This window comes from Salmo salar, unplaced genomic scaffold (assembly GCF_905237065.1).
Source record: "Salmo salar unplaced genomic scaffold, Ssal_v3.1, whole genome shotgun sequence".
Taxonomy (NCBI): Eukaryota; Metazoa; Chordata; class Actinopteri; order Salmoniformes; family Salmonidae; genus Salmo; species Salmo salar.
This window is the reverse complement of record NW_025547856.1, coordinates 114,201-186,289: the sequence shown is the minus strand read 5'-3', so window position 1 is coordinate 186,289 and position 72,089 is coordinate 114,201. Positions and strand designations below refer to the sequence as shown.

The 72,089-nt window shown below is 46.1% G+C and overlaps 1 protein-coding gene, 1 long non-coding RNA gene and 1 pseudogene across 3 annotated transcripts; all 3 read left to right on the top strand.

The window, feature by feature from the left end:
• The first annotated feature begins 16,666 nt into the window (after window positions 1-16,666).
• LOC106591319 (ADP-ribosylation factor-like protein 13B) lies at window positions 16,667-32,688 on the top strand (annotated as a pseudogene).
• A 5,953-nt stretch (window positions 32,689-38,641) lies between these two features.
• LOC123732469 (tRNA (cytosine(34)-C(5))-methyltransferase, mitochondrial) lies at window positions 38,642-61,097 on the top strand. 2 transcript variants are annotated; one of them, XM_045711654.1, is made up of 6 exons: window positions 38,642-38,898; window positions 39,058-39,161; window positions 42,756-43,165; window positions 46,516-46,670; window positions 57,213-57,343; window positions 59,693-61,097. In XM_045711654.1, exons 1-6 carry the CDS (start codon window positions 38,743-38,745, stop codon window positions 59,964-59,966), a joined length of 1,230 nt encoding a protein of 409 aa, XP_045567610.1. In that variant the 5' UTR covers window positions 38,642-38,742; the 3' UTR covers window positions 59,967-61,097. The 2 variants fall into 2 exon arrangements, with proteins under 2 accessions (XP_045567610.1, XP_045567609.1); XM_045711653.1 differs by having other exon boundaries at window positions 38,657-38,952.
• LOC123732471 (uncharacterized) lies at window positions 43,515-45,101 on the top strand. The gene is made up of 3 exons (XR_006763170.1): window positions 43,515-43,755; window positions 44,896-44,960; window positions 45,040-45,101. It is a non-coding gene; the product is annotated as an uncharacterized lncRNA (long non-coding RNA).
• Window positions 61,098-72,089: the final 10,992 nt, after the last annotated feature.

Here is a 72,089-nt window from a genome sequence, read left to right as displayed (position 1 = left end):
CATCAGCTTGTGTTTCTAAAGCTCACGGTGCCAGATCTGTTCAGTCGCCAGGCTTAGCTCAATGGCTGCCCGATCAGTCGTTGTAACTTGCTCAAATAGCAGTAGCATCATCCAATGTCAGGAAATTGAAGTCACAGTAACAACTAATCAAATGCTTCAGGTTCAGCTCAATCAGTCGTTGTAGCCCAGTCGCAGTATGAATTCAATGCTTGTGTTTTCTAGTTCAACAGTAACAGTCTATTCAATGTTGTGTTTTAGTTCAACAGTAATATTCACCAATGCTTGGGTAGCTTGAGCTCAACAGCGCAGTACCACCTCTGCTCAACAGTGCAGTACAGCCCACCAAATGCTTGTAGCCCAGTTTCAACAGCGGCAGTAATACCCGATCAGTCGCTTCAGCTTTCAAGTTCAACAGTAATATCTGTTTCAGTCGCCGTGTTTCAGTTCAACGTAATATTCAATCAATGCTTGTGTTTTTTCAGCTCAACAGCGGTAATAACTGGTTCAAATGCTGTTCCAGTTTCAACAGCAGTAACACTGACCAAATGCTTCAGGCCAGGCTCAACAGCGCAGTAATATCACCAATGCATGTGTTTCAGCTCAAACAGTAATATTAAATGCTTAGCCCAACAGAAATATCTAACGCTTAGCTCCAACAGCGCAGTAACAGGCCTAACTCAAATGCTTTCAGGTGCCCAGCTCAACATGCTGTAGCATTCCAATCAGCTAGGTCGGCTCAAACAGTGCTGTAGTATTCATTCAATGTTGTACCAGCTCAACAGTGCAGTAACACCGACCAATGTTTGTAACCAGCTCCTTTCAACAGTAGCCTTAGCCTAACAGTGCAGTAATATTTCATTCAATAAGCCGTCTTCCTAGTCCAAACGTAATATTTGCCTTGCTTCCAATAAATATCAATGCTTCATCTCTCAGCTCAACAGCAGTAATATTTCCCAATCAGTTTCAACAGTGCAATATCTTTAACTAATGCTTGTGCCTGTGCAGTAATATCTCGATTAAATGCCGTTTTAGCTCATTCACCAATGCCTGTTTTCTAGTTCGCAGCCCATTCAATGCTTGTGTTTCTAGCCTGGTCAGTGTAATCAATGAAGAAGTTTGCAATATACAAATGTTGTAGCTTAGCTCAACAGTAAGCTATCTGAATGCTTTGTGTGTTTTCGAATAACAGTAATATTTCAAAATGCTTGTGTTTAAGTTCAACAGCATCTGACTGTCGCTTGTAGCCTTTAGCTCAACAGTATCTAATCAAATGCTTCGTGTTCTCATAGCTTCAATGCCGTAGTATCTAACTGTCGCCAGGCCTCAGCTCAACAGTGCCGAAGAGCCTGGTCCAGAAATTGCAGTATTGACTAGAAGCCCCAACAAAAAAAAAATAGTCTAATCACATCAAGCTTTCAGGCGCTTTAGCTCAACAGAATAAAGCTTCAGCCTGCCCAACAATATTCAATGCTTCAGCCTTAAGCCTCAACAGTAATATTCACAATACTTGTTTCAAAGCCTTATCAGCAGTAATATCTAATCAATGCTTCAGGCTTAAGTTCAACAGTAAATATCTAACCAAATGTTTGTGTTTTTTGCTCAAATATGCAGTCACCATCTTCAGTCGTTCAGCCCTTTGCTCAACAGCGGTACACCGACTAAATGCTTGTGTCTTTAGCTCAAACAGTAACATCTGACCAAATGCCAGGCTTAGCTCAAACAGTAAATATTTCTAATTAATGCTTGTAGCTTTGCTTCAACAGTGAAGTAATATTTCAAAAGCTTAGCTCATTTAGCTCAATAACAGTGAAAAAATATCGATCAAATGCCATGTTTTTTTCAGCCCAACAGTAATATTCAATTAATGCTTGTGTTTAGTTCAACAGTAATATCAATGCTTGTAGCCACCTAACAAAGTGAAAAATGCTTGTAGCTTAGTTTCAATAGTGCAAAATATCTGATTCAATGCGAGATGTAAATAGTTTCAACAGTAATATCTGGTTCAATGTCAGGCTTAGCCCAAACAGTAATATTGCTTGTGTTTTCAGTTTCAACATGCAAATATTTCATCCAATGCTTGTAGCTTTAGCTTCAACAGTGCAGTAATATCTAACTCACAGTTCAGCTCAAACAGTGCAGTAACACCAATTCAATGCTTGTAGTTTTCATTCAACAGTAATATAAGCCACCAATGTTGTGTTCCTAACTCAAACAGTGCCGTAGCATTTCAAATTAAATGCTTGTGTCTCAGCTCAACTCAGTCGTTGAAATTCAACAGTGCTTTGTAGTATCTAACTCAATGCTAGGCCTTCAAGCTTCAACAGTGCTGTAGTACCAATGTTTGTAATTAGCTTCCAACAGTGCAGTAAACATCCAAATGCTTGTCCTCTCAGTTCAACAGTAATAGCTCAACTGTGTTCTAGTTCAACAGCAGGTAACATTCAACCAAATGTGCTTCGTTCCTGCTCAACAGCACAATGTTTCTTGTTCTGCCCAGTAATACTAATAATGCTTGTTCAACATTTCAAATTCAATGCTTGTAGCTTTAGTTCAACAGTAATATCGACCAATGCCGGGAACAATAGTGCAGTAGTGAGTTCAATCAGCTGCTTGTGTTCAGCTCGTGCAGTATTATCTGGTTCAATGCTTGTGTGCTTTCAAGTTCAACAGTGCAGTAATATCTGACCAAATGCTTGTGTTCCTCAGCTCAAACAGCGCAGTAATATCCGACCAAATGCTTGTCAGCCTCAGCAACAGCGCAGTAATATTCAACTGAATGCTTGTGTTTTCAGTCAAACAGTAATATAAATCAAATGCTTGTGTTTAAAGTTCAACAGTAATATCTGTCCAATGCTTGTAGCTTGTCTTCCAATAGTAAGTAAATCTTGATTGTCGCTTGTGCTTAAGTTCAACAGTAATAGTTCAATGCTTGTAGCTTTAGCTCAACAAAAATAGTTTTCACTAACAGCGCACATTAACTCGTCGCGCCAGGCCCCAGCGCAGTAATATTCAATCAAATGCTTCAGTGTTTTCTAGCTCAACAGCTGTAATATCTAACCAAATGTAAGCTTGTGTACCTCAGCTTCCACACCAATTGTCGCTTGTAGCTGTTGCTCAAACAGTGCAGTATCACCCAATTCAAATGCTTGTGTTTGAAGCTCAATATGCAGTAATATTCAATCAATGCATTGTATTAAGTTCAACAGTAATCTACCAAATGCTTCGTTTCTAGCTCAACACCTTTACCAAATGCTTTCAGGCCTTGCTGCATCTAATCAAATGTTGTGTTTTCAGCTCAACAGCAAATATTCAACTCAAATGGTTGTGTTCCTTAGCTCAACAGTAAATATTCACTAATGTTGTGTAAGCCTCAGTCAACAGCGCAGAGCCCAACCAATGCCAGGTACCAGCTCAAACAGCACAAATGCTGTGTTTTTTGCTCAACAGTGCAGTAATATCTAACTCAAATGTTAGGAACAGTTCAATAGCACAACAATGTTTAGGCTAACAAAGGGCCTAATAAATGCTTGTGTTTTCTAAGCCCGCCAGTATGGATCAGCTTAGTTTCAAATATGCAGTAATACTCCGGTCCAACGCTTGTACTTAGCTCTCCAACAGTAGTATGATCTATTCAATGTTGTAAACAGTTTTCAACAGTGCAGTAATAACGATCAAATGCTTTAGCTTGCTCAACAGTATTGTCTAATCTAAATGCTTGCGTTTCAGTTCGCCCACAATGCTTAGCTCAACAGTAATATCTAATCAATGCCAGCCTTCAAGCTTCAACAGTGCAGTAATACCACTGTATCGCTTGTGTAAAACAGTTTTCCAACAGTGCAGTAATAGGCCTAATTCAAATGCATGTGCTTAAGCTCAACAAAATACTCCACCAATGCTTTCAGTTTCAACAGTATTGCCTGTCGTTTCAGGCTTAGTCGCGTAAAAATAGCCTGGTCTCAATGCCAGCCTCAGCTTCAACAGTGCCGTAGCATCTGACCAAATGCCAGCCTCAGCTCAACAAAGTGCCGTAGCCCATTCAATGTTGTAGCTCAGCTCAATAGTGTAGTACAGTTTGGTCAATGTTAATGCTTCAATAGTAATATTTCATTCGTCGTTAGGTTTTGTTTCAATAGTGCAGTAATATCTATTAATGTGCTGCGTTCCTCAGCTCCATTGGTAGCCATTTAGTTAGATATTACTGCCGTTTTGGGTTGGGAATAGAAGCATTTAGTTAGATATTACTTTGCACCGATGGAGCTAGTGAACACAAGCATTTAGTTAGATATTACTGCTGGAGCTGGAAACACAAGCTACTTAGTTAGATATTACGCACCGTTGGAGCTGGGAAACATGCTAGCATTTAGTTAGATACTACTGTACTGTTGGAGCTGGGAACACAAGCATTTAGTTAGATACTACAGCACTGTTGGAGCTGGGAACACAAGCATTTAGTTAGATATTACGCACTGTTGGAGCTAGAAACACAAGCATTTAGTTAGATATTACTGTTGGAGCTAGAAACACAAGCATTTAGTTAGATATTACTGTTGGAGCTAGAAACACATGCATTTAGTTAGATATTACTGCACTGTTGGAGCTAGAAACACAAGCATTTAGTTAGATATTACTGCAATTGTTGGAGCTGGGAACACAAGCATTTAGTTAGATATTACTGCACTGTTGGAGCTGGGAAACACAAGCTATTTAGTTAGATATTACTGATTTGGAGCTTAGAAACACAAGCATTTAGTTAGATATTACTGTTGGAGCTAGAAACACAAGCATTTAGTCAGATATTACTGCACTGTTGGAGCTGGGAACACAAGCATTTAGTTAGATATTACTGCTGTTGGAGCTAGGAACACAAGCATTTAGTTAGATATTACTGCACTGTTGGAGCTAGAAACACAAGCATTTAGTTAGATATTACTGTTGGAGCTAGAAACACAAGCATTTAGTTAGATATTACTGTTGGAGCTAGAAACACAAGCATTTAGTCAGATATTACTGCACTGTTGGAGCTGGGAACACAAGCATTTAGTTAGATATTACTGCACTGTTGGAGCTAGAAAACACAAGCATTTAGTTAGATATCTTACTGCACTGTTGGAGCTGGGAACACAAGCATTTAGTTAGATACTACTGCTGTTGGAGCTTAGGAACACAAGCATTTAGTTAGATATTACTGTTGAGCTAAACACAAGCATTTAGTTAGAACCTAGAAACACAAGCATTTAGTTAGATACTACAGCACTGTTGGAGCTAGAAACACAAGCATTTAGTTGATATTACTGTTGGAGCTAGAAACACAAGCATTTAGTTAGATATTACTGTTGGAGCTAGAAACACATGCATTTAGTTAGATATTACTGCACTGTTGGAGCTAGAAACACAAGCATTTAGTTAGATATTACTGCACTGTTGGAGCTAGAAACAAAGCATTTAGTTAGATATTACTGCACTGTTGGAGCTGGGAACACAAACATTTAGTTAGATATTACAACACTGTTGGAGCTAGAAACACAAGCATTTAGTTAGATATTACTGCACTGTTGGAGCTGGGAAACACAAGCATTTAGTTGGATATTACGGCACTGTTGGAGCTAGAAACACAAGCATTTAGTTAGATATTACTGTTGGAGCTAGAAACACAAGCATTTAGTTAGATATTACTGTTGGAGCTAGGAAAACACAAGCATTTAGTCAGATATTACTGCACTGTTGGAGCTGGGAACACAAGCATTTAGTTAGATATTACTGCACTGTTGGAGCTAGAAACACAAGCATTTAGTTAGATATTACTGTTGGAGCTAGAAACACAAGCATTTAGTTAGAATTACTGTTGGAGCTAGAAACACAAGCATTTAGTTAGATATTACTGCACTGTTGGAGCTGGGAAACACAAGCATTTAGTCAGATATTACTGCACTGTTGGAGCTGGGAACACAAGCATTTAGTTAGATATTACTGCACTGTTGGAGAGCTAGAAACACAAGCATTTAGTTAGATATTACTGCACTGTTGGAGCTGGGAACACAAGCATTTAGTTAGATACTACTGCACTGTTGGAGCTAGGAACACAAGCATTTAGTTAGATATTACTGTTGGACTAGAAACACAAGCATTTGAAGTTAGATATTACTGCACTGTTGGAGCTGGGAACAGAAGCATTTAGTTAGATATTACTGTTGGAGCTAGGAACAGAAGCATTTAGTTAGATATTACTGTTGGAGCTAGGAACAGAAGCATTTAGTTAGATATTACTGCACTGTTGGAGCTAGGAACACAAGCATTTAGTTAGATATTACTGTTGGAGCTGGGAACACAAGCATTTAGTTAGATATTACTGCACTGTTGGAGCTGGGAACACAAGCATTTAGTTTAGATACTACAGCACTGTTGGAGCTGGGAACACAAGCATTTAGTTAGATACTACAGCACTGTTGGAGCTGGGAACACAAGCATTTAGTTAGATACTACAGCACTGTTGGAGCTGGGAAACACAAGCATTTAGTTAGATACTACAGCACTGTTGGAGCTAGGAACACAAGCATTTAGTTAGATATTACTGTTGGAGCTAGAAACACAAGCATTTAGTTAGATATTACTGCACTGTTGGAGCTGGGAACCCAAGCATTTAGTTAGATATTACTGCACTGTTGGAGCTAGAAACACAAGCATTTAGTTAGATATTACTGCACTGTTGGAGCTAGAAACACAAGCATTTAGTTAGATATTACTGTTGGAGCTAGAAACACAAGCATTTAGTTAGATATTACTGTTGGAGCTAGAAACACATGCATTTAGTTGGATATTACTGCACTGTTGGAGCTAGAAACACAAGCATTTAGTTAGATATTACTGCACTGTTGGAGCTGGGAACACAAGCATTTAGTTAGATATTACTGCACTGTTGGAGCTAGAAACACAAGCATTTAGTTAGATATTACTGTTGGAGCCAGGAAACACAAGCATTTAGTTAGATATTACTGTTGGAGCTAGAAACACAAGCATTTAGTCAGATATTACTGCACTGTTGAGCTGGGAACACAAGCATTTAGTTAGATATTACTTCACTGTTGGAGCTAGAAACACAAGCATTTAGTTAGATATTACTGTTGGAGCTAGAAACACAAGCATTTAGTTAGATATTACTGTTGGAGCTAGAAACACAAGCATTTAGTCAGATATTACTGCACTGTTGGAGCTGGGAACACAAGCATTTAGTTAGATATTACTGCACTGTTGGAGCTAGAAACACAAGCATTTAGTTAGATATTACTGTTGGAGCTAGAAACACAAGCATTTAGTTAGATATTACTGCACTGTTGGAGCTGGGAACAGAAGCATTTAGTTAGATATTACTGTTGGAGCTAGGAACAGAAGCATTTAGTTAGATATTACTGTTGGAGCTAGGAACAGAAGCATTTAGTTAGATATTACTGCACTGTTGGAGCTAGGAACACAAGCATTTAGTTAGATATTACTGTTGGAGCTGGGAACACAAGCATTTAGTTAGATATTACTGCCTGTTGGAGCTGGAAACACAAGCATTTAGTTAGATACTACAGCACTGTTGGAGCTGGGAACACAAGCATTTAGTTAGATACTACAGCACTGTTGGAGCTATGAACACAAGCATTTAAGTTAGATATTACTGTTGGAGCTAGGAACACAAGCATTTAGTTAGATATTACTGTTGGAGCTAGAAACACAAGCATTTAGTTAGATATTACTGTTGGAGCTAGAAACACAAGCATTTAGTTAGATATTACTGTTGGAGCTTAGAAACACAAGCATTTAGATATTACTGCACTGTTGGAGCTGGGAACACAAGCATTTAGTTAGATATTACTGCACTGTTGGAGCTAGAAACACAAGCATTTAGTTAGATATTACTGTTGAGCTAGAAACACAAGCATTTAGTCAGATATTACTGCCTTGGAGCTGGAAACACAAGCATTTAGTCAGATATTACTGCACTGTTGGAGCTGGGAACACAAGCATTTAGTTAGATATTACTGCACTGTTGGAGCTGGAAACACAAGCATTTAGTTAGATACTACTGCACTGTTGGAGCTGGGAACACAAGCATTTAGTTAGATATTACTGTTGGAGCTAGAAACACAAGTATTTAGTTAGATATTACTGCACTGTTGGAGCTGGGAACAGAAGCATTTAGTTAGATATTACTGTTGGAGCTAGGAACAGAAGCATTTAGTTAGATATTACTGTTGGAGCTAGGAACAGAAGCATTTAGTTAGATATTACTGCACTGTTGGAGCTAGGAACACAAGCATTTAGTTAGATATTACTGTTGGAGCTGGGAACACAAGCATTTAGTTAGATATTACTGCACTGTTGGAGCTGGGAACACAAGCATTTAGTTAGATACTACAGCACTGTTGGAGCTGGGAACACAAGCATTTAGTTAGATACTACAGCACTGTTGGAGCTGGGAACACAAGCATTTAGTTAGATATTACTGCACTGTTGGAGCTAGGAAACACAAGCATTTAGTTAGATATTACTGTTGGAGCTAGAAACACAAGCATTTAGTTAGATATTACTGTTGGAGCTAGAAACACATGCATTTAGTTAGATATTACTGCACTGTTGGAGCTAGAAACACAAGCATTTAGTTAGATATTACTGCACTGTTGGAGCTGGGAACACAAGCATTTAGTTAGATATTACTGCACTGTTGGAGCTAGAAACACAAGCATTTAGTTAGATATTACTGTTGGAGCCAGAAACACAAGCATTTAGTTAGATATTACTGTTGGAGCTAGGGAAACACAAGCATTTAGTCAGATATTACTGCACTGTTGGAGCTGGGAACACAAGCATTTAGTTAGATATTACTGCACTGTTGGAGCTAGGAACACAAGCATTTAGTTAGATATTACTGCACTGTTGGAGCTAGAAACACAAGCATTTAGTTAGATATTACTGTTGGAGCTAGAAACACAAGCATTTAGTTAGATATTACTGTTGGAGCTAGAAACACAAGCATTTAGTCAGATATTACTGCACTGTTGGAGCTGGGAACACAAGCATTTAGTTAGATATTACTGCACTGTTGGAGCTAGAAACACAAGCATTTAGTTAGATATTACTGCTGTTGGAGCTGGGAACACAAGCATTTAGTTAGATACTACTGCACTGTTGGAGCTAGGAACACAAGCATTTAGTTAGATATTACTGTTGGAGCTAGAAACACAAGCATTTTAGTTAGATACTACAGCACTGTTGGAGCTAGAACACAAGCATTTAGTTAGATATTACTGTTGGAGCTAGGAACACAAGCATTTAGTTAGATATTACTGTTGGAGCTAGAAACACAAGCATTTAGTTAGATATTACTGTTGGAGCTAGAAACACAAGCATTTAGTTAGATATTACTGTTGAGCTAGAAACACAAGCATTTAGTTAGATATTACTGTTGGAGCTAGAAACACAAGCATTTAGATATTACTGCACTGTTGGAGCTGGGAACACAAGCATTTAGTTAGATACTACAGCACTGTTGGAGCTGGGAACACAAGCATTTAGTTAGATATTACTGCACTGTTGGAGCTAGAAACACAAGCATTTAGTTAGATATTACTGTTGGAGCTAGAAACACAAGCATTTAGTCAGATATTACTGCACTGTTGGAGCTGGGAACACAAGCATTTAGTTAGATATTACTGCACTGTTGGAGCTAGAAACACAAGCATTTAGTTAGATATTACTGCACTGTTGGAGCTGGGAACACAAGCATTTAGTTAGATACTACTGCACTGTTGGAGCTAGGAACACAAGCATTTAGTTAGATATTACTGTTGGAGCTAGAAACACAAGCATTTAGTTAGATACTACAGCACTGTTGGAGCTAGGAACACAAGCATTTAGTTAGATATTACTGTTTGGAGCTAGGAACACAAGCATTTAGTTAGATATTACTGTTGGAGCTAGAAACACAAGCATTTAGTTAGATATTACTGTTGGAGCTAGAAACACAAGCATTTAGTTAGATATTACTGTTGGAGCTAGAAACACAAGCATTTAGATATTACTGCACTGTTGGAGCTGGGAACACAAGCATTTAGTTAGATACTACAGCACTGTTGGAGCTGGGAACACAAGCATTTAGTTAGATATTACTGCACTGTTGGAGCTAGAAACACAAGCATTTAGTTAGATATTACTTGTTGGAGCTAGAAACACAAGCATTTAGTTAGATATTACTGTTGGAGCTAGAAACACATGCATTTAGTTAGATATTACTGCACTGTTGGAGCTAGAAACACAAGCATTTAGTTAGATATTACTGCACTGTTGGAGCTAGGAACACAAGCATTTAGTTAGATATTACTGCACTGTTGGAGCTAGAAACACAAGCATTTAGTTAGATATTACTGTTGGAGCTAGAAACACAAGCATTTAGTTAGATATTACTGTTGGAGCTAGAAACACAAGCATTTAGTCAGATATTACTGCACTGTTGGAGCTGGGAACACAAGCATTTAGTTAGATATTACTGCACTGTTGGAGCTAGGAACACAAGCATTTAGTTAGATATTACTGCACTGTTGGAGCTAGAAACACAAGCATTTAGTTAGATATTACTGTTGGAGCTAGAAACACAAGCATTTAGTTAGATATTACTGTTGGAGCTAGAAACACAAGCATTTAGTCAGATATTACTGCACTGTTGGAGCTGGGAACACAAGCATTTAGTTAGATACTACTGCACTGTTGGAGCTAGGAACACAAGCATTTAGTTAGATATTACTGTTGGAGCTAGAAACACAAGCATTTAGTTAGATACTACAGCACTGTTGGAGCTAGGAACACAAGCATTTAGTTAGATATTACTGTTGGAGCTAGGAACACAAGCATTTAGTTAGATATTACTGTTGGAGCTAGAAACACAAGCATTTAGTTAGATATTACTGTTGGAGCTAGAAACACAAGCATTTAGTTAGATATTACTGTTGGAGCTAGAAACACAAGCATTTAGATATTACTGCACTGTTGGAGCTGGGAACACAAGCATTTAGTTAGATACTACAGCACTGTTGGAGCTGGGAACACAAGCATTTAGTTAGATATTACTGCACTGTTGGAGCTAGAAACACAAGCATTTAGTTAGATATTACTGTTGGAGCTAGAAACACAAGCATTTAGTTAGATATTACTGTTGGAGCTAGAAACACATGCATTTAGTTAGATATTACTGCACTGTTGGAGCTAGAAACACAAGCATTTAGTTAGATATTACTGCACTGTTGGAGCTGGGAACACAAGCATTTAGTTAGATATTACTGCACTGTTGGAGCTAGAAACACAAGCATTTAGTTAGATATTACTGTTGGAGCTAGAAACACAAGCATTTAGTTAGATATTACTGTTGGAGCTAGAAACACAAGCATTTAGTCAGATATTACTGCACTGTTGGAGCTGGGAACACAAGCATTTAGTTAGATATTACTGCACTGTTGGAGCTAGGAACACAAGCATTTAGTTAGATATTACTGCACTGTTGGAGCTAGAAACACAAGCATTTAGTTAGATATTACTGTTGGAGCTAGAAACACAAGCATTTAGTTAGATATTACTGTTGGAGCTAGAAACACAAGCATTTAGTCAGATATTACTGCACTGTTGGAGCTGGGAACACAAGCATTTAGTTAGATATTACTGCACTGTTGGAGCTAGAAACACAAGCATTTAGTTAGATATTACTGCACTGTTGGAGCTGGGAACACAAGCATTTAGTTAGATACTACTGCACTGTTGGAGCTAGGGAACACAAGCATTTAGTTAGATATTACTGTTGGAGCTAGAAACACAAGTATTTAGTTAGATATTACTGCACTTGTTGGAGCTGGGAACAGAAGCATTTAGTTAGATATTACTGTTGGAGCTAGGAACAGAAGCATTTAGTTAGATATTACTGTTGGAGCTAGGAACAGAAGCATTTAGTTAGATATTACTGCACTGTTGGAGCTAGGAACACAAGCATTTAGTTAGATATTACTGTTGGAGCTGGGAACACAAGCATTTAGTTAGATATTACTGCACTTGTTGGAGCTGGGAACACAAGCATTTAGTTAGATACTACAGCACTGTTGGAGCTGGGAACACAAGCATTTAGTTAGATACTACAGCACTGTTGGAGCTGGGAACACAAGCATTTAGTTAGATATTACTGCACTGTTGGAGCTAGAAACACAAGCATTTAGTTAGATATTACTGTTGGAGCTAGAAACACAAGCATTTAGTTAGATATTACTGTTGGAGCTAGAAACACATGCATTTAGTTAGATATTACTGCACTGTTGGAGCTAGAAACATGCAAGCATTTAGTTAGATATTACTGCACTGTTGGAGCTAGGAACACAAGCATTTAGTTAGATATTACTGTTGGAGCTGGGAACACAAGCATTTAGTTAGATATTACTGCACTGTTGGAGCTGGGAACACAAGCATTTAGTTAGATACTACTGCACTGTTGGAGCTAGGAACACAAGCATTTAGTTAGATATTACTGTTGGAGCTAGAAACACAAGCATTTAGTTAGATACTACAGCACTGTTGGAGCTAGGAACACAAGCATTTAGTTAGATATTACTGTTGGAGCTAGGAACACAAGCATTTAGTTAGATATTACTGTTGGAGCTAGAAACACAAGCATTTAGTTAGATATTACTGTTGGAGCTAGAAACACAAGCATTTAGTTAGATATTACTGTTGGAGCTAGAAACACAAGCATTTAGATATTACTGCACTGTTGGAGCTGGGAACACAAGCATTTAGTTAGATATTACTGTTGGAGCTGGGAACACAAGCATTTAGTTAGATATTACTGTTGGAGCTGGGAACACAAGCATTTAGTTAGATATTACTCCACTGTTGGAGCTAGGAACACAAGCATTTAGTTAGATATTACTGTTGGAGCTAGAAACACAAGCATTTAGTTAGATATTACTGTTGGAGCTAGAAACACAAGCATTTAGTCAGATATTACTGCACTGTTGGAGCTGGGAACACAAGCATTTAGTTAGATATTACTGCACTGTTGGAGCTAGAAACACAAGCATTTAGTTAGATATTACTGCCTGTTGGAGCTAGAAACACAAGCATTTCGCTACACTCGCATTAACATTTCTAAATATGTGTAACATCTGTTAAATATGGACCAATAACATCTGTTAAATATGGACCAATAACATCTGTTAAATATGGACCAATAACATCTGTTAAATATGGACCAATAACATCTGTTAAATTTGGACCAATAACATCTGTTAAATATGGACCAATAACATCTGTTTAATATGTGACCAATAACATCTGTTTAATATGTGACCAATAACATCTGTTTAATATGGACCAATAACATCTGTTAAATATGTGTGTGGACCAATAACATCTGTTAAATATGTGTGTGGACCAATAACATCTGTTAAATATGGACCAATAACATCTGTTAAATATGTGTGTGGACCAACAACATCTGTTAAATATGGACCAATAACATTTGATTTGAGTATGTGACTGAGTGACTCACACCTGTGTGGTAGGCTCCACGGGCACGTGCAGCCATGTTGTTTCCTCCTGGATGCATGTCCGGACTCTTCAGCCCCTCCACAAAATGCATTGGGGAATAAATATCCAATATCCTGGTCCTCTCCACTCTGACCTTTTCTTTCTTTCAACGAGTTTTGAGAAGGAGGTGAGGAGAGAGGAGGTGAGGAATCAAGGAAATATTAATTGTAAAAAAAAATTACAAAAAAACAGTTTTAAGAAAGAGCGTGAAGGAGGTGAGACAGCGACCCCTCTGACGCTAAACAGGCAGAGTATCTTAAGAACACGTGTCCTACTGTAGAGAGACTTAAGGAAATCCCTAGCTAATCCTGCTGCTCTCTGGGCCTGGCCTGTACAGTGTGTGTGACACGTTATCCGTCATGGTGGCATACTGTACATTTGAGGGGACATGGTGTGGGTTACTAGTTATTGTCCCTGAACGTCCGTCGGGTCAGTTGGTCTCTGGGTCTGGACTGGTTGAAGCTTCCACATGAAGTCGTCCTGGCTCCAGAGGACTGTCCGCTGGATAGTCTGCTTGATGTCCGTACGGCGGAAGAGCCGCAGGCAAGGATTTCTACCGTTGATGTGGGATGTGTGTGTGTGTTGTCAGAATGTGACTGCGTGTTTTTTGGTTCTGTAAGCTTGTTGTTATTGGTCGTTTCCATGTGGAGGGTAAGACGTATGTTTATTTGGTCAGCGTGTGTGTGTGTGTGTGTGTGTGTGTGTGTGTGTGTGTGTTCCATAGAAGAGGCACTTTTGATGGAGGCTAGGTGTGTGTGTGTGTGTGTGTGTGTGTGTGTGTGTCTGTGTGTGTGTTTTTTCTAACAAGAATGATGACTGGGTGACGTTTTATGCAATTTGGCTACTTTGATTAGGTGACACAGAGAAGCTTTTTCCTGAGTAGAAAGGGTAGATTTAGGATCTAGGCCTATTCATTGGAAGGAAGGAAGGAAGGAAGGAAGGAAGGAAGGAAGGAAGGAAGGAAGGAAGGAAGGAAGGAAGGAAGGAAGGAAGGACACACTATTCAACAGCCAGTGAAATAGCATGGCGCGAAATACAAAACATCAAAATCTCATTTCATTTGCTCAACAATCAACTATTTTACACTATTTTAAAAGATAAGACTCTCGATAATCGAACCACATTGTCCGATTTCAAAAAGGCGTTACAGCGAAAGCAAAACATTAGATTATGTCAGGAGAGTACATAGACACAAATAATCACACAGCCATTTTCCAAGCAAGGATATATGTCACATAAACCCAAAACACAGCTAAATGAAGCACTAACCTTTGACGATCTTCATCAGATGACACTCCTAGGACTTCATGTTACACAATACATGTATGTTTTGTTCGATAAAGTTCATATTTATATCCAAAAACAGCATTTTACATTGGCGTGATGTTCAGAAAATGTATTCCCACCAAAAACTTCCGGTGAATTTATAGAAATACTCATCATAAACGTTGACAAAATACATAACAATTATTTAAAGAATTATAGATATACTACTCCTGGATGCAACCGCTGTGTCAGATTTTAAAATAGCTTTACGGAGAAAGCACATTTTTCAATATTCTGAGTACATAGCTCGCCATCACAGCGAGCTATACAGACACCCGCTAAGTTCGGGGTCACCTAACCTCAGAATTAGTATTAGAAATATTCTCTTACCTTTGCTGATCTTCGCCAGAATGCACTCCCAGGACTGCAACTCCACAAGAAATGTTGTTTTTGTTCGAAATAATCCATATTTATGTCCAAATACCTCCGTTTTGTTCGTGCGTACAGAGCACTATCCAAAGGCATAACGCGCAGCGTGGTACCAGAGACGAAAAGTCAAAAAGTTCCATTACCGTTCTTAGAAACATGTCAAACGCTGTTTAAAATCAATCTTTATGGTATTTTTAATGTAAAAATGTGATAATATTCCAACCGGACAATAGCGTATTCATTCAAGGAGAAAAAAGAAGGAACAGCGCGTCAGCGGACCGCGCATATCCAATCCCTTTGTCCCCAGGCAGTCCACTCAGTGACTGAGCTCCTATACTTTGCCCGGATACAGGAGACAGATGAAACAACTTTCTGAAGGCTTTTGACAGCCAATGGAAGCCTTAGGAAGTGCAACGTGACCCCACATACACTGTAGTTTCGAAAGGGACTAGAAAGAAGAACTACAATTCTCAGATCATCCACTTCCTGGTTGAATTTTTCTCAGGTTTTGGCCTGCCATATGAGTTCTGTTCTACTCACAGACACCATTCAAACAGTTTTAGAAACTTCAGTGTTTTCTATTCAAATCTCCTAATAATATGCATATTCTAGTTTCTGGGCAGGAGTAGTAACCAGATTAATGTGGGTACGGTTTTCATCCGGCCGTGAAAATACTGCCCCCTATACCTTAAGAAGTTAAGGAATGACTCAAGGTGTTGGATAAGTCTGTTTACTCTGCCTCACTGTCTGTGTACGTCCATAGACTGTTCAACGTGATTATGGACAGAGTGCTGACTCACCCTCTCTGTGGTAATATCCCTGTGGTGTTAGCCCTGGGCAGCCCTAAGGTAGAGGGGGAAGGAGCTGTATTAGTGGCCTGGGCTGCTGGCTAAGCCCCTCTTACACCTTAACCAGTAACATCTGAAGGACAGGTGGGGGTGAGGGCAGTACCTGTCTGCCTGCCTGACCGATGCATTAGGCTAATATCAGATAATTCATCCTTTCTGTTTGGAGACTGGCGTTGAATATTCAATGCTTTCTTTTGGAAGTGGCTCAAGCTATAAAATCAATATATATTTATTTCACTAGGCAAGTCAGTTAACAATAAATTCTTATTTTCAATGACGGCCTAGGAACAGGGGCAGAACGACAGATTTGTACCTTGTCAGCTCGGGATTCGATCCAGCAACCTTTCGGTTACTAGTCCAACGCTCTAACCACTAGGCTACCCTGCCGCCCCAAATATGTCTTGCTTACTAATGTTGTTCTGTATCCTTTATAGAAGGGACACGTCATGAGTCACATGACATATTGTAGAGTTACCCCCCTCCCTTGTGAATATTGTCCTATCATTTTCCTGCATGTCTTTCTCCTACCACACCTCCATTTGAGTCCCTGAGTCATCTCTGTCGTAATCCATCTTCTCTGTGGTGTTTTTAGGAAAATAACACTGGTGATGGTTGGACTTGACAACGCTGGGAAGACTGCTACAGTACGCGGCATCCAGGGAGGTCAGTGTGTCATCTTGCATTTGAGTCATTTAGCAGACGCTCTAATCCAGATTTTTGTTTTTTTGTTTTGTACTGGTCCCCCGTGGGAATCGAACCCACAACCCTGGCGTTGCACACACCATGCTCTACCAACTGAGTCACAGGGAAGACATCTTGACTCTGAATCACTCACTTCCTATTCTACTCTATTAGAAATGTAAGATGTGTTTTTTTTTTAGGGGGCTCATTCTCTTCGTCGCTGAACGTGTGTGTGTGTGTGTGTGTGTGTGTGTGTGTGTTGTGTTCCATCACAGAGAGCCCAGAGGATGTTGCCCCTACAGTAGGGTTCTCCAAGGTGGATCTGAAGCAGGGGAAGTTTGAGGTTACCATCTTTGACCTGGGCGGAGGAAAGAGGATCAGGTCTTTACACCCGTTGTCTTTCTCACACTCAACACCTGCACTTTCCGGCCCTGATTCTGCTGATAAACAAAGGTGTCTACTTGCAGTGTCTGGATAAGAGTCTGCTAAACGACTCCAATGTAAATGTGCTCAGGGGCATCTGGAAGAACTACTACAGCGAGTCGTACGGGGTGGTGTTCGTGGTGGACTCCAGTGATGTCCAGAGGATCCAGGAGACCAGGGACACCATGGCTGAGGTCCCGACACCGCATCGCTGGGAAACCTGTCCTAGTGTGAGTCACTCTGTCTGTCTGAGCTCTAAACCTGTCCTAGCGTGAGTTACTGTCTGAGCTCTAAACCTGGCCTAGTGTGAGTTACTCTCTGTCTGAGAGCTCTAAACCTGGCCTAGTGTGAGTTACTGTCTGAACTCTAAACCTGGCCTAATGTGAGTTACTGTCTGTCTGAGAGCTCTAAACCTGGCCTAGGGCGAGTTACTGTCTGAGCTCTAAACCTGGCCTAGGGCGAGTTACTGTCTGTCTGAGCTCTAAACCTGGCCTAGGGCGAGTTACTGTCTGTCTGAGCTCTAAACCTGGCCTAGGGCGAGTTACTGTCTGTCTGAGCTCTAAACCTGGCCTAGGGCGAGTTACTGTCTGTCTGAGCTCTAAACCTGGCCTAGTGTGACTCACTGTCTGTCTGAGCTCTAAACCTGGCCTAGTGCGAGTCACTGACTGACTGACTGACTGACTGACTGACTGACTGACTGACTGACTGACTGACTGACTGACTGACTGACTGACTGACTGTCTGTCTGTCTGTCTGTCTGTCTGTTTCTTTTTAAAGTAGGGTATTATATTCTATACAACATATTGGGAAAGCGGATTCATGTTAGCAGGAATCCAACTACTTCCATTTCCCTGACTGGCAGCGTTTGATCATGAAGTGTCGTCCTTCCACACCATATGTTTCTGTCACACACACACACACACACACACACACACACACACCCTCCTGGGCACCTAAAATTAATTTCTATTCAAAATAATCTATTTTCCCCAACCTTAACCCGTAACCTCCTACCCTAATTCTAATCCTTATTGTAACCCTAAACCTTCTAAGCTTCAAATTGGGACGAGGGAGAATTTTTTCCTTGTTTTACTATCCTTGTCAGAGCTTTCTGAGATTGTAGGTCCCCACAAGGATAGAAGAACCAACACACACACACACACACACACACACACACACACACACACACACACACACACACACACCCACCTGCATTCTGACACCCGTTTCTGACATATCCCTGTCGGCTCCACAGATTGGCTAACAAGCAGGATCGGGACGGGGCATTGGCTGAGGCAGACATCATCGAGAACCTGTCGTTGGAGAAGCTCGTGAACGAAACAAGTGTCTCTGTCAGATCGTGAGTGATGCTGTGGTTTGTCTCTCGATACTTCACCTGTAGTAACTGCAGTACTGTGGCTATGAGGCTGTACCTTGTAATACTTCACCTGTAGTAACTGCAGTACTGTGGCTATGAAGCTGTACCTTGTAATACTTCACCTGCAGTACTGTGGCTATGAGGCTGTACCTTGTAATACTTCACCTGTAGTAACTGCATTACTGTGGCTATGAGGCTGTACCTTGTAATACTTCACCTGCAGTACTGTGGCTATGAGGCTGTACCTTGTAATACTTCACCTGTAGTAACTGCAGTACTGTGGCTATGAAGCTGTACCTTGTAATACTTCACCTGCAGTACTATGGCTATGAGGCTGTACCTTGTAATACTTCACCTGTAGTAACTGCAGTACTGTGGCTATGAGGCAGTACCTTGTAATACTTCACCTGTAGTAACTGCAGTACTGTGGCTATGAGGCTGTACCTTGTAATGCTTCACCTGCAGTACTGTGGCTATGAGGCTGTACCTTGTAATACTTCACCCGTAGTAACTGCAGTACTGTGGCTATGAAGCTGTACCTTGTAATACTTCACCTGCAGTACTATGGCTATGAGGCTGTACCTTGTAATACTTCACCTGCAGTACTGTGGCTATGAGGCTGTACCTTGTAATACTTCACCTGCAGTACTGTGGCTATGAGGCTGTACCTTGTAATACTTCACCTGCAGTACTATGGCTATGAGGCAGTACCTTGTAATACTTCACCTGTAGTAACTGCAGTACTGTGGCTATGAGGCTGTACCTTGTAATACTTCACCTGTAGTAACTGCAGTACTGTGGCTATGAGGCTGTACCTTGTAATACTTCACCTGTAGTAACTGCAGTACTGTGGCTATGAGGCTGTACCTTGTAATACTTCACCTGCAGTACTGTGGCTATGAGGCTGTACCTTGTAATACTTCACCTGCAGTACTGTGGCTATGAGGCTGTACCTTGTAATACTTCACCTGTAGTAACTGCAGTACTGTGGCTATGAGGCTGTACCTTGTAATACTTCACCTGCAGTACTGTGGCTATGAGGCTGTACCTTGTAATACTTCACCTGCAGTACTGTGGCTATGAGGCTGTACCTTGTAATACTTCACCTGTAGTACTGTGGCTATGAGGCTGTACCTTGTAATACTTCACCTGCAGTACTGTGGCTATGAGGCTGTACCTTGTAATACTTCACCTGCAGTACTGTGGCTATGAGGCTGTACCTTGTAATACTTCACCTGCAGTACTGTGGCTATGAGGCTGTACCTTGTAATACTTCACCTGCAGTACTGTGGCTATGAGGCTGTACCTTGTAATACTTCACCTGCAGTACTGTGGCTATGAGGCTGTACCTTGTAATACTTCACCTGCAGTACTATGGCTATGAGGCTGTACCTTGTAATACTTCACCTGTAGTAACTGCAGTACTGTGGCTATGAGGCTGTACCTTGTAATACTTCACCTGTAGTAACTGCAGTACTGTGGCTATGAGGCTGTACCTTGTAATACTTCACCTGTAGTAACTGCAGTACTGTGGCTATGAGGCTGTACCTTGTAATACTTCACCTGCAGTACTGTGGCTATGAGGCTGTACCTTGTAATACTTCACCTGCAGTACTGTGGCTATGAGGCTGTACCTTGTAATACTTCACCTGTAGTACTGTGGCTATGAGGCTGTACCTTGTAATACTTCACCTGCAGTACTATGGCTATGAGGCTGTACCTTGTAATACTTCACCTGCAGTACTGTGGCTATGAGGCTGTACCTTGTAATACTTCACCTGTAGTAACTGTAGTACTGTGGCTATGAGGCTGTACCTTGTAATACTTCACCTGCAGTACTGTGGCTATGAGCCTGTACCTTGTAATACTTCACCTGTAGTAACTGCAGTACTGTGGCTATGAGGCTGTACCTTGTAATACTTCACCTGTAGTAACTGCAGTACTGTGGCTATGAGGCTGTACCTTGTAATACTTCACCTGTAGTAACTGCAGTACTGTGGCTATGAGGCCGTACCTTGTAATACTTCACCTGCAGTACTGTGGCTATGAGGCCGTACCTTGTAATACTTCACCTGCAGTACTGTGGCTATGAGGCTGTACCTTGTAATACTTCACCTGTAGTAACTGCAGTACTGTGGCTATGAGGCTGTACCTTGTAATACTTCACCTGCAGTACTGTGGCTATGAGGCTGTACCTTGTAATACTTCACCTGCAGTACTGTGGCTATGAGGCAGTACCTTGTAATACTTCACCTGCAGTACTGTGGCTATGAGGCAGTACCTTGTAATACTTCACCTGCAGTACTGTGGCTATGAGGCCGTACCTTGTAATACTTCACCTGCAGTACTGTGGCTATGAGGCTGTACCTTGTAATACTTCACCTGCAGTACTGTGGCTATGAGGCTGTACCTTGTAATACTTCACCTGTAGTAACTGCAGTACTGTGGCTATGAGGCTGTACCTTGTAATACTTCACCTGCAGTACTGTGGCTATGAGGCAGTACCTTGTAATACTTCACCTGCAGTACTGTGGCTATGAGGCCGTACCTTGTAATACTTCACCTGCAGTACTGTGGCTATGAGGCTGTACCTTGTAATACTTCACCTGCAGTACTGTGGCTATGAGGCTGTACCTTGTAATACTTCACCTGTAGTAACTGCAGTACTGTGGCTATGAGGCTGTACCTTGTAATACTTCACCTGTAGTACTGTGGCTATGAGGCTGTACCTTGTAATACTTCACCTGCAGTACTGTGGCTATGAGGCAGTACCTTGTAATACTTCACCTGTAGTAACTGCAGTACTGTGGCTATGAGGCTGTACCTTGTAATACTTCACCTGCAGTACTGTGGCTATGAGGCAGTACCTTGTAATACTTCACCTGTAGTAACTGTAGTACTGTGGCTATGAGGCTGTACCTTGTAATACTTCACCTGCAGTACTGTGGCTATGAGGCAGTACCTTGTAATACTTCACCTGCAGTACTGTGGCTATGAGGCTGTACCTTGTAATACTTCACCTGTAGTAACTGTAGTACTGTGGCTATGAGGCCGTACCTTGTAATACTTCACCTGTAGTAACTGCAGTACTGTGGCTATGAGGCTGTACCTTGTAATACTTCACCTGCAGTACTGTGGCTATGAAGCTGTACCTTGTAATACTTCACCTGCACTACTGTGGCTATGAGGCTGTACCTTGTAATACTTCACCTGTAGTAACTGCAGTACTGTGGCTATGAGGCTGTACCTTGTAATACTTCACCTGCAGTACTGTGGCTATGAGGCTGTACCTTGTAATACTTCACCTGCAGTACTGTGGCTATGAGGCTGTACCTTGTAATACTTCACCTGCAGTACTGTGGCTATGAGGCAGTACCTTGTAATACTTCACCTGCAGTACTGTGGCTATGAGGCAGTACCTTGTAATACTTCACCTGCAGTACTGTGGCTATGAGGCCGTACCTTGTAATACTTCACCTGCAGTACTGTGGCTATGAGGCTGTACCTTGTAATACTTCACCTGCAGTACTGTGGCTATGAGGCTGTACCTTGTAATACTTCACCTGTAGTAACTGCAGTACTGTGGCTATGAGGCTGTACCTTGTAATACTTCACCTGCAGTACTGTGGCTATGAGGCAGTACCTTGTAATACTTCACCTGCAGTACTGTGGCTATGAGGCCGTACCTTGTAATACTTCACCTGCAGTACTGTGGCTATGAGGCTGTACCTTGTAATACTTCACCTGCAGTACTGTGGCTATGAGGCTGTACCTTGTAATACTTCACCTGTAGTAACTGCAGTACTGTGGCTATGAGGCTGTACCTTGTAATACTTCACCTGTAGTACTGTGGCTATGAGGCTGTACCTTGTAATACTTCACCTGCAGTACTGTGGCTATGAGGCCGTACGTTGTTGCAGCTGGTCAGGATTGTGTGTTCTTCATACATTTATATTAGCAAAGAGTTCCTCCAGGTTTCAACAATAACACCCGTGTTGTTCTCCATCTTGTGAGAATAGCTGTCTAATAAAATACGAGTTAATAAATCAAATGTTGTGTGACATGAAATCCTCTCCGTCTCTCTAGCCGTCTGACTTCCTGTGTGTTTTTCAGGAGCCGTGTTCTGCCGTTCTGGCCTATGGTAAGAAGGGAGACAAGTCCATCAAGAACGGACTCAACTGGCTTCTCAACAACATAGCTAATGACTACGAAGCCATCTCTGAACGCGTCCACCAGGACACGGCCGAACAGAGAGCTCAGGAGGAACAGGAGAAGAGAGAGAGACAGGAGAGAGTGCGAAGGATACGGGAGGAGAGGTGAGGAGGAGGAGAGGTGAGGAGGAGGAGAGAGGAGGAGGAGAGGTGAGGAGGAGGAGAGGTGAGGAGGAGGAGAGGTGAGGAGGAGGAGGAGAGAGGAGGAGGAGAGAGGAGGAGGAGGAGAGAGGAGGAGGAGGAGGAGGAGGAGGAGGAGGAGGAGGAGAGAGGAACTTTACTGACTTTACAATGCCCCTGGGGACTTTGTGTTGCAGTATCATGTACATGTTTAAAATGGCGGTTAAGAAAGAGAGCAGGGACAATACAGTAGACAATAGGAGAGATATCACACCTTAGAGACAGGATCATTAACCAGCTGATTAGGAGAGATATCCACCTTAGTGACAGGATCATTAACCAGCTGATTAGGAGAGATATCCACCTTAGTGACAGGATCATTAACCAGCTGATTAGGAGAGATATCCACCTTAGTGACAGGATCATTAACCAGCTGATTAGGGATCATTAACCAGCTGATTAGGGATCATTAACCAGCTGATTAGGGATCATTAACCAGCTGATTAGGGATCATTAACCAGCTGATTAGGAGAGATATCACACCTTAGAGACAGGATCATTAACCAGCTGATTAGGGATCATTAACCAGCTGATTAGGGATCATTAACCAGCTGATTAGGAGAGATATCCACCTTAGTGACAGGATCATTAACCAGCTGATTAGGGATCATTAACCAGCTGATTAGGCATCATTAACCAGCTGATTAGGGATCATTAACCAGCTGATTAGGGATCATTAACCAGCTGATTAGGAGAGATATCCACCTTAGTGACAGGAACATTAACCAGCTGATTAGGGATCATTAACCAGCTGATTAGGGATCATTAACCAGCTGATTAGGAGAGATATCCACCTTAGTGACAGGATCATTAACCAGCTGATTAGGGATCATTAACCAGCTGATTAGGAGAGATATCCACCTTAGTGACAGGATCATTAACCAGCTGATTAGGGATCATTAACCAGCTGATTAGGGATCATTAACCAGCTGATTAGGGATCATTAACCAGCTGATTAGGGATCATTAACCAGCTGATTAGGAGAGATATCACACCTTAGAGACAGGATCATTAACCAGCTGATTAGGGATCATTAACCAGCTGATTAGGGATCATTAACCAGCTGATTAGGGATCATTAACCAGCTGATTAGGAGAGATATCCACCTTAGTGACAGGATCATTAACCAGCTGATTAGGGATCATTAACCAGCTGATTAGGCATCATTAACCAGCTGATTAGGGATCATTAACCAGCTGATTAGGGATCATTAACCAGCTGATTAGGAGAGATATCCACCTTAGTGACAGGAACATTAACCAGCTGATTAGGGATCATTAACCAGCTGATTAGGGATCATTAACCAGCTGATTAGGAGAGATATCCACCTTAGTGACAGGATCATTAACCAGCTGATTAGGAGAGATATCCACCTTAGTGACAGGAACATTAACCAGCTGATTAGGGATCATTAACCAGCTGATTAGGGATCATTAACCAGCTGATTAGGAGAGATATCCACCTTAGTGACAGGAACATTAACCAGCTAATTAGGGATCATTAACCAGCTGATTAGGAGAGATATCCACCTTAGTGACAGGATCATTAACCAGCTGATTAGGGATCATTAACCAGCTGATTAGGGATCATTAACCAGCTGATTAGGGATCATTAACCAGCTGATTAGGGATCATTAACCAGCTGATTAGGAGAGATATCCACCTTAGTGACAGGATCATTAACCAGCTGATTAGGGATCATTAACCAGCTGATTAGGGATCATTAACCAGCTGATTAGGAGAGATATCCACCTCAGTGACAGGATCATTAACCAGCTGATTAGGGATCATTAACCAGCTGATTAGGAGAGATATCCACCTTAGTGACAGGATCATTAACCAGCTGATTAGGGATCATTAACCAGCTGATTAGGGATCATTAACCAGCTGATTAGGGATCATTAACCAGCTAATTAGGGATCATTAACCAGCTAATTAGGGATCATTAACCAGCTGATTAGGAGAGATATCCACCTTAGTGACAGGATCATTAACCAGCTGATTAGGGATCATTAACCAGCTGATTAGGGATCATTAACCAGCTGATTAGGGATCATTAACCAGCTGATTAGGGATCATTAACCAGCTAATTAGGGATCATTAACCAGCTAATTAGGGATCATTAACCAGCTGATTAGGGATCATTAACCAGCTAATTAGGGATCATTAACCAGCTAATTAGGGATCATTAACCAGCTGATTAGGAGAGATATCCACCTTAGTGACAGGAACATTAACCAGCTGATTAGGGATCATTAACCAGCTGATTAGGGATCATTAACCAGCTGATTAGGGATCATTAACCAGCTGATTAGGGATCATTAACCAGCTGATTAGGGATCATTAACCAGCTGATTAGGGATCATTAACCAGCTAATTAGGGATCATTAACCAGCTGATTAGGAGAGATATCCACCTTAGTGACAGGAACATTAACCAGCTAATTAGGGATCATTAACCAGCTGATTAGGAGAGATATCCACCTTAGTGACAGGATCATTAACCAGCTGATTAGGGATCATTAACCAGCTGATTAGGGATCATTAACCAGCTGATTAGGGATCATTAACCAGCTGATTAGGAGAGATATCTCACCTTAGTGACGGGATCATTAACCAGCTGAATTTTAGGCTGTCATTGAAAATATAATTATTTCTTAACTGACTTGTCTAGTTACATTTTAGGTAAAAAATAACAAAAAAAAAAAATCCTTTTGTTTCCCTGTTCCCAGAGACCGTCAGGAGAAAGAGGAGGCGGAGAGGGAAGGTCGGACACTGCAGGAGGAGGAGGAGACTGACGACGCCACCATACCCAGCCCTTTCCAGCCAATAGGCAACGTCATCAATGAGGTGTGGAATACACTGGGCCAATCAGCATCACTTCTGTTCATTTGTTTTGAAATGGCACCCTATGTAGTGCACTAGTTTTTACCAGAACCCCTCGTTGTAGTGCCCCCCTTTAGGGAATAGGGTGCCATTTGAGCCGCACTGTCAATGGGTTGGGTGGTTCCATCTGTATTAGTGCCCTGGGGTGTTTCCATCTGTATTAGTGCCATGGGGTGTTTCCATCTGTATTAGTGCCCTGGGGTGTTTCCATCTGTATTAACGCCATGGGGTGTTTCCATCTGTATTAATGCCATGGGGTGTTTCCATCTGTATTAGTGCCCTGGGGTGTTTCCATCTGTATTAGTGCCCTGGGGTGTTTCCATCTGTATTAGTGCCATGGGGTGTTTCCATCTGTATTAACACCATGGGGTGTTTCCATCTGTATTAACACCATGGGGTGTTTCCATCTGTATTAACACCATGGGGTGTTTCCATCTGTATTAACGACATGGGGTGTTTCCATCTGTATTAGTGCCCTGGGGTGTTTCCATCTGTATTAGTGCCCTGGGGTGTTTCCATCTGTATTAACGCCATGGGGTGTTTCCATCTGTATTAACACCATGGGGTGTTTCCATCTGTATTAACGCCCTGGGGTGTTTCCATCTGTATTAATGCCATGGGGTGTTTCCGTCTGTATTAGTGCCATGGGGTGTTTCCATCTGTATTAACACCATGGGGTGTTTCCATCTGTATTAACACCATGGGGTGTTTCCATCTGTATTAGTGCCATGGGGTGTTTCCATCTGTATTAACACCATGGGGTGTTTCCATCTGTATTAACACCATGGGGTGTTTCCATCTGTATTAACACCATGGGGTGTTTCCATCTGTATTAACGCCATGGGGTGTTTCCATCTGTATTAGTGCCATGGGGTGTTTCCATCTGTATTAACGCCATGGGGTGTTTCCATCTGTATTAACACCATGGGGTGTTTCCATCTGTATTAATGCCATGGGGTGTTTCCATCTGTATTAGTGCCCTGGGGTGTTTCCATCTGTATTAGTGCCCTGGGGTGTTTCCATCTGTATTAGTGCCCTGGGGTGTTTCCATCTGTATTAACGCCATGGGGTGTTTCCATCTGTATTAACGCCATGGGGTGTTTCCATCTGTATTAACGCCATGGGGTGTTTCCATCTGTATTAACGCCATGGGGTGTTTCCATCTGTATTAGTGCCCTGGGGTGTTTCCATCTGTATTAACGCCATGGGGTGTTTCCATCTGTATTAACGACATGGGGTGTTTCCATCTGTATTAGTGCCATGGGGTGTTTCCATCTGTATTAGTGCCCTGGGGTGTTTCCATCTGTATTAACGCCATGGGGTGTTTCCATCTGTATTAACGCCATGGGGTGTTTCCATCTGTATTAACGCCCTGGGGTGTTTCCATCTGTATTAGTGCCCTGGGGTGTTTCCATCTGTATTAACGCCCTGGGGTGTTTCCATCTGTATTAACGCCATGGGGTGTTTCCATCTGTATTAACGCCATGGGGTGTTTCCATCTGTATTAACGCCATGGGGTGTTTCCATCTGTATTAACGCCATGGGGTGTTTCCATCTGTATTAGTGCCCTGGGGTGTTTCCATCTGTATTAACGCCATGGGGTGTTTCCATCTGTATTAACGCCCTGGGGTGTTTCCATCTGTATTAATGGGTGTGTGCCATGTGTGTTCCATCCATGCAGAATGAAGACAAGCTGAAGAAGAGACAGACAGGAGGGCAGGGGGGAGGTGCCAACGATGCGAGCGAAGGAAGGCAGGAGGAAGAGGAAGAGGAAGAGGACAGCGAGAGACAGACTCCAGAGAGCGGTGCAGTATCAGTGGAGCAGACTAAGAAGAAGACTAGTACACTGAGACTGAAGAGGAAGCACAGAGTGGATCCTCTGAGGACGGAGGAGACAGCGGCCCCTGAGAGCCCCACACCTCCACCACTTCCTGGTGAGAGAGACACACTTTTAATCCTGACGTAGGTGTGGCAGACCAATGACTGGGCTGGAACACAGTTTAATCTATTTAGACCAATGACTGACTTGCTTTGTTATAGTGGGATGGACTACTACTAATAATCTATTTAGTTGATGTTATGATGGACTACTGCTAATAATCTATTTAGTTGATGTTATGATGGACTACTACTAATAATCTATTTAGTTGATGTTATGATGGACTACTACTAATAATCTATTTAGTTGATGTTATAGTGGGATGGACTACTATTAACCATGTGTTTTGTTGTTATAGTGGGATGGGCTATGTGTTTTGTTGTTATAGTAACTAACCCCTACTACTAACCATGTGTTTTGTTGTTATAGTGGGATGGGCTACTCCCATAATGTCTCGGCTTCCCAAGCTGGAGCCTCTTGGCGACCGGAGTTGTTCTGGTAATGATGTTTACAGTGAAACTCCACCACCACTCCACTGCTGTATGTTAACCACTAACTAACTACTAACTAACCACTAACTAACCCCTAACTAACTACTAACTAACCCCTAACTAACTAACTACTAACTAACTACTAACTAACTACTAACTAACTACTAACTAACTACTAACTAACTACTAACTAACTACTAACTAACCACTAACTAACTACTAACTAACCCCTAACTAACTACTAACTAACTAACTAACTTACTAACTAACTACTAACTAACCCCTAACTAACTACTAACTAACTACTAACTAACCCCTAACTAACTACTAACTAACTACTAACTAACCACTAACTACTAACTAACCACTAACTAACCACTAACTAACCACTAACTAACCCCTAACTAACTACTAACTAACTACTAACTAACCACTAACTAACTACTAACTAACCCCTAACTAACTACTAACTAACTACTAACTAACTAACTACTAACTAACTACTAACTAACCCCTAACTAACTACTAACTAACTACTAACTAACCCCTAACTAACCCCTAACTAACTACTAACTAACCCCTAACTAACCCCTAACTAACCCCTAACTAACCACTAACTAACCCCTAACTAACCACTAACTAACCACTAACTAACCACTAACCACTAACTACTAACTAACTACTAACTAACCACTAACTAACCACTAACTAACTACTAACTAACTACTAACTAACCCCTAACTAACTACTAACTAACTACTAACTAACCCTAACTAACCACTAACTAACTACTAACTAACCTCTAACTAACTACTAACTAACTACTAACTAACCACTAACTAACTACTAACTAACTACTAACTAACTACTAACTAACCCCTAACTAACTACTAACTAACTACTAACTAACCCCTAACTAACTACTAACTAACTACTAACTAACCACTAACTAACCCCTAACTAACTACTAACTAACTACTAACTAACTACTAACTAACTACTAACTAACCACTAACTAACCACTAACTAACCACTAACTAACCCCTAACTAACTACTAACTAACTACTAACTAACCCCTAACTAACTACTAACTAACTACTAACTAACCACTAACTAACTACTAACTAACTACTAACTAACCACTAACTAACTAACCACTAACTAACTACTAACTAACTACTAACTAACTACTAACTAACCCCTAACTAACCACTAACTAACCCCTAACTAACTAACTAACTACTAACCCCTAACTAACCACTAACTAACCACTAACTAACCACTAACTAACTACTAACTAACCATCTGTCTGTTCGTGTCATGCTGCTGTTCTTCCTCGTTCACTAACAGCTGATGTCTCTTATTCCATGACTTCATTTCCTGTCTGTCTGCAGAGCATGTTAAACAACACTGACCCCATTTCCTCTCTCTGTCTACAGAGCATGTTAAACAACACTGACCCCATTTCCTCTCTCTGTCTACAGAGCATGTTAAACAACACTGACCCCATTTCCTCTCTCTGTCTACAGAGCATGTTAAACAACACTGACCCCATTTCCTCTCTCTGTCTACAGAGCATGTTAAACAACACTGACCCCATTTCCTCTCTCTGTCTACAGAGCATGTTAAACAACACTGACCCCATTTCCTCTCTCTGTCTACAGAGCATGTTAAACAACACTGACCCCATTTCCTCTCTCTGTCTACAGAGCATGTTAAACAACACTGACTCCATTTCCTCTCTCTGTCTACAGAGCATGTTAAACAACACTGACCCCATTTCCTCTCTCTTGTCTGCAGAGCATGTTAAACAACACTGACCCCATTTCCTCTCTCTGTCTACAGAGCATGTTAAACAACACTGACCCCATTTCCTCTCTCTGTCTACAGAGCATGTTAAACAACACTGACCCCATTTCCTCTCTCTGTCTACAGAGCATGTTAAACAACACTGACCCCATTTCCTCTCTCTGTCTACAGAGCATGTTAAACAACACTGACCCCATTTCCTCTCTCTGTCTACAGAGCATGTTAAACAACACTGACCCCATTTCCTCTCTCTGTCTGCAGAGCATGTTAAACAACACTGACCCCATTTCCTCTCTCTGTCTACAGAGCATGTTAAACAACACTGACCCCATTTCCTCTCTGTCTACAGAGCATGTTAAACAACACTGACCCCATTTCCTCTCTCTGTCTGCAGAGCATGTTAAACAACACTGACCCCATTTCCTCTCTCTGTCTACAGAGCATGTTAAACAACACTGACCCCATTTCCTCTCTCTGTCTACAGAGCATGTTAAACAACACTGACCCCATTTCCTCTCTCTGTCTACAGAGCATGTTAAACAACACTGACCCCATTTCCTCTCTGTCTACAGAGCATGTTAAACAACACTGACCCCATTTCCTCTCTCTGTCTGCAGAGCATGTTAAACAACACTGACCCCATTTCCTCTCTCTGTCTGCAGAGCATGTTAAACAACACTGACCCCATTTCCTCTCTCTGTCTACAGAGCATGTTAAACAACACTGACCCCATTTCCTCTCTCTGTCTACAGAGCATGTTAAACAACACTGACCCCATTTCCTCTCTCTGTCTACAGAGCATGTTAAACAACACTGACCCCATTTCCTCTCTCTGTCTACAGAGCATGTTAAACAACACTGACCCCATTTCCTCTCTCTGTCTACAGAGCATGTTAAACAACACTGACCCCATTTCCTCTCTGTCTACAGAGCATGTTAAACAACACTGACCCCATTTCCTCTCTCTGTCTGCAGAGCATGTTAAACAACACTGACCCCATTTCCTCTCTCTGTCTGCAGAGCATGTTAAACAACACTGACCCCATTTCCTCTCTCTGTCTGCAGAGCATGTTAAACAACACTGACCCCATTTCCTCTCTGTCTACAGAGCATGTTAAACAACACTGACCCCATTTCCTCTCTCTGTCTACAGAGCATGTTAAACAACACTGACCCCATTTCCTCTCTCTGTCTGCAGAGCATGTTAAACAACACTGACCCCATTTCCTCTCTCTGTCTACAGAGCATGTTAAACACCACTGATGTCCTCTGAAAACATATTTTAATTGTCTGTGTTCTCTGTCTGATGGAAGTGGGATGAAATCTCTCTGTTCGTCCTACATTCCACCTGTGTCCTGTCCCTTCAGTCAGTGTCTGTTACGTGGTGCAGGTCATCTTGTTGAATGGGCTGTTTATATTTGACCATGTTAATACTGTACAGGAAGTTGTCAGAACACATTTCTGTCATGCTGTGTTCAAGTTTTTTTTGATTTCAGCTAACAGAAACCAGTAGCCAGCCTTACATAGATGTAGCTAATTTAGTCCTGTCTCTTCCTCCTCTCTCTTCCTCCTCCTCTCTCTTCCTCCTCCTCTCTCTTCCTCCTCCTCCTCTCTCTCTTCCTCCTCCTCTCTCTCTTCCTCCTCCTCTCTCTCTTCCTCCTCCTCTCTCTCTTCCTCCTCCTCTCTCTCTTCCTCCTCCTCTCTCTCTTCCTCCTCCTCTCTCTTCCTCCTCCTCTCTCTTCCTCCTCCTCTCTCTTCCTCCTCCTCCTCCTCCTCCTCTTCTCTCTTCCTTGTCCTCTCTCTCTCTTCCTCGTCCTCTCTCTTCCTCCTCCTCTCTCTTCCTCCTCCTCCTCTCTCTTCCTCCTCCTCCTCTCTCTTCCTCCTCCTCTCTCTTCCTCCTCTTTCTCTCTTCCTCCTCCTCTCTTTTCCTCCTCCTCTCTTTTCCTCCTCTCTCTCTCTTCCTTGTCCTCTCTCTCTTCCTCCTCCTCTCTCTCTCTTCCTCCTCCTCTCTCTCTCTTCCTCCTCCTCTCTCTCTCTTCCTCCACCTCTCTCTCTTTCAGAGTTCTTCGGCAAGCCCCTCCCCCCCGTGGCCAACCGTCAACAACGACCTAACAGCGACACTCACGATGTCATATCCTAGCCCCTCCCCTCCACCAGGCTACTCATATCCTACCTGATTGGTTGTTCTAAGCCCAAGCCCCACCTTCAATTCAAACAACATTATTTGTCCTCTTAAGGCAATTTTATTAGGCTTTGACCCTGACCCCTTATCATTTTATTAGGCTTTGACCCTGACCCCTTATCATTTTATTAGGCTTTGACCCTGACCCCTTATCATTTTATTAGGCTTTGACCCTGACCCCTCACCCCCCAAATCACAGTTTCTTTGGTTTATTTTCAAAGTACGTGCTGTATAGAGGTCTACAGACTTCACCTGCTGAGAAGATGATCCCAAGACCAAGGAACCAACGCCACCGTCGTCCTCGAGCTCACAGGGTGGGCCCTGGGTGGGCCCTGGAGAGAGAGACGGAGGATGACTGGGTGGGCCCTGGAGAGAGAGACGGAGGATGACTGGGTGGGCCCTGGAGAGAGAGACGGAGGATGACTGGGTGGGCCCTGGAGAGAGAGAGAGACGGAGGATGACTGGGTGGGCCCTGGAGAGAGAGAGACGGAGGATGACTGGGTGGGCCCTGGAGAGAGATGGAGGATGACTGGGTGGGCCCTGGAGAGAGAGACGGAGGATGACTGGGTGGGCCCTGGAAAGAGATGGAGGATGACTGGGTGGGCCCTGGAGAGAGACGGAGGATGACTGGGTGGGCCCTGAGACAGACGGAGGAGGACTGGGTGGGCCCTGGAGACAGACGGAGGACTGGGTGGGCCCTGAGACAGACGGAGGACTGGGTGGGCCCTGGAGACAGACGGAGGACTGGGTGGGCCCTGAGACAGACGGAGGACTGGGTGGGCCCTGGAGACAGACGGAGGACTGGGTGGGCCCTGGAGACAGACGGAGGACTGGGTGGGCCCTGAGACAGACGGAGGACTGGGTGGGCCCTGAGACAGACGGAGGAGGACTGGGTGGGCCCCTGGAGACAGACGGAGGAGGACTGGGTGGGCCCTGGAGACAGACGGAGGAGGACTGGGTGGGCCCTGGAGACAGACGGAGGAGGACTGGGTGGGCCCTGAGACAGACGGAGGACTGGGTGGGCCCTGAGACAGACGGAGGACTGGGTGGGCCCTGAGACAGACGGAGGATGACTGGGTGGGCCCTGAGACAGACGGAGGATGACTGGGTGGGCCCTGAGACAGACGGAGGATGACTGGGTGGGCCCTGAGACAGACGGAGGATGACTGGGTGGGCCCTGAGACAGACGGAGGAGGACTGGGTGGGCCCTGAGACAGACGGAGGAGGACTGGGTGGGCCCTGAGACAGACGGAGGAGGACTGGGTGGGCCCTGAGACAGACGGAGGAGGACTGGGTGGGCCCTGAGACAGACGGAGGAGGACTGGGTGGGCCCTGGAGACAGACGGAGGAGGACTGGGTGGGCCCCTGGAGACAGACGGAGGAGGACTGGGTGGGCCCTGGAGACAGACGGAGGAGGACTGGGTGGGCCCTGGAGACAGACGGAGGACTGGGTGGGCCCTGAGACAGACGGAGGAGGACTGGGTGGGCCCTGGAGACAGACGGAGGACTGGGTGGGCCCTGAGACAGACGGAGGACTGGGTGGGCCCTGAGACAGACGGAGGAGGACTGGGTGGGCCCTGGAGAAAGAGACTGAGTCATATTCATTAGGCACCAAACAGACGAACAGGGAAAGTGACCGATGATAAACACTTGTTTCCGTTATGTGTTGAAAACATTTTAGTACGACGTGTCCTGATGAACAGGACCATGTTGATGCTGAAGAACCCAGCATCGAGTTAAACACAGACTGAGAAATAAATGCATATCGATATGGACTAATTTATGCATAGTTATATTTATGTGTACGAATGTGTTCTATCACATATATATATCTATATATATCTATATATCTCACACACACACAGCAGTATGTGGACGCCCCTTCAAATGAGTGGATTCGGCTATGTCACCAAAACCCGTTGCTGACAGGTGTATTAAATCAAGCACACCGCCATGCATTCTCCATAGACAAACATTGGTAGTAGAACGGCCCCGTACTGAAGAGCTCAGTGACTTTCAACGTGGCGCCGTCATAGGATGCCACCTTTCCAAACAAGTCAGTTTGTCAAATTTCTGCCCTGCTAGAGCTGCCCCCCGGTCAACTGTAAGTGCTGTTATAGTGAAGTGGAAACGTCTAGGAGCAACAACGGTTCAGCCGCGAAGTGGTAGGCCACACAAGCTCACAGAACGGGACCGCTGAGTGCTGAATCGCGTATAAATCGTCTGTCCTTGGTTGCAATACTCACTACCGAGTTCCAAACTGCCTCTGGAAGCAACGGCAGCACAAGAACTGTTCGTCGGGAGCTTTATGAAATGGGTTTCCGCGGCCGAGCAGCCAGAGACAAGCCTAAGATCACCATGCCTAATGCCAAGCGTTGGGTGGAGTGGTGTAAAGCTCGCCGCCATTGGACTCTGGAGCAGTGGAAACACGTTCTCTGTAGTGATGAATCACGCTTCACCATCTGGCAGTCCGACAGACGAATCTGGGTTTGGTGGAATCCAGGAGAACGTTACCTGTCCCAATGCGTAGTGCCAACTGTAAAGTTTGGTGGAGGAGGAATAATAGTCTGGGGCTGTTTTTCATAGTTCTGGTCCCCCTTAGTTCCAGTGAAGGGAAATCTACAGCATACAATGACATTCTTAACAATTCATTTCTTCCAACTTTGTGGCAACACTTTGGGGAAGGCCCTTTCCTGTTTCAGCATGACAATGAATTGGAACGCCGACTGCGAGCCAGACCTAATCGCCCCAACATCAGTACCCGACCTCACTAATGCTCTTGTGGCTGAATGGAAGCAAGACCCCGCAGCAATGTTCCAACATCTAGTGGAAAACCTTCCCAGAAGAGTGGAGGCTGTTATAGCAGCAAAGGGGGACCAACTCCATATTAATGACTTCCCTGAAGAGTGGAGGCTGTTATAGCAGCAAAGGGGGGACCAACTCCATATTAATGACTTCCCTGAAGAGTGGAGGCTGTTATAGCAGCAAAGGGGGGACCAACTCCATATTAATGACTTCCCTGAAGAGTGGAGGCTGTTATAGCAGCAAAGGGGGGGACCAACTCCATATTAATGACTTCCCTGAAGAGTGGAGGCTGTTATAGCAGCAAAGGGGGGACCAACTCCATATTAATGACTTCCCTGAAGAGTGGAGGCTGTTATAGCAGCAAAGGGGGGACCAACTCCATATTAATGCCTTCCCTGAAGAGTGGAGGCTGTAATAGCAGCAAAGGGGGACCAACTCCATATTAATGACCATGATTATGGAATGAGATGTTAGACGAGCAGGTGTCCACATACTTTTGGTCATATAGTGTGTGTGTGTATATACACAAACACACTGAGTGGACAAAACATTAGGAACACCTATTCTTTCCGTGACACAGACTGACCAGGGTGAATCCCTTATTGACGTCTCGTGTTAAATCCACTTCAATCGGTGTAGATGAAGAGGGGAGGAGACAGGTGTAAGAAGGATTTTCAAACCTTGAGACAATTGGCGACATGGATTGCCGAATGTTGCAAGACAACAAAAAAGGATTTAAGTGCCTTTTTAACGGGTACGGTAGTAAGTGCCACTCGCACCGGTTTGTATCAAGAACTGCAAAGCTGCTGTTTCCCGTGTGTTTCAAATCAAATCAAATGGATTTATAAAGCCCTTCTTACATCAGCTGATGTCTCAAAGTGCTGTACAGAAACCCAGCCTAAAACCCCCCCAAACAGCAAGCAATGCAGGTGTAGAAGCACGGTGGCTAGAATGGTCCACCATCCAAATGACACCCAGCTAATTTAACACAACTGTGGGGAGCGTTGGAGTCAACGTGGGCCAGCGTCCCTGTGGAACGCTTTCCACACCTTGTAGAGTCCATGTCCCCGACGAACTGAGGCTGTTCTGAGGGGGAAGGGGGGTACGACCCAATATCATGGTGTTCCTAATGTTTAGTATACTGTGTGTGTGTGTGTGTGTGTGTGTGTGTGTGTGTGTGTGTGTGTGTGTGTGTGTGTATATATATATAACTTTGCATTGCAGTTATTTTGTTGTTCTCACCCCTGTTTTAATCTGACTAAAACATCCTCCCTGGAGGCTGAAACTTTTGGTCTAACAGTGTGTGAATATACACAAACTGCTAATAATATCAGTATTATAGGGTGTACTGTCTGTGATAAAGACATCTGTCAATGCATCCTGAGTGCACTACATGATAAAATAGTGCACTACATGATAAAATAGTGCACTACATGATAAAGTAGTGCACTACATGATAAAGTAGTGCACTACATGATAATTGTATTTTTTAAGACGTGTTTACAACAAGGTGAACAATGTATGTTCATTCTAACTGAAATGTGTTTGGTCAGATATTCCCTGTAATGTTATATTCACTATTCTACAGTCTGTAATGTTATATTCCCTACATACTGTACTCTGCAGTCTGTAATGTTATATTCCCTACATACTGTACTCTACATCCTGTAATGTTATATTCACTACATACTGTACTCTGCAGTCTGTAATGTTATATTCACTACATACTGTATTCTACAGTCTGTAATGTTATATTCACTACTCTACAGTCTGTAATGTTATATTCCCTACATACTGTACTCTACAGTCTGTAATGTTATATTCACTACTCTACAGTCTGTAATGTTATATTCACTACTCTGCAGTCTGTAATGTTATATTCACTACTCTACAGTCTGTAATGTTATATTCACTACTCTACAGTCTGTAATGTTATATTCCCTGCATACTGTACTCCACAGTCTGTAATGTTATATTCACTACATACTGTACTCTACATCCTGTAATGTTATATTCACTATTCTACAGTCTGTAATGTTATATTCACTACTCTACAGTCTGTAATGTTATATTCCCTACATACTGTACTCTGCAGTCTGTAATGTTATATTCACTACATACTGTACTCTGCAGTCTGTAATGTTATATTCACTACATACTGTATTCTACAGTCTGTAATGTTATATTCACTACTCTACAGTCTGTAATGTTATATTCCCTACTCTACAGTCTGTAATGTTATATTCCCTACATACTGTACTCTACAGTCTGTAATGTTATATTCCCTACATACTGTACTCTACAGTCTGTAATGTTATATTCCCTACATACTGTACTCTACAGTCTGTAATGTTATATTCCCTACATACTGTACTCTACAGTCTGTAATGTTATATTCCCTACATACTGTACTCTACAGTCTGTAATGTTATATTCACTACATACTGTACTCTACATCCTGTAATGTTATATTCCCTACATACTGTACTCTCTACAGTCATTTGAAAATGTCTTCTCACAACATATAGCTTTCAATGATGACACTTGAATGATATTTTGACTGTTTTTGGTCCTGTATTGTTGATGTATATGAGCTGGTACATCATAGTTCATGGACCTGACTTTATACATGTATATTACCCCTCAGCCCTGGACCAGAGCTACTCTTGTGTCTGTCCTTTGTCTACCTCTGGTCCAGAGTGTTGTTACTCAGTCCCCTAGTAGAGGAACAGGCCCTGGACCAGAGCTACTCTTCTGTCTGTCCTTTGTCTAGCCCTGGACCAGAGCTACTCTTCTGTCTGTCCTTTGTCTAGCCCTGGACCAGAGCCACTCTTCTGTCTGTCCTTTGTCTAGCTCTGGTCCAGAGTGTTGCTAAGTCCACCGTTTCTACACTGCATCGAGACTGACCCCGTTTCTACACTACATGTATCATGTCCATTTATTGTATGACTGTAGGCCACACCTTACCATGTGAATGTAGCTTGTATATTTCCATAACAATGCTTTAGTCACACAGCTACGTTCTTGGGATTTCATAGTCACATTTTCTACCTTGTAAATTTTTGTTATGAAATTCTAATAAATGCGTATATGATTTGTACCCTTGTCTCTATTCCTAACTGTTTTGGCCTCCACAATCATCCGACATCAACCCAATTTGGGATGAGTCGGACCGCAGAGTGAAGGAAAAGCAGCCGACAAGTGCTCAGCATATGTGGGAACTCCCTTCAAGACTGTTGGAAAAGCATTCCAGGTGAAGCTGGTTGAGAGAATGCCAAAAGTGTGCAAAGCTGTCATCAGGGCAAAGGGTGACTACTTTGAAGAATCTCAAATCTCAAATATAAAATATATTTTCATTTAACACTTTTTTTTGGTTACTACATGATTCCATATGTGTTATTTCATAGTTTTGATGTCTTCACTATTATTCTACAATGTAGAAAATAGTAAAAAATAAAGAAAAGACCCTGAATGAGGTGTATATGATTTGTACCCGTATCTATTCCAAAGTCTTTGGGTCTCAATTTTGCTTGATGTTAGGAGGGGAACTGAGTTTAAAACAGCCAAGGAGAAGGGGGACATTTATAAGAGACGGACGTGTCTAAAGGAAAACACTTACTAGAAATCGGTCATTTAACCGTTTGCTTAAATCGATGAATTCGGATTAATTTATGAAATGTTTAGACGTTTAGTCTCGGGAGATGTATTTATTCTACAGCGGAGACTTTCTCAGTCGTTGAAATGTCTGAGATTACTGTCGTGCAACTCCGTTATCGGTTCCGACCGTGGACAGGACCTGTCGAGAGAGGAGCGAACTGTTCCGACCGAACGGGTAAAGTTGGATCATACGAATACACGTATAGGACCAGCAGACGATACGTTTCTGGTATTAACGATGACAAACTGTTGGTTATTTGATCAACTAAATGAGTTATACTCTATCAGCCATCCATCCTGTTTGAATCTAGACGTGTTCCTCTCCAACTCACAGGTTCCTTCCCGACCCGAGAAACAGAAGCGGGTGTGTAAAGTCATATTGGACCGTTTTGACCAACAGTACGGCCAGGAACTTGGCCCCCTATGGCCGTCTGCAAGGTATGTCAGCGTTCACCTCGTCCTCTTAATCGTTTTTCTACAGTATTACGTGTCAATTACAATATTATAAATCGTTTTATTACTCTGAACTTAAATCGGATGAGAACTCTGTTTCCTAAATGGCACCGTATTCCCTATAGGTCCTGGTCTAACGTTGTGCGCTATACCTTTATTTAACTAGTCAGTTAAGAACAAATTCTTATTTTCAATGACGGCCTAGGAACAGTGGGTTAACTGTCTTGTTCAGGGGCAGAACGACAGATGTGTACCTTGTCAGCTCGGGGATTTAAACCATCAACCTTTCGGCTAACTTGTCCAACGCTCTAACCACTAGGCTACCCTGCCGCCTACATACAGTGCATTCTGGAAGTATTCAGACCTCATTGACTTTTTCCCCCTCACATTTTGTTATGTTACAACCTTATTCTAAAATGGCTCATCGATCTACACACAATACCCTATAATGACAAAACAAACCGGTTTAGACAGTTTTGCAAATGCATTTTTTTTTTTTATTAAAACAACTGAAATATCACATTTACATAAGTATTCAGACCCTTTACTCAGTACTTCTGTTGAAGCACCTTTGGCAGCGATTACAGCCTCGAGTCTTCTTGGGTATGATGCTACAAGCTTGGCACATCTGTATTTGGGGAGTTTCTCCCATTCTTCTCTGCAGATCCTCTCAAGCTCTGTCAGGTTGGATGTGGAGCGTCGCTGCACAGCTATTTTCAGGTCTCTCCAGAGATGTTCGATCGGGTTCAAGTCTGGGCTCTGGCTGGGCCACTGAAGGACATTCAGAGACTTGTCCCGAAGCCACTCCTGCTTTGTCTTGGCTGTGTGCTTAGGGTTGTTGTCCTGTTGGAAGGTGAACCTTCACCCCAGTCTGAGGTCCTGAGCGCCCTGCAGCAGGTTTTCATCAAGGATCTCTCTGTACTTTGCTCCGTTCATCTTTCCCTCGATCCTGACTAGTCTCCCAGTCCCTGCCCGCTGAAAAACATCCCAAAGCATGATGCTGCCACCACCATGCTTCACCGTAGGGATGGAACCAGGTTTCCTCCAGACTTGGCACGCTTGGCATTCAGGCCGAAGAGTTGAATCTTGATTTCATCAAACCAGGGAATCTTGTCTGAGAGTCTTCTCGGTGCCTTTGGGTAAACTCCAAGCGGGTTGTCATGTACCTTTTACTGAGGAATGGCTTCTGTCTGGCCACTCTACCAGAAATGCCTGATTGGTGGAGTGCTGCAGAGATGGTTGTCCTTCTGAAAGGTTCTCCCATCGCCACAGAGGAACTCTGGAGCTCTGTTAGAGTGACCATCGGGTTCTTGGTCACCTCCCTGACAAAGGGAAAAGGTGCTGTTGAACCCTGGGTGGTGGCAGTATGGAGTGATGCTCAGCCTCTCCTCCTGTCTCCTACAGGGCTGTGCTGTTGAACCCTGGGTGTTGGCAGTATGGAGTGATACTCAGCCTCTCCTCCTGTCTCCTACAGGGCTGTGTTGTTGAACCCTGGGTGTTGGCAGTATGGAGTGATGCTCAGCCTCTCCTCCTCTCCTCCTGTCTCCTACAGGGCTGTGCTGTTGAACCCTGGGTGTTGGCAGTATGGAGTGATGCTCAGCCTCTCCTCCTCTTCTCCTACAGGGCTGTGCTGTTGAACCCTGGGTGTTGGCAGTATGGAGTGATGCTCAGCCTCTTCTCCTCTCCTCCTGTCTCCTACAGGGCTGTGCTGTTGAACCCTGGGTGTTGGCAGTATGGAGTGATGCTCAGCCTCTCCTCCTCTTCTCCTACAGGGCTGTGCTGTTGAACCCTGGGTGTTGGCAGTATGGAGTGATGCTCAGCCTCTCCTCCTCTTCTCCTACAGGGCTGTGCTGTTGAACCCTGGGTGTTGGCAGTATGGAGTGATGCTCAGCCTCTCCTCCTCTTCTCCTACAGGGCTGTGTTGTTGAACCCTGGGTGTTGGCAGTATGGAGTGATGCTCAGCCTCTTCTCTTCTCCTGTCTCCTACAGGGCTGTGTTGTTGAACCCTGGGTGTTGGCAGTATGGAGTGATGCTCAGCCTCTTCTCCTCTCCTCCTGTCTCCTACAGGGCTGTGCTGTTGAACCCTGGGTGTTGGCAGTATGGAGTGATGCTCAGCCTCTCCTCCTCTTCTCCTACAGGGCTGTGCTGTTGAACCCTGGGTGTTGGCAGTATGGAGTGATGCTCAGCCTCTTCTCCTCTCCTCCTGTCTCCTACAGGGCTGTGCTGTTGAACCCTGGGTGTTGGCAGTATGGAGTGATGCTCAGCCTCTCCTCCTCTTCTCCTACAGGGCTGTGCTGTTGAACCCTGGGTGTTGGCAGTATGGAGTGATGCTCAGCCTCTCCTCCTCTTCTCCTACAGGGCTGTGCTGTTGAACCCTGGGTGTTGGCAGTATGGAGTGATGCTCAGCCTCTTCTCCTCTCCTCCTACAGGGCTGTGCTGTTGAACCCTGGGTGTTGGCAGTATGGAGTGATGCTCAGCCTCTTCTCCTCTCCTCCTACAGGGCTGTGCTGTTGAACCCTGGGTGTTGGCAGTATGGAGTGATGCTCAGCCTCTTCTCCTCTTCTCCTGTCTCCTACAGGGCTGTGCTGTTGAACCCTGGGTGTTGGCAGTATGGAGTGATGCTCAGCCTCTCCTCCTGTCTCCTACAGGGCTGTGCTGTTGAACCCTGGGTGTTGGCAGTATGGAGTGATGCTCAGCCTCTTCTCCTGTCTCCTACAGGGCTGTGTTGTTGAACCCTGGGTGTTGGCAGTATGGAGTGATGCTCAGCCTCTTCTCCTCTCCTCCTACAGGGCTGTGCTGTTGAACCCTGGGTGTTGGCAGTATGGAGTGATGCTCAGCCTCTCCTCCTGTCTCCTACAGGGCTGTGCTGTTGAACCCTGGGTGTTGGCAGTATGGAGTGATGCTCAGCCTCTTCTCCTGTCTCCTACAGGGCTGTGCTGTTGAACCCTGGGTGTTGGCAGTATGGAGTGATGCTCAGCCTCTTCTCCTCTTCTCCTGTCTCCTACAGGGCTGTGCTGTTGAACCCTGGGTGCTGGCAGTATGGAGTGATGCTCAGCCTCTCCTCCTCTTCTCCTACAGGGCTGTGCTGTTGAACCCTGGGTGTTGGCAGTATGGAGTGATGCTCAGCCTCTTCTCCTGTCTCCTACAGGGCTGTGCTGTTGAACCCTGGGTGTTGGCAGTATGGAGTGATGCTCAGCCTCTCCTCCTCTTCTCCTACAGGGCTGTGCTGTTGAACCCTGGGTGTTGGCAGTATGGAGTGATGCTCAGCCTCTTCTCCTGTCTCCTACAGGGCTGTGCTGTTGAACCCTGGGTGTTGGCAGTATGGAGTGATGCTCAGCCTCTCCTCCTCTTCTCCTACAGGGCTGTGCTGTTGAACCCTGGGTGTTGGCAGTATGGAGTGATGCTCAGCCTCTTCTCCTGTCTCCTACAGGGCTGTGCTGTTGAACCCTGGGTGTTGGCAGTATGGAGTGATGCTCAGCCTCTCCTCCTCTTCTCCTACAGGGCTGTGCTGTTGAACCCTGGGTGTTGGCAGTATGGAGTGATGCTCAGCCTCTTCTCCTCTCCTCCTGTCTCCTACAGGGCTGTGCTGTTGAACCCTGGGTGTTGGCAGTATGGAGTGATGCTCAACCGCTTTACCGCTGTGTCAGACGTCAAACAACGCCTCCAAGGGCAAGGCTTCATCAGCCTACTGCCCCACACAGACCTGCCTCACCCTCCCTCTCCCACCCAGCCTCACCCTCCCTCTCCCACCCAGCCTCACCCCGGTCCTCCTCCTCTTCCTCCCTCCCTGCAGTGTTTCATCCACCCTTCCCCTGTGCGTTACCCCTCTCCTCCTCACCGCCAGGGCCAGCTGAAAGCCTACTACCTGCTGAACGCTGCCTCCCTGCTGCCTGTCTTAGCCCTGGGGGTACAGGAGGGGGACAGGGTCCTGGATCTCTGCTCTGCTCCTGGAGGGAAAGCCTTGGCTATACTACAGACTGCTGACCCAGGTCAGGGTGTAGGGGTTAGGGTGTAGGGGTCAGGGTGTAGAGGCCTTGGCTATACTACAGACTGCTGACCCAGGTCAGGGTTAGGGTGTAGGGGCTAAGGGTGTAGGGGTTAGGGTGTAGGGGCCTTGGCTATACTACAGACTGCTGACCCAGGTCAGGGTCAGGGTGTAGGGGTTAGGGTGTAGGGGTTAGGGTGGAGAGGCCTTGGCTATACTACAGACTGCTGACCCAGGTCAGGGTTAGGGGTCAGGGTGTAGGGGTTAGGGTGTAGAGGCCTTGGCTATACTACAGACTGCTGACCCAGGTCAGGGTGTAGGGGCTAAGGGGTTAGGGTGTAGGGGTTAGGGTGTAGGGGTTAGGGTGTAGAGGCCTTGGCTATACTACAGACTGCTGACCCAGGTCAGGGTGTAGGGGTTAGGGTGTAGGGGTCAGGGTGTAGAGGCCTTGGCTATACTACAGACTGCTGACCCAGGTCAGGGTTAGGGGTTAGGGGTCAGGGTGTAGGGGTTAGGGTGTAGAGGCCTTGGCTATACTACAGACTGCTGACCCAGGTCAGGACATGGTTAGGGTGTAGGGGTTAGGGTGTAGGGGTTAGGGTGTAGAGGCCTTGGCTATACTACAGCCTTGGCTATACTAAGGGGTTAGGGTGGAGGGGTTAAGGGGTTAGGGTGTAGGGGCTAGGGTGGAGGGTTAGGGTGGAGGGATTAGGGTGTGGGGGATAGGGTGGAGGGGTTAGGGTGTGGGGTTAGGGTGGAGGGGTTAGGGTGTAGGGGCTAGGGTGTAGGGGCTAAAGGGGTTAGGGTGTAGGGGCTAGGGTGGAGGGGTTAGGGTGGAGGGTTAGGGTGTGGGGGATAGGGTGGAGGGGTTAGGGTGTGGGGGTTAGGGTGGAGGGGTTAGGGTGTGGGGGTTAGGGTGGAGGGGTTAGGGTGTAGGGGCTAGGGTGTAGGGGCTAAAGGGGTTAGGGTGTAGGGGCTAGGGTGGAGGGGTTAGGGTGGAGGGATTAGGGTGTGGGGGATAGGGTGGAGGGGTTAGGGTGTGGGGTTAGGGTGGAGGGGTTAGGGTGGAGGGTTAGGGTGGAGGGGTTAGGGTGTAGGGGTTAGGGTGTAGGGGCTAAAGGGGTTAGGGTGTAGGGGCTAAAGGGATTAGGGTGTAGGGGCTAAAGGGATTAGGGTGTAGAGGTTTAGGGTGTAGGGGTTAAGGGGTTAGGGTGTAGGGGTTAAGGGGTTAGGGTGTAGAGGCTAAAGGGGTTAGGGTGTAGGGGATAAGGGGTTAGGGTGTAGGGGATAAGGGGTTAGGGTGTAGAGGCTAAAGGGGTTAGGGCGTAGAGGCTAAAGGGGTTAGGGCGTAGGGGTTAAGGGATTAGGCGTAGGGGCTAAGGGGTTAGGGTGTAGGGGTTAGGGTGTAGGGGTTAAGGGTGTAGGGGTTAGGGTGTAGGGGTTAAGGGGTTAGGGCGTAGGGGTTAAGGCGTAGGGGTTAAGGGTGTAGGGGTTAAGGGTGTAGGGGTTAAGGGTGTAGGGGTTAAGGGTGTAGGGGTTAAAGGGTAAGGGGTTAGGGTGTAGGGGTTAAGGGGTTAGGGTGTAGAGGCTAAAGGGGTTAGGGTGTAGGGGCTAAGGGGTTAGGGTGTAGGGGCTAAGGGGTTAGGGTGTAGGGGCTAAGGGGTTAGGGTGTAGGGGCTAAGGGGTTAGGGTGTAGCGGCTAAGGGGTTAGGGTGTAGGGGTTAGGGTGTAGAGGCCTTGGCTATACTACAGACTGCTGACCCAGGTCAGGGTTAGGGTGTAGGGGTCAGGGTGGAGAGGTTAGGGGTTAGGGTGTAGGGGCTATGGGGTTAGGGTGTAGCGGCTAAGGGGTTAGGGTGTAGGGGTTAGGGTGTAGAGGCCTTGGCTATACTACAGACTGCTGACCCAGGTCAGGACATGGTTAGGGTGTAGGGGTTAGGGTGGAGAGGTTAGGGTGTAGGGGTTAGGGTGGAGGGGTTAAGGGGTTAGGGTGGAGGGGTTAAGGGGTTAGGGTGGAGGGGTTAAGGGGTTAGGGTGTAGGGGCTAGGGTGGAGGGGTTAGGGTGGAGGGATTAGGGTGTGGGGGATAGGGTGGAGGGGTTAGGGTGTGGGGGTTAGGGTGGAGGGGTTAGGGTGTAGAGGCTAGGGTGTAGGGGCTAAAGGGGTTAGGGTGTAGGGGCTAGGGTGGAGGGGGTTAGGGTGGAGGGATTAGGGTGTGGGGGATAGGGTGGAGGGGTTAGGGTGTGGGGGTTAGGGTGGAGGGGTTAGGGTGTAGGGGGCTAGGGTGTAGGGGCTAAAGGGGTTAGGGTGTAGGGGCTAGGGTGGAGGGGTTAGGGTGGAGGGATTAGGGTGTGGGGGATAGGGTGGAGGGGTTAGGGTGTGGGGGTTAGGGTGTGGGGGTTAGGGTGGAGGGGTTAGGGTGTAGGGGTTAGGGTGTAGGGGCTAAAGGGGTTAGGGTGTAGGGGCTAAAGGGATTAGGGTGTAGGGGCTAAAGGGATTAGGGTGTAGAGGTTTAGGGTGTAGGGGTTAAGGGGTTAGGGTGTAGAGGCTAAAGGGGTTAGGGTGTAGGGGATAAGGGGTTAGGGTGTAGGGGATAAGGGGTTAGGGTGTAGAGGCTAAAGGGGTTAGGGTGTAGGGGTTAGGGTGTAGGGGCTAAAGGGGTTAGGGTGTAGGGGCTAAAGGGTTAGGGTGTAGGGGTTAAGGGGTTAGGGTGTAGGGGCTAAAGGGGTTAGGGTGTAGAGGCTAAAGGGGTTAGGGTGTAGAGGCTAAAGGGGTTAGGGTGTAGAGGCTAAAGGGGTTAGGGCGTAGGGGTTAAGGGGTTAGGGCGTAGGGGCTAAGGGGTTAGGGTGTAGGGGTTAAGGGTGTAGGGGTTAGGGTGTAGGGGTTAAGGGTTAGGGCGTAGGGGTTAAGGGTGTAGGGGTTAAGGGTGTAGGGGTTAAGGGTGTAGGGGTTAAGGGTGTAGGGGTTAAGGGTGTAGGGGTTAAGGGTGTAGGGGTTAAAGGGTAAGGGGTTAGGGTGTAGGGGTTAGGGTGTAGGGGTTAAGGGGTTAGGGTGTAGAGGCTAAAGGGGTTAGGGTGTAGGGGCTAAGGGGTTAGGGTGTAGAGGCTAAAGGGGTTAGGGTGTCGAGGATAAAGGGGTTAGGGTGTAGGGGCTAAGGGGTTAGGGTGTAGAGGCTAAAGGGGTTAGGGTGTCGAGGATAAAGGGGTTAGGGTGTAGGGGTTAAGGTGTAGGGTTAAGGGGTTAGGGTGTAGGGGTTAGGGTGTAAGGGTTAGGGTGTAGGGGTTAGGGTGTAGGGGTTAGGGTGTAGGGGTTAAAGGGTTGTATTGCTACAGTCTTATCTTCCGTTGTGTTCCAGCTCTGTTGTGTTGTAATGAAATGGACCCACACCGACGTGATTGGCTGGCCAAAACCCTGGAATCCTTCATCCCCCAATCGCTGAGCAGCACTGTCACCGTGTCCAATCAGGATGGACGTCTCTTTGGGCAGAGTGAAGCCGGAATGTATGACAAGGTGAGGGAAGAAAACAGATATTTATTTTTTTCTTCTCGTTATCCTGCGTCGAAGACACAAGGTCTCCATCTCAGTTTGTCGTGCATCCTATCTCCTTACCTGCTTCCTTCTCAACCGTATTGGAGGAGAAGGTCCAAGCTCCCTCCTTCAGACCGGTTTATCCAATGGGGTTTAAGAAGAGGCTAGGAGACAGGCTGCAAGGAGTCGTGGATTGAGGAAGAGTCATGTTAAACAGTTTTTCATTCCTCTGAAGTGAGCGTCCTCCAACTTGCAGTTCCAACAGGGGGAGTTCTTGTTCCTCTGAACGGTCATCAAATCAAATCCCATTTTATTGGTCACATACACCTGTTTAGCAGATGTTATTGCGCGTGTAGCGAAATGCTTGTAAATAACACAACAGCTCAGATCAGTTTAAAGACTCACTTCGGCTATTTTGGACGTTTCCTGTTGAAAAACAATGTCCCAGTATGGATACAGTAATGTACTCACACACAAGGGTACCATTTTGTTTTCGTTTGCGAAAATAACAAGTGAAAACTTCATGGTGTAGGCCATTCAAGGCGGTCTGAGGCACTGCATCTTCGTGCTAGAGGCGTCACTACAGACCCTGGTTCGATCCCGGGCTGTATCACAACCCGGCCGTGATCTGGAGTCCCGTAGGGCCAGCGTCGTCCGTGTTTGGCGAGGGGGGGTAGGCCGTCATTGTGAATAACAGTTAGTTCTTAACGGATTTGTCTGGTTAAATATGCAGTCCTCATTCTGCTCTGTATTGCAGTCCTCATTCTGCTCTGTATTGCAGTCCTCATTCTGCTCTGTATTGCAGTCCTCATTCTGCTCTGTATTGCAGTCCTCATTCTGCTCTGTATTGCAGTCCTCATTCTGCTCTGTATTGCAGTCCTCATTCTGCTCTGTATTACAGTCCTCATTCTGCTCTGTATTACAGTCCTCATTCTGCTCTGTATTACAGTCCTCATTCTGCTCTGTATTACAGTCCTCATTCTGCTCTGTATTACAGTCCTCATTCTGCTCTGTATGCAGTCCTCATTCTGCTCTGTATTGCAGTCCTCATTCTGCTCTGTATACAGTCCTCATTCTATATTACAGTCCTCATTCTGCTCTGTATACAGTCCTCATTCTGCTCTGTATTGCAGTCCTCATTCTGCTCTGTATTACAGTCCTCATTCTGTATTACAGTCCTCATTCTGCTCTGTATTGCAGTCCTCATTCTGCTCTGTATTGCAGTCCTCATTCGGCTTTGTATACAGTCCTCATTCTGCTCTGTATTGCAGTCCTCATTCTGCTCTGTATTACAGTCCTCATTCTGCTCTGTATACAGTCCTCATTCTGCTCTGTATTGCAGTCCTCATTCTGCTCTGTATTGCAGTCCTCATTCTGCTCTGTATTGCAGTCCTCATTCTGCTCTGTATTGCAGTCCTCATTCTGCTCTGTATTGCAGTCCTCATTCTGCTCTGTATTGCAGTCCTCATTCTGCTCTGTATTACAGTCCTCATTCTGCTCTGTATTGCAGTCCTCATTCTGCTTTGTATCGCAGTCCTCATTCTGCTCTGTATCACAGTCCTCATTCTGCTCTGTATTACAGTCCTCATTCTGCTCTGTATTGCAGTCCTCATTCTGCTCTGTATTGCAGTCCTCATTCTGCTCTGTATACAGTCCTCATTCTGTATTACAGTCCTCATTCTGCTCTGTATTGCAGTCCTCATTCTGCTCTGTATTACAGTCCTCATTCTGCTCTGTATACAGTCCTCATTCTGTATTACAGTCCTCATTCTGCTCTGTATACAGTCCTCATTCTGCTCTGTATTGCAGTCCTCATTCTGCTCTGTATTACAGTCCTCATTCTGCTCTGTATACAGTCCTCATTCTGTATTACAGTCCTCATTCTGCTCTGTATTGCAGTCCTCATTCTGCTCTGTATTGCAGTCCTCATTCTGCTCTGTATTGCAGTCCTCATTCTGCTCTGTATTACAGTCCTCATTCTGCTCTGTATACAGTCCTCATTCTTCTCTGTATACAGTCCTCATTCTGCTCTGTATACAGTCCTCATTCTGTATTGCAGTCCTCATTCTGCTCTGTATTACAGTCCTCATTCTGTTCTGTATGGCAGTCCTCATTCTGCTCTGTATGACAGTCCTCATTCTGCTCTGTATTACAGTCCTCATTCTGCTCTGTATTACAGTCCTCATTCTGCTCTGTATTGCAGTCCTCATTCTGCTCTGTATTACAGTCCTCATTCTGCTCTGTATTGCAGTCCTCATTCTGCTCTGTATTGCAGTCCTCATTCTGCTCTGTATTGCAGTCCTCATTCTGCATGCAGAGTCTCAATTGACTGGGGGTTTTTGTCCCATTTTGTCAATTTTTGTGGAGTACAGATTTCACAACCATAGAGGGCAAAGCATATTTACCAGATCCTAATTGGGAGGTCGAGTTTTATGTTCCTTTCGATGACATAGAAGATGGTTCACAGGCTTTTTATTTACCCTTTATTTAACTAGTCAGTTATGAACAAATTCTTATTTACAATGACGGCCTAGGAACAGTGGGGTTAACTGCCTTGTTCAGGGGCAGAATAACAGATTTTGTACCTTGTCAGCTCAGGGATTCGATCTAGCAACCTTTCGGTTAACTAGTCCAACGCTCTAACCACTAGGCTACCTGCCTCTACACTCTAACCACTAGGCTACCTGCCTCCTCTACACTCTAACCACTAGGCTACCTGCCTCCTCTACACTCTAACCACTAGGCTACCTGCCTCCTCTACACTCTAACCACTAGGCTACCTGCCGCCTCTACACTCTAACCACTAGGCTACCTACCCCCTCTACACTCTAACCACTAGGCTACCTGCCTCCTCTACACTCTAACCACTAGGCTACCTGCCTCTACACTCTAACCACTAGGCTACCTGCCTCCTCTCCACTCTAACCACTAGGCTACCAGCCACCTCTACACTCTAACCACTAGGCTACCTGCCTCCTCTACACTCTAACCACTAGGCTACCTGCCTCCTCTACACTCTAACCACTAGGCTACCTGCCTCCTCTACACTCTAACCACTAGGCTACCTGCCTCCTCTACACTCTAACCACTAGGCTGCCTGCCACCTCTACACTCTAACCACTAGGCTACCTGCCTCCTCTCCACTCTAACCACTAGGCTACCTGCCTCCTCTACACTCTAACCACTAGGCTACCTGCCACCTCTACACTCTAACCACTAGGCTACCTGCCTCCTCTACACTCTAACCACTAGGCTACCTGCCTCTACACTCTAACCACTAGGCTACCTGCCTCCTCTCCACTCTAACCACTAGGCTACCAGCCACCTTTACACTCTAACCACTAGGCTGCCTGCCACCTCTACACTCTAACCACTAGGCTACCTGCCGCCCCTACACTCTAACCACTAGGCTACCTGCCTCCTCTACACTCTAACCACTAGGCTACCTACCCCCTCTACACTCTAACCACTAGGCTACCTGCCTCCTCTACACTCTAACCACTAGGCTACCTGCCTCCTCTACACTCTAACCACTAGGCTACCTGCCTCCTCTACACTCTAACCACTAGGCTACCTGCCTCCTCTACTCTCTAACCACTAGGCTACCTGCCTCCTCTACACTCTAACCACTAGGCTACCTGCCTCCTCTACACTCTAACCACTAGGCTACCTGCCTCCTCTCCACTCTAACCACTAGGCTACCTGCCTCCTCTCCACTCTAACCACTAGGCTACCTGCCTCCTCTACACTCTAACCACTAGGCTACCTGCCGCCCCTACACTCTAACCACTAGGCTACCTGCCTCCTCTACACTCTAACCACTAGGCTACCTGCCTCCTCTACACTCTAACCACTAGGCTACCTGCCTCCTCTACACTCTAACCACTAGGCTACCTGCCTCCTCTACACTCTAACCACTAGGCTACCTGCCTCCTCTACACTCTAACCACTAGGCTACCTGCCTCCTCTACACTCTAACCACTAGGCTACCTGCCTCCTCTACACTCTAACCACTAGGCTACCTGCCTCCTCTACACTCTAACCACTAGGCTACCTGCCACCTCTACACTCTAACCACTAGGCTACCTGCCTCCTCTACACTCTAACCACTAGGCTACCTGCCTCCTCTCCACTCTAACCACTAGGCTACCTGCCGCCTCTACACTCTAACCACTAGGCTACCTGCCTCCTCTACACTCTAACCACTAGGCTACCTGCCTCCCCTCCACTCTAACCACTAGGCTACCTGCCTCCTCTACACTCTAACCACTAGGCTACCTACCCCTCTACACTCTAACCACTAGGCTACCTGCCTCCTCTACACTCTAACCACTAGGCTACCTGCCTCCTCTACACTCTAACCACTAGGCTACCTGCCTCCTCTACACTCTAACCACTAGGCTACCTGCCTCCTCTACACTCTAACCACTAGGCTACCTGCCTCTACACTCTAACCACTAGGCTACCTGCCTCCTCTACTCTCTAACCACTAGGCTACCTGCCTCCTCTACACTCTAACCACTAGGCTACCTGCCTCCTCTACACTCTAACCACTAGGCTACCTGCCTCCTCTCCACTCTAACCACTAGGCTACCTGCCTCCCCTCCACTCTAACCACTAGGCTACCTGCCTCTCCACTCTAACCACTAGGCTACCTGCCTCCTCTGCACTCTAACCACTAGGCTACCTGCCGCTACACTCTAACCACTAGGCTACCTGCTGCCTCTACACTCTAACCACTAGGCTACCTGCCCCCTCTACACTCTAACCACTAGGCTACCTGCCGCTACACTCTAACCACTAGGCTACCTGCCTCCTCTACACTCTAACCACTAGGCTACCTGCCTCCTCTACACTCTAACCACTAGGCTACCTGCCTCTACACACTAACCACTAGGCTACCTGCCTCCTCTACACTCTAACCACTAGGCTACCTGCCTCCTCTACACTCTAACCACTAGGCTACCTGCCTCCTCTACACTCTAACCACTAGGCTACCTGCCTCCTCTACACTCTAACCACTAGGCTACCTGCCTCCTCTACACTCTAACCACTAGGCTACCTGCCTCCTCTACACTCTAACCACTAGGCTACCTACCTCCTCTACACTCTAACCACTAGGCTACCTGCCTCCTCTACACTCTAACCACTAGGCTACCTGCCTCCTCTACACTCTAACCACTAGGCTACCTGCCTCCTCTACACTCTAACCACTAGGCTACCTGCCTCTACACACATAACCACTAGGCTACCTGCCTCCTCTACACTCTAACCACTAGGCTACCTGCCTCCTCTACACTCTAACCACTAGGCTACCTGCCTCCTCCACACTCTAACCACTAGGCTACCTGCCTCCTCTACACTCTAACCACTAGGCTACCTGCCTCCTCTACACTCTAACCACTAGGCTACCTGCCTCCTCTACACTCTAACCACTAGGCTACCTGCCTCCTCTACACTCTAACCACTAGGCTACCTGCCTCCTCTACACTCTAACCACTAGGCTACCTACCGCCTCTACACTCTAACCACTAGGCTACCTGCCTCCTCTACACTCTAACCACTAGGCTACCTGCCTCCTCTCCACTCTAACCACTAGGCTACCTACCGCCTCTACACTCTAACCACTAGGCTACCTGCCACCTCTACACTCTAACCACTAGGCTACCTGCCCCCTCTACACTCTAACCACTAGGCTACCTGCCTCCTCTACACTCTAACCACTAGGCTACCTGCCTCCTCTACACTCTAACCACTAGGCTACCTGCCTCCTCTACACTCTAACCACTAGGCTACCTGCCGCTACACTCTAACCACTAGGCTACCTGCCTCCTCTACACTCTAACCACTAGGCTACCTGCCTCCTCTACACTCTAACCACTAGGCTACCTGCCTCCTCTACACTCTAACCACTAGGCTACCTGCCTCCTCTACACTCTAACCACTAGGCTACCTGCCTCTACACTCTAACCACTAGGCTACCTGCCTCCTCTACACTCTAACCACTAGGCTACCTGCCGCCTCTACACTCTAACCACTAGGCTACCTGCCTCCTCTACACTCTAACCACTAGGCTACCTGCCTCCTCTACACTCTAACCACTAGGCTACCTGCCTCCTCTACACTCTAACCACTAGGCTACCTGCCTCCTCTACACTCTAACCACTAGGCTACCTGCCTCCTCTACACTCTAACCACTAGGCTACCTGCCTCTACACTCTAACCACTAGGCTACCTGCCTCCTCTACACTCTAACCACTAGGCTACCTGCCGCTACACTCTAACCACTAGGCTACCTGCCTCCTCTACACTCTAACCACTAGGCTACCTGCCTCCTCTACACTCTAACCACTAGGCTACCTGCCGCCTCTACACTCTAACCACTAGGCTACCTGCCTCCTCTACACTCTAACCACTAGGCTACCTGCCTCCTCTACACTCTAACCACTAGGCTACCTGCCTCCTCAACACTCTAACCACTAGGCTACCTGCCTCCTCTACACTCTAACCACTAGGCTACCTGCCACCTCTACACTCTAACCACTAGGCTACCTGCCTCCTCTACACTCTAACCACTAGGCTACCTGCCTCCTCTACACTCTAACCACTAGGCTACCTGCCGCCCCTACACTCTAACCACTAGGCTACCTGCCTCCTCTACACTCTAACCACTAGGCTACCTGCCTCCTCTACACTCTAACCACTAGGCTACCTGCCTCCTCCACACTCTAACCACTAGGCTACCTGCCTCCTCTACACTCTAACCACTAGGCTACCTACCCCCTCTACACTCTAACCACTAGGCTACCTGCCGCCTCTACACTCTAACCACTAGGCTACCTGCCTCCTCTACACTCTAACCACTAGGCTACCTGCCTCTACACTCTAACCACTAGGCTACCTGCCTCTACACTCTAACCACTAGGCTACCTGCCTCCTCTACACTCTAACCACTAGGCTACCTGCCTCCTCTACACTCTAACCACTAGGCTACCTGCCTCCTCTACACTCTAACCACTAGGCTACCTGCCTCTACACTCTAACCACTAGGCTACCTGCCTCCTCTACACTCTAACCACTAGGCTACCTGCCGCCTCTACACTCTAACCACTAGGCTACCTGCCTCCTCTACACTCTAACCACTAGGCTACCTGCCTCCTCTACACTCTAACCACTAGGCTACCTGCCGCCTCTACACTCTAACCACTAGGCTACCTGCCTCCTCTACACTCTAACCACTAGGCTACCTGCCTCCTCTACACTCTAACCACTAGGATACCTGCCTCCTCTACACTCTAACCACTAGGCTACCTGCCCCTCTACACTCTAACCACTAGGCTACCTGCCTCCTCTACACTCTAACCACTAGGCTACCTGCCTCCTCTACACTCTAACCACTAGGCTACCTGCCTCCTCTACACTCTAACCACTAGGCTACCTGCCTCCTCTACACTCTAACCACTAGGCTACCTGCCTCCTCTACACTCTAACCACTAGGCTACCTGCCTCCTCTACACTCTAACCACTAGGCTACCTGCCTCCTCTACACTCTAACCACTAGGCTACCTGCCTCCTCTACACTCTAACCACTAGGCTACCTGCCACCTCTACACTCTAACCACTAGGCTACCTGCCTCCTCTACACTCTAACCACTAGGCTACCTGCCTCCCCCTTGTGGAAGCTTCCTGGTTGATGTTTATGTCGAGGTATAATTCTTTGTGTGCTCTTCCTCTCCCCCTGCTTCTCTTCCTCTCTCCCCCTGCTTCTCTTCCTCTCTCCCCCTGCTTCTCTTCCTCTCTCCCCCTGCTTCTCTTCCTCTCTCCCCTGCTTCTCTTCCTCTCTCCCCCTGCTTCTCTTCCTCTCTCCCCCGCCTCTCTTCCTCTCACCCTGCTTCTCTTCCTCTCTCCCCCTGCTTCTCTTCCTCTCTCCCCTGCTTCTCTTCCTCTCTCCCCTGCTTCTCTTCCTCTCTCCCCCTGCTTCTCTTCCTCTCCCCCTGCTTCTCTTCCTCTCTCCCCTGCTTCTCTTCCTCTCTCCCCCCGCCTCTCTTCCTCTCACCCTGCTTCTCTTCCTCTCTCCCCTGCTTCTCTTCCTCTCTCTCCTGCTTCTCTTCCTCTCCCCCTGCTTCTCTTCCTCTCTCCCCCTGCTTCTCTTCCTCTCCCCCTGCCTCTCTTCCTCCCTCCCTGTGCTTCTCTTCCTCTCTCCCCCTGCTTCTCTTCCTCTCTCCCCCTGCTTCTCTTCCTCTCTCCCCCTGCTTCTCTTCCTCTCTCCCCTGCTCTCTTCCTCTCTCCCCTGCTTCTCTTCCTCTCCCCCTGCTTCTCCTCCTCTCTCCCCCTGCCTCTCTTCCTCTCTCCCCCTGCTTCTCTTCCTCTCTCCCCCTGCTTCTCCTCCTCTCTCCCCTGCTTCTCCTCCTCTCTCCCCCTGCTTCTCTTCCTCTCTCCCCTGCTTCTCTTCCTCTCCCCCTGCTTCTCTTCCTCTCTCCCCCTGCCTCTCTTCCTCTCTCGTCCTGCTTCTCTTCCTCTCTCGCCCTGCTTCTCTTCCTCTCTCCCCCTGCTTCTCTTCCTCTCTCCCCGCCTCTCTTCCTCTCTCCCCCTGCTTCTCTTCCTCTCCCCCTGCTTCTCTTCCTCTCTCCCCCTGCTTCTCTTCCTCTCTCCCCCTGCCTCTTCCTCTCCCCCCTGCTTCTCTTCCTCTCTCCCCGCCTCTCTTCCTCTCACCCCCTGCTTCTCTTCCTCTCTCCCCCTGCTTCTCTTCCTCTCTCCCCTGCTTCTCTTCCTCTCTCCCCCTGCTTCTCTTCCTCTCTCCCCCTGCTTCTCTTCCTCTCTCCCCTGCTTCTCTTCCTCTCTCTCCTGCTTCTCTTCCTCTCTCCCCTGCCTCTCTTCCTCTCTCCCCTGCCTCTTCCTCTCGCCCCGCCCTGCCTCTCTCTCTAATCTCCTCTCCCACAGAGGGCTATAGGATTAGCTCTTGTTCTCCTCTGTGGCACTCATTAGCGCCGTCTCCCTGACTGGAGAGGCCCCGTGAAGGAGAGGAGCCCACGTCTCTACCCGCCGGAGGAAAACCCATCCTATCTCATCCCCCCTCAGCAGCTAGCTTCACACGTCACTTAGCATCACACAGAGACTCTAAATTACACTCATCCTCTCTCTCCTCTGTTCTCCTCTCTCCTCTCCTCTCTGTTGTCTCCTCTCTATTCTCCTCTCTGTCCTCTCTCCTCTCCTCTCTGCTCTGTTCTCTCCTCTGTTCTCTCTGTTCTCTCCTCTGTTCTCCTCTCTCCTCTCCTCTCTGTTGTCTCCTCTCTATTCTCCTCTCTGTTCTCTCCTCTCCTCTGTTCTCTCCTCTCCTCTCTGTTCTCTCCTCTCCTCTCTGTTCTCTCCTCTCTGCTCTGTTCTCTCCTCTCTGTTCTCTCCTCTCTGCTCTGTTCTCTCCTCTCCTCTCTGTTCTCTCCTCTCCTCTCTGTTCTCTCCTCTCCTCTCTGTTCTCTCCTCTCCTCTCTGTTCTCTCCTCTCCTCTGTTCTCTCCTCTCCTCTCTGTTCTCTCCTCTGTTCTCTCCTCTGTTCTCCTCTCTCCTCTCCTCTGTTCTCCTCTCTCCTCTCCTCTGTTCTCTCCTCTCCTCTGTTCTCTCCTCTCCTCTGTTCTCTCCTCTTCTCTGTTGTCTCCTCTCTGTTGTCTCTTCTCTGTTGTCTCCTCTCTGTTCTCCTCTCTCCTCTCTGTTCTCCTCTCTCCTCTCTATTCTCCTCTCTGTCTTCTCCTCTCTATTCTCCTCTCTGTCCTCTCCTCTTGTCCTCTCCTCTCTGTCCTCTCCTCTCTGTCCTCTCCTCTCTGTCCTCTCCTCTCTATTCTCCTCTCTGTCCTCTCCTCTCTGTTCTCTCCTCTCTGTCCTCTCCTCTCCTCTCTGTCCTCTCCTCTGTTCTCTCCTCTCCTCTGTTCTCTCCTCTCCTCTGTTCTCTCCTCTCTGTCGTCTCCTCTCTGTCGTCTCCTCTCTGTTGTCTCCTCTTTGTCGTCTCCTCTCTGTCGTCTCCTCTCTGTCGTCTCCTCTCTGTCGTCTCCTCTCTGTCCTCTCCTCTCCTCTCTGTCCTCTCCTCTCTGTCGTCTCCTCTCTGTCCTCTCCTCTCTGTTCTCTCCTCTCCTCTGTTCTCTCCTCTCCTCTCTGTTCTCTCCTCTCCTCTGTTCTCTCCTCTCCTCTGTTCTCTCCTCTCTGTTCTCTCCTCTTCTCTGTTCTCTCCTCTCCTCTGTCCTCTCCTCTCTGTCCTCTCCTCTCTGCTCTTGAAACAGGAAAGGGCTGGATGGATGGAGGGACTAGAGACCATGAGACTGGGGATCTTTCCTGTGTTGTGTCATTAGTGTTCTTCATTGAATTAGAATACTAGTCATTTGAATAGTTCTCTCTCCTTTATCTCTGTCCCTCTTCTCTCTCTCTCTCTCCTCCTCCATCTTCTCTCTGTCCCCCTCTCTGTCCCTCTCTCTCTCTCTCTCTCTCTCTCCTCTCCTCCTCCCTCTCTCCCTCTCCTCTCCTCCTCCCTCCCTCCCAGGTGCTGCTGGATGCTCCTTGTTCTAATGATCGCAGCTGGCTGTTCTCCTGTGGAACAGGAGGGGATCAGGAAGGAGCTGTGAGGCTGAGGGACAGGGCCAGGCTGCCCACACTACAGACACAGCTGCTCAGGTATGAATTCATGCTGTAATATTCCATTACCAAACCAGCTCGGCAATATACAGACACACCTGGCCCACGTACAGACACACCTGGCCCACGTACAGACACACCTGGCCCACGTACAGATACACCTGGCCCACGTACAGACACACCTGGCCCACGTACAGATACACCTGGCCTAACGCACAGAGACACCTGGCCTAACGCACAGACACACCTGGCCTAACGCACAGATACACCTGGCCCACGTACAGACACACCTGGCCCACGTACAGACACACCTGGCCCACGTACAGATACACCTGGCCTAACGCACAGAGACACCTGGCCTAACGCACAGACACACCTGGCCTAACGCACAGACACACCTGGCCTAACGCACAGACACACCTGGCCTAACGTACAGACACACCTGGCCCACGTACAGACACACCTGGCCCACGTACAGATACACCTGGCCTAACGCACAGAGACACCTGGCCTAACGCACAGACACACCTGGCCTAACGCACAGACACACCTGGCCCAACGCACAGACACACCTGGCCTAACGTACAGACACACCTGGCCTAACGCACAGACACACCTGGCCCAACGCACAGACACACCTGGCCTAACGCACAGACACACCTGGCCTAACGCACAGACACACCTGGCCTAACGCACAGACACACCTGGCCTAACGCACAGACACACCTGGCCTAACGCACAGACACACCTGGCCTAACGCACAGACACACCTGGCCTAACGCACAGACACACCTGGCCTACACGCACAGACACACCTGGCCTAACGTACAGACACACCTGGCCTAACGCACAGACACACCTGGCCTAACGCACAGACACACCTGGCCTAACGCACAGACACACCTGGCCTAACGCACAGACACACCTGGCCTAACGCACAGACACACCTGGCCTAACGTACAGACACACCTGGCCTAACGCACAGACATCCTGGCCTAACGCACAGACACACCTGGCCTAACGCACAGACACACCTGGCCTAACGCACAGACACACCTGGCCTAACGCACAGACACACCTGGCCTAACGCACAGACACACCTGGCCTAACGCACAGACACACCTGGCCTAACGTTACAGACACACCTGGCCTAACGCACAGACATACCTGGCCTAACGCACAGACACACCTGGCCTAACGCACAGACACACCTGGCCTAACGCACAGACACACCTGGCCTAACGCACAGACACACCTGGCCTAACGCACAGACACACCTGGCCTAACGTCACAGACACACCTGGCCTAACGCACAGACACACCTGGCCTAACGCACAGACACACCTGGCCTAACGCACAGACACACCTGGCCTAACGCACAGACACACCTGGCCTAACGCACAGAGACACCTGGCCCACGTACAGATACACCTGGCCCACGCACAGACACACCTGGCCTAACGTACAGACACACCTGGCCTAACGCACAGACACACCTGGCCTAACGCACAGACACACCTGGCCCTAACGCACAGACACACCTGGCCTAACGCACAGACACACCTGGCCTAACGCACAGACACACCTGGCCTAACGCACAGACACACCTGGCCTAACGTACAGACACACCTGGCCTAACGCACAGACACACCTGGCCTACGCGTACAGATACACCTGGCCTAACGCACAGACACACCTGGCCTAACGTACAGACACACCTGGCCTAACGTACAGATACACCTGGCCTAACGTACAGATACACCTGGCCTAACGTACAGACACACCTGGCCTAACGCACAGACACACCTGGCCTAACGTACAGACACACCTGGCCTAACGCACAGACACACCTGGCCTAACGCACAGACACACCTGGCCTAACGCACAGACACACCTGGCCTAATGCACAGACACACCTGGCCTAACGCACAGACACACCTGGCCTAACGCACAGACACACCTGGCCTAACGCACAGACACACCTGGCCTAACGTACAGACACACCTGGCCTAACGCACAGACACACCTGGCCTAACGTACAGATACACCTGGCCTAACGTACAGACACACCTGGCCTAACGTACAGACACACCTGGCCTAACGTACAGACACACCTGGCCTAACGTACAGACACACCTGGCCTAACGTACAGACACACCTGGCCCACGCACAGACACACCTGGCCTAACGCACAGACACACCTGGCCTACATTGTCCCTTTTCCACTGTGGGGTTTTACACCAGAGTTTTGTGTTCCTACTTCTGAGGCCGGAGGTGTAAATAAGTCCTGGGCCAGGCTTATGTTGACCTTTCACCTGAAAAATCAATCCACAGCCCTCTCCTCCAGCTGCTACTGATCTGTCTCATCACATCCTGTCTGTTCCCCAGGTCTGCGCTGGCTGCGGTGCGTCCAGGGGGCGTGGTCGTCTACTCCACCTGCACGCTGTCCCGCTCTGAGAACCAGGAAGTGGTGGAGGCGGTCCTAAACACCTGTCCAGGAGTGGAGCTTCAAGACCTGGAGGAGGAGCTAGCCCTCCCACTTCAGGAACACTTTACCTTCACCCCGTTAGGCCACACCCCCTCGTTAGGCCTCCTTGTGGTTCCTCAGCAGGGTCGGACCTGGGGACCCATGTTCCTGTCGCGCATCAAGAGGATTCACTGATTGGTTGGTTGGTTGATTGACTCGCTGACTTCCTGTCATGCGTCAAGAGGACTCACTGACTGGTTGATTGACTCGCTGACTTCCTGTCATGCGTCAAGAGGACTCACTGACTGGTTGATTGACTCGCTGACTTCCTGTCATGCGTCAGGAGGACTCACTGACTGGTTGATTGACTCGCTGACTTCCTGTCATGCGTCAAGAGGACTCACTGACTGGTTGATTGACTCGCTGACTTCCTGTCACACGTCAGGAGGACTCACTGACTGGTTGATTGACTCGCTGACTTCCTGTCACGCGTCAAGAGGACTCACTGACTGGTTGATTGACTCGCTGACTTCCTGTCACACGTCAGGAGGACTCACTGACTGGTTGATTGACTCGCTGACTTCCTGTCACACGTCAGGAGGACTCACTGACTGGTTGATTGACTCGCTGACTTCCTGTCATGCGTCAAGAGGACTCACTGACTGAGCATGTCAGACACAGAGGCTGGTCTTCAAGGATTCCACAATGCAACATGTTTTCATATGACGGCTACTGCTAACGAGCTAACTCTCTAGGGCTGTGTTCCAAATGGCACTCTATATAGCACACACAAGTAGTGCACTATATAGGGAATAGGGTTCTATAGGGCCCTGGTCTAAAGTAGTGGACTATATAGGGAATAGGGTTCTATAGGGCCCTGGTCTAAAGTAGTGCACTATATATAGGGAATAGGGTTCTATAGGGCCCTGGTCTAAAGTAGTGCACTATATATAGGGAATAGGGTTCTATAGGGCCCTGGTCTAAAGTAGTGCACTATATATAGGGAATAGGGTGCTATTTAGGATGCACACTTTGTTTCACATGCTCTTTTCCCATGTTCCTATCTGGCATCAATAAGACTCACTGAACTCTTAAATAAAGGTGAAATAAAATAACAAATAATCACAATGATCTCTGAATACCCACAGCAGTTATGATAGGAAGAAGGAGTGGCAGCTGCTGATTGGCTGAATACCCACAGCAGTTATGATGGGAAGAAGGAGTGGCGGCTGCTGATTGGCTGAATACCCACAGCAGTTATGATAGGAAGAAGGAGTGGCGGCTGCTGATTGGCTGAATACCCACAGCAGTTATGATAGGAAGAAGGCGGGGCAGCTGCTGATTGGCTGAATACCCACAGCAGTTATGATAGGAAGAAGGAGGGGCGGCTGCTGATTGGCTGAATACCCACAGCAGTTATGATCGGAAGAAGGAGTGGCGGCTGCTGATTGGCTGAATACCCACAGCAGTTATGATGGGAAGAAGGAGTGGCGGCTGCTGATTGGCTGAATACCCACAGCAGTTATGATAGGAAGAAGGAGTGGCGGCTGCTGATTGGCTGAATACCCACAGCAGTTATGATAGGAAGAAGGAGGGGCAGCTGCTGATTGGCTGAATACCCACAGCAGTTATGATGGGAAGAAGGAGTGGCGGCTGCTGATTGGCTGAATACCCACAGCAGTTATGATAGGAAGAAGGAGTGGCGGCTGCTGATTGGCTGAATACCCACAGCAGTTATGATAGGAAGAAGGAGGGGCAGCTGCTGATTGGCTGAATACCCACAGCAGTTATGATAGGAAGAAGGAGGGGCGGCTGCTGATTGGCTGAATACCCACAGCAGTTATGATAGGAAGAAGGAGTGGCGGCTGCTGATTGGCTGAATACCCACAGCAGTTATGATAGGAAGAAGGAGGGGCAGCTGCTGATTGGCTGAATACCCACAGCAGTTATGATAGGAAGAAGGAGGGGCAGCTGCTGATTGGCTGAATACCCACAGCAGTTATGATAGGAAGAAGGAGTGGCGGCTGCTGATTGGCTGAATACCCACAGCAGTTATGATAGGAAGAAGGAGGGGCAGCTGCTGATTGGCTGAATACCCACAGCAGTTATGATAGGAAGAAGGAGGGGCAGCTGCTGATTGGCTGAATACCCACAGCAGTTATCAAAGGAAGAAGGAGGGGCAGCTGCTGATTGGCTGAATACCCACAGCAGTTATGATAGGAAGAAGGAGGGGCAGCTGCTGATTGGCTGAATACCCACAGCAGTTATGATAGGAAGAAGGAGGGGCAGCTGCTGATTGGCTGAATACCCACAGCAGTTATGATAGGAAGAAGGAGGGGCAGCTGCTGATTGGCTGAATACCCACAGCAGTTATGATAGGAAGAAGGAGTGGCGGCTGCTGATTGGCTGAATACCCACAGCAGTTATGATAGGAAGAAGCCGTGGCGGGTGCTGATTGGCTGAATACCCACAGCAGTTATGATAGGAAGAAGGAGTGGCGGCTGCTGATTGGCTGAATACCCACAGCAGTTATGATAGGAAGAAGCCGTGGCGGCTGCTGATTGGCTGAATACCCACAGCAGTTATGATGGGAAGAAGGAGTGGCGGCTGCTGATTGGCTGAATAACCACAGCAGTTATGATGGGAAGAAGGAGTGGCGGCTGCTGATTGGCTGAATACCCACAGCAGTTATGATAGGAAGAAGCCGTGGCGGCTGCTGATTGGCTGAATACCCACAGCAGTTATGATAGGAAGAAGGAGTGGCGGCTGCTGATTGGCTGAATACCCACAGCAGTTATGATAGGAAGAAGGAGTGGCGGCTGCTGATTGGCTGAATACCCACAACAGTTATGATAGGAAGAAGGAGTGGCGGCTGCTGATTGGCTGAATACCCACAGCAGTTGTGATAGGAAGAAGGAGTGGCGGCTGCTGATTGGCTGAATACCCACAGCAGTTATGATAGGAAGAAGCCGTGGCGGCTGCTGATTGGCTGAATACCCACAACAAGACTTGTGGTGGTTTGAGTTGTCAACAAAGCAGCACAACAGAAATATGATGCCAAGTTTTCACTACCTGTAGTTTCTTTTGAGAATATATATATATATATTTACGCGCTTATAAATCCAGGGTCGTTAAAATATATATATATATTTATAAGCGCGTAAATCGACTCTGCCGGACGAGCATGCTTTTGCGGCACAGTCGATAGCGCGCCGGACTTCGGGCTTGAAGGTCGAGGGTTCGAGACCTGCTCCCTGTTTCATTACAATATATATATATATAAAAGCGATCTTTGCACGATCCTATTTCACTTTTGCACGTCAAAAACCGAATGACCACAGCTGCACACGCTGCCGCTGTCTTGAGCAACAAGCATGTAGATACAATAAACTGAAAACACATTATCTAACTGGGGACAGCTAGCTAACGTAATGTCACAGAGCATTATCTAACTGGGGATAGCTAGCTAACGTAATGTCACAGAGCATTATCTAACTGGGGATAGCTAGCTAACGTAATGTCACAGAGCATTATCTAACTGGGGCTAGCTAGCTGTTTGTGAGGTCGGTTAACTTAGAGAACGAATGGGGATCTGCTCTTTGGAGACCAGAGATCATCCAATCATTGAGGGAATGTCAGGAGGATACTTCCTGTATTAATTTAAACCAGGACAGGGTGGCCTTATTAACAGTTAGAGGTTTAGAAGTGACAGGACGTGACCTCACTCTTCCCATGATCCTCAGAAGGTCACGTCATTCTATGGTTGCGTCTGAAATAGAACCTTGTTCCCCATAGGGCCCTGGTCTAAAGTAGTGCACTATATAGGGAATAGGGTTCCATTTGGTCTAAAGTAGTGTACTATGTAGGGAATAGGGTTCCATTTGGTCTAAAGTAATGTACTAAATAGGGAATAGGTTGCCATTTGGTCTAAAGTAGTGTACTATGTAGGGAATAGGGTTCCATTTGGTTTAAAGTAATGTACTAAATAGGGAATAGGTTGCCATTTGGTCTAAAGTAGTGTACTATGTAGGGAATAGGGTTCCATTTGGTCTAAAGTAGTGCACTATATAGGGAATAGGGTTCCATTTGGTCTAAAGTAGTGCACTATATAGGGAATAGGGTTCCATTTGGTCTAAAGTAGTGCACTATATAGGGAATAGGGTTCCATTTGGTCTAAAGTAGTGCACTATATAGGGAATAGGGTTCCATTTGGTCTAAAGTAGTGCACTATATAGGGAATACGGTTCCATTTGGTCTAAAGTAGTGCACTATATAGGGAATAGGGTTCCATTTGGTCTAAAGTAGTGCACTATATAGGGAATAGTGTTCAATTTGGTCTAAAGTAGTGCTCTATGTAGGGAATAGGGTTCCATTTGGTCTAAAGTAGTGCTCTATGTAGGGAATAGGGTTCCATTTGGTCTAAAGTAGTGCACTATATAGGGAATAGTGTTCCATTTGGTCTAAAGTAGTGCTCTATGTAGGGAATAGTGTTCCATTTGGTCTAAAGTAGTGCACGATATAGGGAATAGGGTTCCATTTGGTCTAAAGTAGTGCACTATGTAGGGAATAGGGTTCCATTTGGTCTAAAGTAGTGCACTATATAGGGAATAGTGTTCCATTTGGTCTAAAGTAGTGCTCTATGTAGGGAATAGGGTTCCATTTGGTCTAAAGTAGTGCTCTATGTAGGGAATAGGGTTCCATTTGGTCTAAAGTAGTGCTCTATGTAGGGAATAGGGTTTCATTTGGTCTAAAGTAGTGCACTATATAGGGAATAGTGTTCCATTTGGTCTAAAGTAGTGCACTATATAGGGAATAGGATGCCATTTGGCACGTATCCTACCTGATTAATGAGCAGCTTCCTTAAAGTTATTTTTATAACGGTATCTGGTCTGTGACCTAACCTTTAGTGGAGAGAGAAATGAGTTTCTCTCCTGAACACAACTCAGAGGATCGTCCAGGGCTGTTTCGCTAATGACCTTCACTAGACCCAGAGAGATCTAGCTCGCACCGCTCTGACACACGGACGACTTCCTGACAGAATCATCTGGCAGTAGCTGCATCACCTTGGCACAGTAATCACACAGTTACCGACATAATTACCGACGTAATTACCGACGTAATTACCGACATCATTACCGACGTAATTACCGACATCATTACCGACGTAATTACCGACGTAATTACCGACGTAATTACCGACATCATTACCGACGTAATTACCGACGTAATTACCGACATCATTACCGACGTCATTACCGACGTAATTACCGACATCATTACCGACGTAATTACCGACGTAATTACCGACATCATTACCGACGTAATTACCGACATCATTACCGACGTAATTACCGACATAATTACTGACGTAATTACTGACATAATTATCAACATCATAATTACTGACAATGATTACTGACATCATAATTACTGACGTAATTACATTATTATCAACATAATTACTGACATCAATATTACTGATATAATTACTGACAACAATATTATCGACATAATTACTGATATAATTAGTGACATCAATATTACTGACATAATTACTGACATGATTACTGACATCATAATTACGGACATCATAATTAGTGACAGCGATATTACTAATATAATTACTGACATCAATATTATCGACATCATAATTAGTGACATAATTACTGACATCATAATTAGTGACATCATGATTACTGACATCATAATTAGTGACATCATGTAGTCTCTCCTCGGCCTCGGGATGTATGTTTAGATATTTACCTCTTTACGTTTCAGAGGGGAGTAGAAACCATGTTTCACATTTTAGCCACATCATTTTCAGCGTTTTTCATAAAATTCCATGTTCTGTATCCCAATGTGGTCAGCACGGAGTCAAGCGAATATTGATTGCAAAACCCCGGCCTGTTGCAATGTCCGCCACAATGGTGCTGCATCGTTAACAGCGTCTTGAAGGTGATGCTGAAGATTAACGGAGAAACATGAGGGAGTCGGGCAGAGAGGTGGCAGGATGGTTACAATGTTTAAACAGGAAGTGAGAGAGAGTCCATCCTTACAGAGAGGTGGCAGGATGGTTACAATGTTTAAACAGGAAGTGAGAGAGAGTCCATCCTTACAGAGAGGTGGCAGGATGGTTACAATGTTTAAACAGGAAGAGAGAGAGAGTCCATCCTTAAACTCACCTGTCAAAACTCATTTAATAAAGGATTGGACCAGCAGTAGAGCTGGATCAGCAGTAGGGTTGGATCAGCAGTAGGATTGGATCAGCAGTAAGGTTGGATCAGCAGTAGGGTTGGATCAGCAGTAGGGTTGGATCAGCAGTAGGGTTGGATCAGCAGTAGGGTTGGATCAGCAGTTGGAGCGGATCAGCTGTAGGAGCGGATCAGCTGTAGGATTGGATCAGCAGTAGGGTTGGATTAGCAGTTGGAGCGGATCAGCTGTAGGATTGGATCAGCAGTAAGGTTGGATCAGCAGTAGGGTTGGATCAGCAGTAGGGTTGGATTAGCAGTTGGAGCGGATCAGCTGTAGGATTGGATCAGCAGTAAGGTTGGATCAGCAGTAGGGTTGGATCAGCAGTAGGGTTGGATCAGCAGTAGGGTTGGATTAGCAGTTGGAGCGGATCAGCTGTAGGATTGGATCAGCAGTAAGGTTGGATCAGCAGTAGGGTTGGATTAGCAGTTGGAGCGGATCAGCTGTAGGATTGGATCAGCAGTAAGGTTGGATCAGCAGTAGGGTTGGATCAGCAGTAGGGTTGGATTAGCAGTTGGAGCGGATCAGCTGTAGGATTGGATCAGCAGTAGGGTTGGATCAGCAGTAGGGTTGGATCAGCAGTAGGGTTGGATCAGCAGTAGGGTTGGATCAGCAGTAGGGTTGGATCAGCAGTTGGAGCGGATCAGCTGTAGGATTGGATCAGCAGTAAGGTTGGATCAGCAGTAGGGTTGGATCAGCAGTAGGGTTGGATCAGCAGTAGGATTGGATCAGCTGTAGGATTGGATCAGCAGTAGGGTTGGATCAGCAGTAAGAGAGGCCAGATCCAGCCCATCTGAGGAATTGGGAGGAGTCCTTGGCAGACAGACAGACGGACGGACGGGCGGGCGGGCGGGCGGAATGTCCTAATGGCTGAAGTGAATGGCCCTCTATTCCCTAGTACTCTGGTTGAAAGTAGTGCCCTAAACAGGGAATAGGATGCCATTTGGGACAGCGACCCTGTCTATGTTCATATCCGTCAGTTTGCTCTCAGCGTGTCTCTCGTCCCTGAAGGACACCAGACCTCAGACAGCGTCGTCTGAATGTCTCAGCACAGACAGCTGCCTTCGGGCAAAGGGACACATTGGATTTTACTCCGTTTCGGTCTGGTCTATGTCACCTGGTCAGTCTATGTCAAGGAAAGAGCTGATGTAATGATTCACCTGGTGAGTCTATGTCAAGGAAAGAGCTGATGTAATGATTCACCTGGTCAGTCTATGTCATGGAAAAAGCTGATGTCCTTAATGTTTAAATACTCAAGTGTATCCTATTGAGTCTGGAGTAAATTATAATTAAAGGTATCTCATATTTAAAGGGATGGCTTTAGATAAATGTACTTTAAAACCCCATTTTGAATGAGAAAAAAACTCCAAGAGGAAATGTGTTGGCTAGCAAGTGGGAGGGTTTTCAGCGGTTGAATGAAATGTATTCAGTGCTGTATTCAGAGCTCGTTGAGCACCTGCGCAAGGTAAGTCTGAATACCAAATACTGAGAAGTGCTTAAATAAAAAAATACGTAGGAAAGGTATACTTTTCCTTAGTCTGAATTGGGCCCTCTATGCCCATACAGCTTTGAATACTCAAAAGAGAGCAGGCAGAAACGAAGCATTCATTCCAAATGGCACCCTATATAGTGCACTACTTTAGAGCTGAGACCATAAGGGCTCTGGTCAAAGGCAGTGCACTACATAGAAGGGGTTCCATTTGGGACAGAGACAGATTTTCACTCATCCTATTCTCTATTTCTCTGTTCGTTTCTCTTCGTCAGTCTCCAGGGTGAGAGTGAGGGACTTAGGAGGAGACAGGACCGCCTCTCTGGTGGTGGATCATGGGTAATTGAAAGTGGTGTCACAGACGCTTGGCGTTTGACAGTTGTGGAGGTTTGAAGCCTCTGTCAAGGTATTTTCCTTTAGTTACCAATTGCTTGTTGTCCACAGAATGCACTCTCTCTCTCTCTCTCTCTCTCTCTCTCTCTCTCTCTCTCTCTCGCTGTATTCTCCCCCGCCACCAACCAGGGCTGTCTCACTGTATTCCCAGCTAGCACGTAACGTTCTGAGAACCATATGTTGGTGAGAGCGTGGTTGTCCTTAGTTTTTGTTGTTGTTGTTGTTGTTGTATACAACCTTTCTACAACTTTCTAGGAATGGCCCAGGATAGTTACTTGGGTTTGGAACATGCCTCAGCACATTTTTTGGGAATGTTTTTCAAATAGTTCAGAGAACGTTAAAAAACAACGTTCTTCTGTGAGAATTTCAGTCCTTCAGCGTAACGTTTCCTACGTGGTTCTATTTAAGTCATGTTCTCAAATTGTTCCGAGAACGTTAAAAAAAACGTTCCATAAAAATAAAAAAAACACAAGAAAACTTGAGTGATGTTCAGACAACGTTCTAAAAGAGTTATTTAAAAACATACACATTCTCAGTGTCAACAACAAAACTCTCTCTATCCTCTACCTGGTTAAGCGTGTTCAGGTGTGTTGCCCACGCCCACTAATTGGCCACACCTGATCTTAATGAGTGTTTTTGTTTCCTTTGAAATGGGCTTCTGATTGAACAGACTCGCATGAACAGCGTTGTATGTGTGAAAGAACAGGGCATGCTTGCTCCAAACCCGAGGCGCGGTGGGCTCATTCAATAGATAGAGAACAGAATATCATAGGTGGGAATTCTAGTGGTTAGAGCGTTGGGTCAGTAACCGAAAAGTTGCTGGATCGAATCCCCCGAGCTGACAAGGTAAAAATCTGTCGTTCTGCCCCTCAACAAGGCAGTTAACCCACTGTTCCTAGGCCGTCATTGTAAATAAGAATGTATTCTTAACTGACTTGCCTGGTTAAATAAATAAAATAAAAATGTGTTTGAATGATTTAATGCCGAAGGACACATGGAAATTAATTTCCTATCTGTGATTGGAGTTAAAAAACAGTTGACTCAAAATAAGATAGCAGGGTTGTTAAATGCCTTATTGAAACCTTCTCAGAACCTCCCTGGAAAACATTCAACCAGATTAAAACCTTCTCAGAACCTCCCTGGAAAACATTCAACCAGATTAAAACCTTCTCAGAACCTCCTTGGAAAACATTCAACCAGATTAAAACCTTCTCAGAACCTCCCTGGAAAACATTCAACCAGATTAAAACCTTCTCAGAACCTCCCTGGATAACATTCAACCAGATTAAAACCTTCTCAGAACCTCCCTGGAAAACATTCAACCAGATTAAAACCTTCTCACAACCTCCCTGGAAAACATTCAACCAGATTAAAACCTTCTCACAACCTCCCTGGAAAACATTCAACCAGATTAAAACCTTCTCAGAACCTCCCTGGAAAACCTTCAACCAGATTAAAACCTTCTCAGAACCTCCCTGGAAAACATTCAACCAGATTAAAACCTTCTCAGAACCTCCCTGGAAAACATTCAACCAGATTAAAACCTTCTCAGAACCTCCCTGGATAACATTCAACCAGATTAAAACCTTCTCAGAACCTCCCTGGAAAACATTCAACCAGATTAAAACCTTCTCAGAACCTCCCTGGAAAACATTCAACCAGATTAAAACCTTCTCAGAACCTCCCTGGAAAACATTCAACCAGATTAAAACCTTCTCAGAACCTCCCTGGAAAACATTCAACCAGATTAAAACCTTCTCAGAACCTCCCTGGAAAACATTCAACCAGATTAAAACCGTCTCAGAACCTCCCTGGAACCAAAATAAATGTACGTTCCCAGAACAGGAGAAATGTTCAGTTTCACCGGTCAGGAAACATACGGCTTTGTTCCCACAACCAATGTGAAGCGTTAAAAACACACATTTGCACAACGTCCAAGGAACCAAATGTGCTAGCTGGGTTATCTTTGGTGTTTCTTCTCATACATCAAGGGTGTAGGGCTGTATATAGGACACACTTCAAGGGTGTAGGGCTGTATATAGGACACACTTCAAGGGTGTAGGGCTGTATATAGGACACATCAAGGGTGTAGGGCTGTATATAGGACACATCAAGAGTGTAGGGCTGTATATAGGACACACATCAAGGGTGTAGGGCGTCATTGAGGACACCCCCCAACAGTATTGTGCTCCTCTGGCTTCCATTCTAAATCTCTTCCTCCCTCTGAATGAAATCCGGCATGGGATTTCCTCTCCGCCGGACACAGTTGTCTCTCAAGCCATATTATTTCACAGGTTATTTGTCTTGTGATAGAGAAGGATGGGGAATAGTCCACAGGCTCTCTCCAATCCCAACCCTCCCCCCCACGTCTCCAGCCCCCCTCTCCAGTACCTGTCTCCAGTCAGTACTCTACCCCATCAGTCAATCCTCTTGCTACCCCCCCATCCATTTGCCTCTCCATCTCCCCTCAGTTATCCAGAGTAGATCGGTGACATCCCCAAAAATCTCATCGACCTCAGTCAGTCAATACCCCATCAGTCAATACCCCGTCAGTCAATACCCCGTCAGTCAATAATACCCCATCAGTCAATACCCCGTCAGTCAATAATACCCCATCAGTCAATAATACCCCGTCAGTCAATACCCCGTCAGTCAATACCCCGTCAGTCAATACCCTGTCAGTCAATAATACCCCGTCAGTCAATAATACCCCATCAGTCAATAATACCCCGTCAGTCAATAATACCCCATCAGTCAATAATACCCCGTCAGTCAATACCCCGTCAGTCAATAATACCCCATCAGTCAATAATACCCCATCAGTCAATAATACCCCATCAGTCAATAATACCCCGTCAGTCAATACCCTGTCAGTCAATAATACCCCGTCAGTCAATAATACCCCATCAGTCAATAATACCCCATCAGTCAATACCCCGTCAGTCAATACCCTGTCAGTCAATAATACCCCGTCAGTCAATAATACCCCATCAGTCAATAATACCCCATCAGTCAATAATACCCCATCAGTCAATACCCCGTCAGTCAATACCCTGTCAGTCAATAATACCCGTCAGTCAATAATACCCCATCAGTCAATACCCCGTCAGTCAATACCCTGTCAGTCAATAATACCCCGTCAGTCAATAATACCCCATCAGTCAATAATACCCCATCAGTCAATAATACCCCATCAGTCAATAATACCCCATCAGTCAAAAATACCCCATCAGTCAATACCCTGTCAGTCAATAATACCCCATCAGTCAATACCCCGTCAGTCAATACCCTGTCAGTCAATAATACCCCATCAGTCAATACCCCGTCAGTCAATACCCTGTCAGTCAATACCCTGTCAGTCAATAATACCCCGTCAGTCAATAATACCCCATCAGTCAATAATACCCCATCAGTCAATACCCCGTCAGTCAATACCCTGTCAGTCAATAATACCCCGTCAGTCAATAATACCCCATCAGTCAATAATACCCCATCAGTCAATAATACCCCATCAGTCAATACCTCGTCAGTCAATAATACCCCATCAGTCAATAATACCCCATCAGTCAATAATACCCCATCAGTCAATACCCCGTCAGTCAATACCCTGTCAGTCAATAATACCCCATCAGTCAAAAATACCCCATCAGTCAATACCCGTCAGTCAATAATACCCCATCAGTCAATAATACCCCATCAGTCAATAATACCCGTCAGTCAATAATACCCGTCAGTCAATACCCCGTCAGTCAATAATACCCCGTCAGTCAATACCCCATCAGTCAATAATACCCCATCAGTCAATAATACCCCATCAGTCAATAATACCCCATCAGTCAATAATACCCCATCAGTCAATAATACCCCATCAGTCAATAATACCCAGTCAGTCAATAATACCCCGTCAGTCAATAATACCCGTCAGTCAATAATACCCCGTCAGTCAATAATACCCCGTCAGTCAATAATACCCCATCAGTCAATAATACCCCATCAGTCAATACCCCATCAGTCAATACCCCATCAGTCAATAATACCCCGTCAGTCAATAATACCCCGTCAGTCAATACCCCGTCAGTCAATAATACCCCGTCAGTCAATAATACCCCATCAGTCAATAATACCCCATCAGTCAATAATACCCCGTCAGTCAATAATACCCCGTCAGTCAATAATACCCCGTCAGT

Coding starts and splice junctions, on each gene's coding strand:
- LOC123732469 (XM_045711653.1), top strand. CDS start 38,743: ATGTTTAGACGTTTAGTCTCGGGAGATGTATTTATTCTACAGCGGAGA. Junction 39,162..42,755: donor CCCCTATGGCCGTCTGCAAG/GTATGTCAGCGT, acceptor TGTCTCCTACAG/GGCTGTGCTGTTGAACCCTG. Junction 43,166..46,515: donor ACTACAGACTGCTGACCCAG/GTCAGGGTGTAG, acceptor GTTGTGTTCCAG/CTCTGTTGTGTTGTAATGAA.